The sequence below is a fragment of the Podarcis melisellensis genome, assembly GCF_964234715.1.
Source record: "Podarcis melisellensis genome assembly, chromosome: 8".
Taxonomy (NCBI): domain Eukaryota; kingdom Metazoa; phylum Chordata; class Lepidosauria; order Squamata; family Lacertidae; genus Podarcis; species Podarcis melisellensis.
In genome coordinates this window covers 9,930,267-10,000,597 of record NC_138540.1, presented here as the reverse complement: position 1 = coordinate 10,000,597, position 70,331 = coordinate 9,930,267, and the positions used below count along the sequence as shown (strand labels likewise).

At 47.5% G+C, this 70,331-nt stretch overlaps 1 protein-coding gene across 2 annotated transcripts; it reads left to right on the top strand.

The window, feature by feature from the left end:
• The first annotated feature begins 20,246 nt into the window (after nucleotides 1-20,246).
• ATP13A2 (ATPase cation transporting 13A2) lies at nucleotides 20,247-67,677 on the top strand. Of its 2 annotated transcripts, none has more exons than XM_081923236.1 (29): nucleotides 20,247-20,383; nucleotides 30,578-30,651; nucleotides 32,062-32,229; nucleotides 33,591-33,649; nucleotides 35,325-35,427; nucleotides 37,696-37,772; nucleotides 38,891-38,968; nucleotides 40,224-40,293; nucleotides 41,409-41,543; nucleotides 42,914-42,980; nucleotides 44,231-44,362; nucleotides 44,470-44,637; nucleotides 46,392-46,502; nucleotides 48,757-48,803; nucleotides 50,313-50,501; nucleotides 50,594-50,800; nucleotides 51,741-51,854; nucleotides 52,416-52,572; nucleotides 54,032-54,152; nucleotides 54,250-54,374; nucleotides 54,851-55,008; nucleotides 55,462-55,575; nucleotides 58,040-58,119; nucleotides 58,505-58,657; nucleotides 60,023-60,119; nucleotides 61,110-61,333; nucleotides 62,000-62,151; nucleotides 64,190-64,362; nucleotides 66,222-67,677. In XM_081923236.1, exons 1-29 carry the CDS (start codon nucleotides 20,374-20,376, stop codon nucleotides 66,393-66,395), a joined length of 3,537 nt encoding a protein of 1,178 aa, XP_081779362.1. In that variant the 5' UTR covers nucleotides 20,247-20,373; the 3' UTR covers nucleotides 66,396-67,677. The 2 variants fall into 2 exon arrangements, with proteins under 2 accessions (XP_081779362.1, XP_081779361.1); XM_081923235.1 differs by having other exon boundaries at nucleotides 37,693-37,772.
• Nucleotides 67,678-70,331: the final 2,654 nt, after the last annotated feature.

Genomic DNA, 70,331 nt, shown 5'->3' with positions numbered 1-70,331 from the left:
TGTTTCGACCGCCAAAAATCTCAGAGGAGCATTTGCAACCGTTTGGCAGCATTTTTGAGTCATTTGCCGAAAGTCAGATTTTTGATGAAATTGTGACCCCGGGGCTTTGGGGTTTTTTCAAAAAAATGTTTTTCTGCCGGTTAAGTTGTCGAGGGCTGATATCCTTTCCTGTGATAAAAAGCCTTCTGTTTCGACCGACAAACATCTCAGGGGAGCGTTTGCAACCGTTTGGCACCATTTTTGAGTCATTTGCCGAAAGTCAGATTTTTGATGAAATTGTGACCCTGGGGCTTAGGGATTTTTTCAAAAAAATATTTTTCTGCCGGTTAAGTTGACAAGGGCTTATTTCTTTTCCTGTGATAAAAAGCCTTCTGTTTCGACCGCCAAACATCTCAGAGGAGCATTTGCAACCGTTTGGAACCATTTTTGAGTCATTTGCAGAAAGTCAGATTTTTGCTGAAATTGTGACCCCGGGGCTTAGGGATTTTTTCAAAAAAATGTTTTTCTGCCGGTTAAGTTGTCGAGGGCTGATTTCTTTTCCTGTGATAAAAAGCCTTCTGTTTCGACTGACAAACATCTCAGGGGAGCGTTTGCAACTGTTTGACACCATTTTTGAGTCATTTGCCGAAAGTCAGATTTTTGATGAAATTGTGACCCCGGGGCTTAGGGATTTTTTCAAAAAAATGTTTTTCTGCCGGTTAAGTTGCCGAGGGCTGATTTCTTTTCCTGTGATAAAAAGCCTTCTGTTTCGACCGACAAACATCTCAGGGGAGCGTTTGCAACCGTTTGGCACCATTTTTGAGTCTATTGCAGAAAGTCAGATTTTTGCTGAAATTGTGACCCCGGGGCTTAGGGATTTTTTCAAAAAAATATTTTTCTGCCGGTTAAGTTGTCAAGGGCAGATTTCTTTTCCTGTGATAAAAAGCCTTCTGTTTCGACCGCCAAACATCTCAGAGGAGCATTTGCAACCGTTTGGCACCATTTTTGAGTCAATTGACGAAAGTCAGATTTTTGATGAAATTGTGACCCCGGGGCTTAGGGATTTTTTCAAAAAAATGTTTTTCTGCCGGTTAAGTTGCCGAGGGCTGATTTCTTTTCCTGTGATAAAAAGCCTTCTGTTTCGACTGACAAACATCTCAGGGGAGCGTTTGCAACTGTTTGACACCATTTTTGAGTCATTTGCCGAAAGTCAGATTTTTGATGAAATTGTGACCCCGGGGCTTAGGGATTTTTTCAACAAAATGTTTTTCTGCCGGTTAAGTTGCCGAGGGCTGATTTCTTTTCCTGTGATAAAAAGCCTTCTGTTTCGACCGAGAAACATCTCAGGGGAGCGTTTGCAACCGTTTGGCACCATTTTTGAGTCAATTGACGAAAGTCAGATTTTTGATGAAATTGTGACCCCGGGGCTTAGGGATTTTTTCAAAAAAATATTTTTCTGCCGGTTAAGTTGTCAAGGGATGGTTTCCTTTCCTGTGAAAAAAAGCCTTCTGTTTCGACTGCCAAACATCTCAGAGGAGCATTTAAAACCGTTTGGCAGCATTTTTGAGTCATTTGCCGAAAGTCAGATTTTTGATGAAATTGTGACCCCGGGGCTTAGGGATTTGTTCAAAAAAATGTTTTTCTGCCGGTTAAGTTGTCGAGGGCTGATATCCTTTCCTGTGATAAAAAGCCTTCTGTTTCGACCGACAAACATCTCAGGGGAGCGTTTGCAACCGTTTGGCACCATTTTTGAGTCTATTGCAGAAAGTCAGATTTTTGCTGAAATTGTGACCCCGGGGCTTAGGGATTTTTTCAAAAAAATATTTTTCTGCCGGTTAAGTTGCCGAGGGCTGATTTCTTTTCCTGTGATAAAAAGCCTTCTGTTTCGACCGACAAACATCTCAGGGGAGTGTTTGCAACCGTTTGGCACCATTTTTGAGTCAATTAACGAAAGTCAGATTTTTGCTGAAATTGTGACCCCGGGGCATACGGATTTTTTCAAAAAAATATTTTTCTGCCGGTTAAGTTGTCAAGGGCTGATTTCTTTTCCTGTGATAAAAAGCCTTCTGTTTCGACCGTCAAAAATCTCAGAGGAGCATTTGCAACCGTTTGGCAGCATTTTTGAGTCATTTGCCGAAAGATAGATTTTTGATGAAATTGTGACCCCGGGGCTTAGGGATTTTTTCAAAAAAATGTTTTTCTGCCAGTTAAGTTGTCGAGGGCTGATTTCTTTTCCTGTGATAAAAAGCCTTCTGTTTCGACCGAGAAACATCTCAGGGGAGCGTTTGCAACCGTTTGGCACCATTTTTGAGTCAATTGACGAAAGTCAGATTTTTGATGAAATTGTGACCCCGGGGCTTAGGGATTTTTTCAAAAAAATGTTTTTCTGCCGGTTAAGTTGTCGAGGGCTGATATCCTTTCCTGTGATAAAAAGCCTTCTGTTTCGACCGACAAACATCTCAGGGGAGCATTTGCAACCGTTTGGCACCATTTTTGAGTCTATTGCAGAAAGTCAGATTTTTGCTGAAATTGTGACCCCGGGGCTTAGGGATTTTTTTCAAAAAAATGTTTTTCTGCCGGTTAAGTTGTCAAGGGCTGATTTCTTTTCCTGTGATAAAAAGCCTTCTGTTTCGACCGCCAAAAATCTCAGAGGAGCATTTGCAACCGTTTGGCAGCATTTTTGAGTCATTTGCCGAAAGTCAGATTTTTGATGAAATTGTGACCCCGGGGCTTTGGGGTTTTTTCAAAAAAATGTTTTTCTGCCGGTTAAGTTGTCGAGGGCTGATATCCTTTCCTGTGATAAAAAGCCTTCTGTTTCGACCGCCAAACATCTCAGAGGAGCATTTGCAACCGTTTGGAACCATTTTTGAGTCATTTGCCGAAAGTCAGATTTTTGATGAAATTGTGACCCCGGGGCTTAGGGATTTTTTCAAAAAAATGTTTTTCTGCCGGTTAAGTTGTCGAGGGCTGATTTCTTTTCCTGTGATTAAAAGCCTTCTGTTTCGACCGACAAACATCTCAGGGGAGCGTTTGCAACCGTTTGGCACCATTTTTGAGTCTATTGCAGAAAGTCAGATTTTTGCTGAAATTGTGACCCCGGGTTAGGGATTTTTTCAAAAAAATGTTTTTCTGCCGGTTAAGTTGTCGAGGGCTGATATCCTTTCCTGTGATAAAAAGCCTTCTGTTTCGACCAACAAACATCTCAGGCAGCGTTTGCAACCGTTTGGCACCATTTTTTAGTCAATTGACGAAAGTCAGATTTTTGATGAAATTGTGACCCCGGGGCTTAGGGATTTTTTCAAAAAAATGTTTTTCTGCCGGTTAAGTTGTCGAGGGATGGTTTCCTTTCCTGTGAAAAAAAGCCTTCTGTTTCGACTGCCAAACATCTCAGAGGAGCATTTGCAACCGTTTGGAGCCATTTTTGAGTCATTTGCCGAAAATCAGATTTTTGATGAAATTGTGACCCCGGGGCTTAGGGATTTTTTCAAAAAAATGTTTTTCTGCCGGTTAAGTTGTCGAGGGCTGATTTCTTTTCCTGTGATAAAAAGCCTTCTCTTTCGACCGACAAACATCTCAGGGGAGCGTTTGCAACCGTTTGGCACCATTTTTTAGTCAATTGACGAAAGTCAGATTTTTGCTGAAATTGTGACCCCGGGGCTTAGGGATTTTTTCAAAAAAATATTTTTCTGCCGGTTAAGTTGTCAAGGGATGGTTTCCTTTCCCGTGATAAAAAGCCTTCTGTTTCGACTGCCAAACATCTCAGAGGAGCATTTGCAACCGTTTGGAACCATTTTTGAGTCATTTGCCGAAAGTCAGATTTTTGATGAAATTGTGACCCCGGGGCTTAGGGATTTTTTCAAAAAAATGTTTTTCTGCCGGTTAAGTTGTCGAGGGCTGATTTCTTTTCCTGTGATAAAAAGCCTTCTGTTTCGACCGCCAAACATCTCAGAGGAGCATTTGCAACCGTTTGGCAGCATTTTTGAGTCATTTGCCGAAAGTCAGATTTTTGATGAAATTGTGACCCCGGGGCTTTGGGATTTTTTCAAAAAAATGTTTTTCTGCCGGTTAAGTTGTCGAGGGCTGATATCCTTTCCTGTGATAAAAAGCCTTCTGTTTCGACCAACAAACATCTCAGGGCAGCGTTTGCAACCGTTTGGCACCATTTTTGAGTCAATTGACGAAAGTCAGATTTTTGATGAAATTGTGACCCCGGGGCTTAGGGATTTTTTCAAAAAAATATTTTTCTGCCAGTTAAGTTGTCAAGGGATGGTTTCCTTTCCTGTGATAAAAAGCCTTCTGTTTCGACCAACAAACATCTCAGGGCAGCGTTTGCAACCGTTTGGCACCATTTTTGAGTCAATTGACGAAAGTCAGATTTTTGATGAAATAGTGACCCCGGGGCTTAGAGATTTTTTCAAAAAAATGTTTTTCTGCCGGTTAAGTTGTCAAGGGCTGATTTCTTTTCCTGTGATAAAAAGCCTTCTGTTTCGACCGCCAAAAATCTCAGAGGAGCATTTACAACCGTTTGGAGCCATTTTTGAGTCATTTGCCGAAAGTCAGATTTTTGATGAAATTGTGACCCCGGGGCTTTGGGGTTTTTTCAAAAAAATGTTTTTCTGCCGGTTAAGTTGTCGAGGGCTGATATCCTTTCCTATGATAAAAAGCCTTCTGTTTCGACCGACAAACATCTCAGGGGAGCGTTTGCAACCGTTTGGCACCATTTTTGAGTCATTTGCCGAAAGTCAGATTTTTGATGAAATTGTGACCCTGGGGCTTAGGGATTTTTTCAAAAAAATATTTTTCTGCCGGTTAAATTGTCGAGGGCTGATTTCTTTTCCTGTGATAAAAAGCCTTCTGTTTCGACCGCCAAACATCTCAGAGGAGCATTTGCAACCGTTTGGAACCATTTTTGAGTCATTTGCCGAAAGTCAGAATTTTGATGAAATTGTGACCCCGGGACTTAGGGATTTTTTCAAAAAAATGTTTTTCTGCCGGTTAAGTTGTCGAGGGCTGATTTCTTTTCCTGTGATAAAAAGCCTTCTGTTTCGACCGACAAACATCTCAGGGGAGCGTTTGCAACCGTTTGGCAGCATTTTTGAGTCATTTGCCGAAAGTCAGATTTTTGATGAAATTGTGACCCCGGGGCTTTGGGATTTTTTCAAAAAAATGTTTTTCTGCCGGTTAAGTTGTCGAGGGCTGATATCCTTTCCTGTGATAAAAAGCCTTCTGTTTCGACCAACAAACATCTCAGGGCAGCGTTTGCAACCGTTTGGCACCATTTTTGAGTCAATTGACGAAAGTCAGATTTTTGATGAAATTGTGACCCCGGGGCTTAGGGATTTTTTCAAAAAAATGTTTTTCTGCCGGTTAAGTTGTCAAGGGCTGATTTCTTTTCCTGTGATAAAACGCCTTCTGTTTCGACCGCCAAACATCTCAGAGGAGCATTTGCAACCGTTTGGCAGCATTTTTGAGTCATTTGCCGAAAGTCAGATTTTTGATGAAATTGTGACCCCGGGTTAGGGATTTTTTCAAAAAAATGTTTTTCTGCCGGTTAAGTTGTCGAGGGCTGATATCCTTTCCTGTGATAAAAAGCCTTCTGTTTCGACCAACAAACATCTCAGGGCAGCGTTTGCAACCGTTTGGCACCATTTTTGAGTCAATTGACGAAAGTCAGATTTTTGATGAAATTGTGACCCCGGGGCTTAGGGATTTTTTCAAAAAAATGTTTTTCTGCCGGTTAAGTTGTCGAGGGCTGATTTCTTTTCCTGTGATAAAAAGTCTTCTGTTTCGACCGCCAAAAATCTCAGAGGAGCATTTGCAACCGTTTGGAACCATTTTTGAGTCATTTGCCGAAAGTCAGATTTTTGATGAAATTGTGACCCCGGGGCTTAGGGATTTTTTCAAAAAAATGTTTTTCTGCCGGTTAAGTTGTCGAGGGCTGATTTCTTTTCCTGTGATAAAAAGCCTTCTGTTTCGACCGCCAAACATCTCAGAGGAGCGTTTGCAACCGTTTGGCACCATTTTTGAGTCTATTGCAGAAAGTCAGATTTTTGATGAAATTGTGACCCCGGGGCTTAGGGATTTTTTCAAAAAAATGTTTTTCTGCCGGTTAAGTTGCCGAGGGCTGATTTCTTTTCCTGTGATAAAAAGCCTTCTGTTTCGACCGACAAACATCTCAGGGGAGCGTTTGCAACCGTTTGGCACCATTTTTGAGTCAATTGACGAAAGTCAGATTTTTGCTGAAATTGTGACCCCGGGGCATACGGATTTTTTCAAAAAAATATTTTTCTGCCGGTTAAGTTGTCAAGGGCTGATTTCTTTTCCTGTGATAAAAAGCCTTATTTTTCGACCGCCAAAAATCTCAGAGGAGCATTTGCAACCATTTGGCGCCATTTTTGAGTCATTTGCCGAAAGTCAGATTTTTGATGAAATTGTGACCCCGGGGCTTTGGGATTTTTTCAAAAAAATGTTTTTCTGCCGGTTAAGTTGTCGAGGGCTGATATCCTTTCCTGTGATAAAAAGCCTTCTGTTTCGACCGACAAACATCTCAGGGGAGCGTTTGCAACCGTTTGGCACCATTTTTGAGTCTATTGCAGAAAGTCAGATTTTTGCTGAAATTGTGACCCCAGGGTTTAGGGATTTTTTCAAAAAAATATTTTTCTGCCGGTTAAGTTGTCGAGGGCTGATTTCTTTTCCTGTGATAAAAAGCCTTCTGTTTCGACCGCCAAACATCTCAGAGGAGCGTTTGTAACCGATTGGAACCATTTTTGAGTCAATTGTCGAAAGTCAGATTTTTGCTGAAATTGTGACCCCGGGGATTAGGGATTTTTTCAAAAAAATGTTTTTCTGCCGGTTAGGTTGTCGAGGGATGGTTTCCTTTCCTGTGAAAAAAAGCCTTCTGTTTCGACTGCCAAACATCTCAGAGGAGCATTTGCAACCGTTTGGAACCATTTTTGAGTCATTTGCCGAAAATCAGATTTTTGATGAAATTGTGACCCCGGGGCTTAGGGATTTTTTCAAAAAAATGTTTTTCTGCCGGTTAAGTTGTCGAGGGCTGATTTCTTTTCCTGTGATAAAAAGCCTTCTGTTTCGACCGCCAAACATCTCAGACGAGCGTTTGCAACCGTTTGGAACCATTTTTGAGTCATTTGCAGAAAGTCAGATTTTTGCTGAAATTGTGACCCCGGGGCTTAGGGATTTTTTCAAAAAAATGTTTTTCTTCCGGTTAAGTTGTCGAGGGCTGATTTCTTTTCCTGTGATAAAAAGCCTTCTGTTTCGACCGACAAACACCTCAGGGGAGCGTTTGCAACCGTTTGGCACCATTTTTGAGTCTATTGCAGAAAATCAGATTTTTGATGAAATTGTGACCCCCCCGGGGCCTAGGGATTTTTTCAAAAAAATGTTTTTCTTCCGGTTAAGTTGTCGACGGCTGATTTCTTTTCCTGTGATAAAAAGCCTTCTGTTTCGACCGCCAAACATCTCAGAGGAGCGTTTGTAACCGATTGGAACCATTTTTGAGTCAATTGACGAAAGTCAGATTTTTGCTGAAATTGTGACCCCGGGGATTAGGGATTTTTTCAAAAAAATGTTTTTCTGCCGGTTAGGTTGTCGAGGGATGGTTTCCTTTCCTGTGAAAAAAAGCCTTCTGTTTCGACTGCCAAACATCTCAGAGGAGCATTTGCAACCGTTTGGAACCATTTTTGAGTCATTTGCCGAAAGTCAGATTTTTGATGAAATTGTGACCCCGGGGCTTAGGGATTTTTTCAAAAAAATGTTTTTCTGCCGGTTAAGTTGTCGAGGGCTGATTTCTTTTCCTGTGATAAAAAGCCTTCTGTTTCGACCGACAAACACCTCAGGGGAGCGTTTGCAACCGTTTGGCACCATTTTTGAGTCTATTGCAGAAAATCAGATTTTTGATGAAATTGTGACCCCGGGGCCTAGGGATTTTTTCAAAAAAATGTTTTTCTTCCGGTTAAGTTGTCGAGGGCTGATTTCTTTTCCTGTGATAAAAAGCCTTCTGTTTCGACCGCCAAACATCTCAGAGGAGCGTTTGTAACCGATTGGAACCATTTTTGAGTCAATTGACGAAAGTCAGATTTTTGCTGAAATTGTGACCCCGGGGATTAGGGATTTTTTCAAAAAAATGTTTTTCTGCCGGTTAGGTTGTCGAGGGATGGTTTCCTTTCCTGTGAAAAAAAGCCTTCTGTTTCGACTGCCAAACATCTCAGAGGAGCATTTGCAACCGTTTGGAACCATTTTTGAGTCATTTGCCGAAAATCAGATTTTTGATGAAATTGTGACCCCGGGGCTTAGGGATTTTTTCAAAAAAATGTTTTTCTGCCGGTTAAGTTGTCAAGGGCTGATTTCTTTTCCTGTGATAAAAAGCCTTCTGTTTCGACCGCCAAACATCTCAGACGAGCGTTTGCAACCGTTTGGAACCATTTTTGAGTCATTTGCAGAAAGTCAGATTTTTGCTGAAATTGTGACCCCGGGGCTTAGGGATTTTTTCAAAAAAATATTTTTCTGCCGGTTAAGTTGTCGAGGGCTGATTTCTTTTCCTGTGATAAAAAGCCTTCTGTTTCGACCGCCAAACATCTCAGAGGAGCATTTGCAACCGTTTGGAACCATTTTTGAGTCATTTGCCGAAAGTCAGATTTTTGATGAAATTGTGACCCCGGGGCTTAGGGATTTTTTCAAAAAAATGTTTTTCTGCCGGTTAAGTTGTCGAGGGCTGATTTCTTTTCCTGTGATAAAAAGCCTTCTGTTTCGACCGACAAACACCTCAGGGGAGCGTTTGCAACCGTTTGGCACCATTTTTGAGTCATTTGCCGAAAGTCAGATTTTTGATGAAATTGTGACCCCGGGGCTTTGGGATTTTTTCAAAAAAATGTTTTTCTGCCTGTTAAGTTGTCGAGGGCTGATATCCTTTCCTGTGATAAAAAGCCTTCTGTTTCGACCGACAAACATCTCAGGGGAGCGTTTGCAACCGTTTGGCACCATTTTTGAGTCTATTGCAGAAAGTCAGATTTTTGCTGAAATTGTGACCCCAGGGTTTAGGGATTTTTTCAAAAAAATATTTTTCTGCCGGTTAAGTTGTCAAGGGCTGATTTCTTTTCCTGTGATAAAAAGCCTTCTGTTTCGACCGCCAAACATCTCAGAGGAGCATTTGCAACCGTTTGGCACCATTTTTGAGTCATTTGCCGAAAGTCAGATTTTTGATGAAATTGTGACCCCGGGGCTTAGGGATTTTTTCAAAAAAATGTTTTTCTGCCGGTTAAGTTGTCGAGGGCTGATTTCTTTTCCTGTGATAAAAAGCCTTCTGTTTCGACCGACAAACATCTCAGGGGAGCGTTTGCAACCGTTTGGCACCATTTTTGAGTCTATTGCAGAAAGTCAGATTTTTGCTGAAATTGTGACCCCGGGTTAGGGATTTTTTCAAAAAAATGTTTTTCTGCCGGTTAAGTTGTCGAGGGCTGATATCCTTTCCTGTGATAAAAAGCCTTCTGTTTCGACCAACAAACATCTCAGGCAGCGTTTGCAACCGTTTGGCACCATTTTTGAGTCAATTGACGAAAGTCAGATTTTTGATGAAATTGTGATCCCGGGGCTTAGGGATTTTTTCAAAAAAATGTTTTTCTGCCGGTTAGGTTGTCGAGGGATGGTTTATTTTCCTGTGAAAAAAAGCCTTCTGTTTCGACTGCCAAACATCTCAGAGGAGCATTTGCAACCGTTTGGAGCCATTTTTGAGTCATTTGCCGAAAATCAGATTTTTGATGAAATTGTGACCCCGGGGCTTAGGGATTTTTACAAAAAAATGTTTTTCTGCCGGTTAAGTTGTCGAGGGCTGATTTCTTTTCCTGTGATAAAAAGCCTTCTGTTTCGACCGACAAACACCTCAGGGGAGCGTTTGCAACCGTTTGGCACCATTTTTGAGTCTATTGCAGAAAGTCAGATTTTTGCTGAAATTGTGACCCCGGGGCTTAGGGATTTTTTCAAAAAAATATTTTTCTGCCGGTTAAGTTGTCAAGGGCTGATTTCTTTTCCTGTGATAAAAAGCCTTCTGTTTCGACCGCCAAACATCTCAGAGGAGCATTTGCAACCGTTTGGCACCATTTTTTAGTCAATTGACGAAAGTCAGATTTTTGATGAAATTGTGACCCCGGGGCTTTGGGATTTTTTCAAAAAAATGTTTTTCTGCCGGTTAAGTTGTCGAGGGCTGATATCCTTTCCTGTGATAAAAAGCCTTCTGTTTCGACCGACAAACATCTCAGGGGAGCGTTTGCAACCGTTTGGCACCATTTTTGAGTCTATTGCAGAAAGTCAGATTTTTGCTGAAATTGTGACCCCGGGGCTTAGGGATTTTTTCAAAAAAATATTTTTCTGCCGGTTAAGTTGTCAAGGGCTGATTTCTTTTCCTGTGATAAAAAGCCTTCTGTTTCGACCGCCAAACATCTCAGAGGAGCATTTGCAACCGTTTGGCAGCATTTTTGAGTCATTTGCCGAAAGTCAGATTTTTGATGAAATTGTGACCCCGGGGCTTTGGGATTTTTTCAAAAAAATGTTTTTCTGCCGGTTAAGTTGTCGAGGGCTGATATCCTTTCCTGTGATAAAAAGCCTTCTGTTTCGACCGACAAACATCTCAGGGGAGCGTTTGCAACCGTTTGGCACCATTTTTGAGTCAATTGACGAAAGTCAGATTTTTGCTGAAATAGTGACCCCGGGGCTTAGGGATTTTTTCAAAAAAATGTTTTTCTGCCGGTTAAGTTGTCGAGGGATGGTTTACTTTGCTGTGAAAAAAAGCCTTCTGTTTCGACTGCCAAACATCTCAGAGGAGCATTTGCAACCGTTTGGAACCATTTTTGAGTCATTTGCCGAAAGTCAGATTTTTGATGAAATTGTGACCCCGGGGCTTAGGGATTTTTTCAAAAAAATGTTTTTCTGCCGGTTAAGTTGCCAAGGGCTGATTTCTTTTCCTGTGATAAAAAGCCTTCTGTTTCGACCGACAAACATCTCAGGGGAGCGTTTGCAACCGTTTGGCACCATTTTTGAGTCAATTGACGAAAGTCAGATTTTTGCTGAAATTGTGACCCCGGGACTAAGGCATTTTTTCAAAAAAATATTTTTCTGCCAGTTAAGTTGTCAAGGGCTGATTTCTTTTCCTGTGATAAAAAGCCTTCTTTTTCGACCGCCAAAAATCTCAGAGGATCATTTGCAACCATTTGGCACCATTTTTGAGTCATTTGCCGAAAGTCAGATTTTTGATGAAATTGTGACCCCGGGGCTTAGGGATTTTTTCAAAAAAATGTTTTTCTGCCGGTTAAGTTGTCGAGGGCTGATATCCTTTCCTGTGATAAAAAGCCTTCTGTTTCGACCGACAAACATCTCAGGGGAGCGTTTGCAACCGTTTGGCACCATTTTTGAGTCTATTGCAGAAAGTCAGATTTTTGCTGAAATTGTGACCCCAGGGTTTAGGGATTTTTTCAAAAAAATATTTTTCTGCCGGTTAAGTTGTCAAGGGCTGATTTCTTTTCCTGTGATAAAAAGCCTTCTGTTTCGACCGCCAAACATCTCAGAGGAGCATTTGCAACCGTTTGGCACCATTTTTGAGTCAATTGACGAAAGTCAGATTTTTGATGAAATTGTGACCCCGGGGCTTAGGGATTTTTTCAAAAAAATGTTTTTCTGCCGGTTAAGTTGTCGAGGGCTGATTTCTTTTCCTGTGATAAAAAGCCTTCTGTTTCGACCGACAAACATCTCAGGGGAGCGTTTGCAACCGTTTGGCACCATTTTTGAGTCTATTGCAGAAAGTCAGATTTTTGCTGAAATTGTGACCCCGGGTTAGGGATTTTTTCAAAAAAATGTTTTTCTGCCGGTTAAGTTGTCGAGGGCTGATATCCTTTCCTGTGATAAAAAGCCTTCTGTTTCGACCAACAAACATCTCAGGCAGCGTTTGCAACCGTTTGGCACCATTTTTGAGTCAATTGACGAAAGTCAGATTTTTGATGAAATTGTGATCCCGGGGCTTAGGGATTTTTTCAAAAAAATGTTTTTCTGCCGGTTAAGTTGTCGAGGGATGGTTTACTTTCCTGTGAAAAAAAGCCTTCTGTTTCGACTGCCAAACATCTCAGAGGAGCATTTGCAACCGTTTGGAGCCATTTTTGAGTCATTTGCCGAAAATCAGATTTTTGATGAAATTGTGACCCCGGGGCTTAGGGATTTTTTCAAAAAAATGTTTTTCTGCCGGTTAAGTTGTCGAGGGCTGATATCCTTTCCTGTGATAAAAAGCCTTCTGTTTCGACCGACAAACATCTCAGGGGAGCGTTTGCAACCGTTTGGCACCATTTTTGAGTCTATTGCAGAAAGTCAGATTTTTGCTGAAGTTGTGACCCCGGGGCTTAGGGATTTTTTCAAAAAAATATTTTTCTGCCGGTTAAGTTGTCAAGGGCTGATTTCCTTTCCTGTGATAAAAAGCCTTCTGTTTCGACCGCTAAACTTTGTAGGGGTGCTGTCAGGAAATTGCCATCGGAAGAACAGGTGGCGGAAGGGCTCCAGGAGAATAGGAGAGACTCTGCAGCAGAAGAGGGAACCAGTAGGGGGGGAGCAGGAGCTCCAAGAGGAAGGGAATCGGAGGAGAGGCTCTGGGACACTTCCAGTGGGAACAGCGAAGAGGTATCAAGGCCCCCTTTAGGAACCCCCACCCCTCGCCGGAAACTGTCACGCAGGGAATCCAGGAGACCTATTTCCGTTAAGCAGCTTTTATGCTGGAAACGTTTCCGCAGGCGCCCACTGTCGGATTCTACCAGCGACTGACGGAGCCATGTCAAAGGGCTCCGCTCAAGGCAGAGCTTTGCTACGCTGAGCAAACTCTGAGGGACCAACCCTTTTACGCACAAGTAGCTCATTGTCCCATCACAGGTACCCCCAACAAAACTTAAAATTTGGCTGTATAATTTGGAACTAATGTGATTTGGATAATGTGATGTGATTGGCCTGTTAATAAAAATTATTATTAAAAAAACTAAAAAAAAAACTTGGGGGACCCAGAATCCCTTAAAATAGGAGTTAGGCCATTAAAGACACACATCCCCTAAATTCTGTAACATGGGGACAGTCTTAGATTTACAGAAGATGCCCAGGTTTCTGATTTGATCCTGGAATGTCCTGCTTTTCCTTAGGATATGGGTAGGCAAACTAAGGCCCAGGGGCCAGATCCGGCCCAATCACCTTCTAAATCCGGCCCACAGATGGTCCAGGAATCAGCGTGTTTTTACATGAGTAGAATGTGCCCTTTTATTTAAAATGCATCTCTGGGTTATTTGTGGAGCCTGCCTGGTGTTTTTACTTGAGTAGAATGTGTGCTTTTATTTAAAATGCATCTCTGGGTTATTTGTGGGTCATAGGAATTTGTTCATTCCCCCCCCAAAAATATAGTCTGGCCCCCCACAAGGTCTGAGGGACAATGGACTGCCCCCCTGGTGAAAAAGTTTGCTGACCCCTGCCTTAGGACGTCTCTATTTCCATTGGAGAAATATTGAGGGGTATGGTAGGACATCCCTATTTTCATCAGAGACATGTTGGAGGGTACTGAGTTTTCCAACCAGTGGCGTAGCGTGGGTTGTCAGCACCCGGGGCAAGGCAAGTAATTTGCGGCCCCTAACCCGTAGATTTGTGCCCCCTAACCCTAACCCCCAGATGTTGTGCCCGGTGCGGCCGGGCCCCCCTGCACCCCCCACGCTACGCCACTGTTTCCAATCCCCAAAGCATCTGTATATGGAAGCTTTTAAAATATATGATGTTTTATTATGTTTTTATATACGTTGGAAGCCACCAAGAGTGGCTGGGGCAACCCAGTCAATTGGGTGGGGTATGTTGGGGGGTATGCTATTGTTTCTCAATGGGGCAGCACCTAGCTAACCTGGCCAGACTGAGCTAAACCAGGAATTTCTTGTCTGACAATTCTGAAGCTCGTATTTTCCCTTCAGATCCCGAATATCATATAAAGCCTACTGTTATTCATGTCTACCATTCACTAACAGACTCAGATACCCGAGATCTATGACATTATGTTGAAACTATGTGGACAGAAAGCTTTTCCAGAAAGGGAAATTCTTAGGTGGAAGTAAAAAAGAAAAGGGGGGGGAGTGTGTTTTCCTTCATTAAAATATTTATCTCCCACCTTCCAGCCCCGTGAGCTGAAGCAAAATCAACTGAAGGAAAGAGGAATGCTGACAAAAATGCACTGTGACTGTGGTAAGGAGAAAATGCCTGAGGAGAATAAGGGAGAAAGGAGAAAGGGAGAAGTTTTTCTGAAGTAAAAATGAGAGAAATCAAAAGCTTGAGGGAAGGAGAGGGAGCCATAAGTTGTATCTGACTGAAGGGAAAATCTAAAGAAAGAAAAGGTTGAGGATATGGAACTGAGGGGAAGAATTGGAAAAGGTAATTTTTGTGTGTGTGGACAGTGCCAGATTAACGTATAAGCTAAACAAACTATATCTTAGGCCTCCCAAAATTTCACTATTAATATACTTCTTTTTAATTGTTTTTCAGCTCAACAATTGCTTTTGTTATAAGAAGAAAGCCAGCTCCTTTTCCCTTATGGGTTATCCAAGAGCCCGTATAGAGTCCTTAAGTGGGTTCCCTATTGATAGGAGAAAATAACACAGGCCAACCAGAGAATATCGAAAAGCGAAGCAGATAGTAAGCTTGATCTTTATTCAACTGTTGCAACAGGGTCCTCACTCACCACATGCAGGAGGGAGGAGGAACCCAGAACAATGGTGTGCAAGCCCTTATGCAGACTTTTGAAATTGCCCACCCTGTAGCTCAAGATCACCGCCCAAAAACATCATACATACATCACAGAAGGAGGCGGGCAACAGCAGAAATACATCACAAGAGGCGGTCTACAGCAGAAATCCTGTTGGCCAGGATATCTGTTAATGGTCACTGATTGCTTTACCTGGACAGCCTGGCCATTCTTTTGTGATATGTTATACTTTGCTCCCCTGTACTTATGTATGTGTTTGGCTTGAACGTTTATTATATATTTGGCACCTTAGAATTCTTATATCACCTAGATCTCTATTTTTGGAGAGAGGGTGTTATGGGGTTGGGGGCAGATGAGATGGAGCAGCTTGGCAGTGGGTGTGTCGTATGCAGAAAGCCTCCCCTTAAATACCCATGACCCACCTTCTTCAGTTACTAGTTACTTGGGTTTGGGGCTAAGTCCATTATGAGTCAGAGTGTAGCACCCTGCTTGTGGTTAACGCTTAGCTGGAATGAAATATTCAACGCAGCACTAGAGAAATTAAAATAATAATTTATTTGTCAGACAAATAAATGAAAGGCACAGTGGTATATGGTTACCAAAGCTCTGCCCATGCTCCAGCCCTGATGGCCAGCACTTATATTTCCTCAGCCCAGCCCCCTTGCTCCTCCTTTGGCTGCCTCTGTCCAATCAGCCTGGTTGAAATTCGTATTGGCTGTTTGCTAGAACCAATCATAAAAGATACACCCATTTCCTATTACCTTTTATGGGAGACAAAGAGCTATATTACCTTCTATCCATAAATGGCAGACAAGTAGCCATATATCTTACATTTGCCTCGACAAGGCACCTTAATTACCAGATCACCTTTTGCCCCTGTTGCCCCTGCATTCCAAAACAAATGGCTAAAACAAATGGCTTGTGGTATTAAATTCTATCTAAACAGAGATCTTACTATTTACCAACTCTTAATTAGTGTTTTTGCAGCTTGATTGTATTCTGTAATATGTAGGGTCAGTGTAACCTTTGCTCCCAGCCTGTATTTCCCTTTTTACAACTTTGATAAACTTGTCTCCTGCTTCTGCTATAAATCAGGGGGCCCCTTGTCCAGGAGGATAAACAACTGCCAAAGTACTTAGCCAGCTGCTTTTCTGCCTGGCATGAAACATTTGCAAATCTTGATCAGATGCCTCAAGAGAAAAATGTGTGTAGGCAGGAACCAGTCAAAGCAAGATAGATCTTAATTTTCCTGTTGCGACGGAGTTTCTCATCTTATGTGTTACATGGAGGTGAGGAACCAAGACAAGTGTGTGTAACAACTTTTAAAGACTTGAGAAATTGCTAATAATAATAATGATAATAATAATAATAAATATATTTTTATACCCCACCCATCTGGCTGGGTTTCCCTTAGCCCAGAGATTTTTGACTTTTTTGAGTCCACGGCTCCCTTGACCAACTCCATTCTTTCTGTGGCAGCCCTGTGAGGCTCCGGAGCCCAGCTATGTCACCCCTTGCCAGCAGAGATGGCAGCCTCTCGTCCTTTTTCTGACTCCTTCCATTGTGGAGTGTTCCTTCTTCCTCTCTCCCCTCTCCTTAGGAGTCCTCTGGACAGCCGCAGCTGCCTCCCCTTCCCCAAAGAGAGGTGCCTCCTCATGCTGCCCCACAGGGGCCTGGAAAGTACCCCCTGGCCAGCTCCAGAGGCACCGTTCGCCTGGGGAGCTTGTAGCCCGGGGTGCTGCAACAAACAGCTGTGCAAACCTTTGGGAGGCAGAGATGCAAGAAGGCATGGGGGGGGAAGAAAGAGGGACAGAGGCCAGTGTTGCTCCCAGCACCCTTGACCATCATTCTGTAGCAGGAAAACCCCCCCCCCCCATCATTCAGTTTGTTCAAACTTCACACACACTCACACTACACACGCTACACTTCTGTTATAAATTCATAGATAAATTCATAGAAAATCAACCATACATCGGATTTGCACTATTCCACTTTTATTTTACTGCATGAAGGAAGGACTACAAAATGGGAAAGGTTTGATACAGCCCAACTATAAACGAGTGGCAATCTAAACTATTTGATTATTTAGAATTGGCAAAAATGACACAGAAAATAAGAAATCAAAAAGATATAAAGTTTAACAAAGAATGGAATAAATTTATGACATACATGGAAACAGAGGTAAAAAATCTAAAAATCACAGTAGGTGTGACGTAACACTTGTGATGTAAAGAGTTTTTTGAGGAAAAGAAACTGCAGATAAAAAAATCATATAATATATTCTGAAACCGAGATGAAGGGAAGTCAATCAGTGTTGCGTGTTATTTAGTAAATGTAAGTTAATTTGTTGGTATCTTATGTTAGGAGATGTTTTTTCTTTTGTTTTTGTTATTATTATTTCTCTTTTTTATGTATTTCTTTTTTGTGTGTATGTGTTATGTATGTTACTTTTGTTTGTTTTAATGTTTGATGTAGCAAAACGAATTAAAATCAATAATAATAATAAAAAGATACAGGCCAGCCATAATCCCTTGAGCATGCCAGCACATCCACAGGAGCCCTGCCCAGTTGCTATGCCAACCCTGATTGTCCTAGACAGAAGACAATCCACAAAGAACTTCCATATGGGAGTGGATTCAGCATGGACTGGAACAAAGGACAATGATCAGATCTTCCCTCAGGGGGCAGGAAACTGCGACTACCTTTTGTCTTCTGAAAATGACTCATGGGGAGGGGGAGAAGGGAATCAGGCAGGTGACAGGACACTCAGGTTACCACCACAACTCCTCCCTCAACCCCTCCTTTCTGTAATGTATGCATGATGTTTCTGGGGGTGGGCTTGACCTACAGGATGGGAATTTCAAAAGTTTTTATAAGGTCTGGCACACCATTTTTCTGTGTCTTGCCTCTCTCCTGCAAGCGAGGGGAACACCCTGTTGCAACAGTTCAATAAAGGCCAAGCCTACAGGCTGCTGTTTTGGTCCAAGTTATCCTGGTTGGTGTCTTTGTTTTTGTCCAAGGGAGCCCTCGGATTTTTCCGGTAACAATTCAAGGCACCAAAGGGTGCCACAGCACCCTGGTTGAAAACCACTGCCCGCCCAACAAGCATCAGACATACGGTACATCACAGAAAGAGGCAGTCTTCTCTCCTGGCTTGTCTCTTGTCATGATACCTGACAATGTTTGCTGGTTGCCCTTTCCTGACCAGTCTGAACCTTTCCCTTGAAATGGTAAAGATTCAACAGTTCTTGAATCTATTGTCACAGATCTACCCCTATTTATGTGAGATGTTTATAGCATTTGAAGGATTTGTAAGTGAAAAGAACTATTGGGAAAGGTTTTTCCTTCAACTGCAGAGTAAATGTCTGGGGTCATTAAGAGGGTCAAGATGGCTTCAGGATTGCTCTGTGAACTCAAAGAAAGTGTCTTTTTTTCAGGGAATATTTTATAATTTTTGAAATATACTCAGAGTCGCAAAGTGATTTCATGCTCTTTATTCAGCTCATAGTGGTGAGGAGGAATGAATGAAAGTCCCCTCAAAGTATCTGCTTTATATACCTTATTTACACAATGGGCTGCACATGATTGGCTAATTCCGGAATTCTACTGTAAGCCAATCAGGTTGTGGATTCACTTCTATCTGGAGCATGATTGGGTGGTTCCTGCCAACCAATCATACTGCTGCATTGTTCTAGGACCAATCAGACTGCTGCATTCTGAATCCTATTGTTCTAGGACCAATCAGACTGCTGCAGTCTGATCCTATTCAATGCAATCCTATTCAACTCAGTACATAACAATTTTTGAATGGTGAAGGATTGTTTTTTCTCTAGGAATTAGTTTTTATCCAAGATTTTTTGTGATACAAAAAATAAAATAAAATAAATGAGCAAGGAAAGGTACATAGAGTATCCACTTTCAATTCATAGTCTTTTTCACAGTCCGTTTTTCACAGACGCTATTGTCCTAGACATTGAAGGAAGGTGGGGGGGGGAGAGGTTGTTCAGGGAGGATTATTGATCCTTTCATTCTGTTGCATAGTGTCTTTGCATCAGCGTCCTCTGGGTCAGTCCTTTATTTATAATTTGTTTGTATTGGCCCTGTGAGAGATGGGAAGGTTCGTTGGGTTCAGTTGCGAATCAAGATGGGTTACCCTGACCCAAGAACCTGCCCCTCTACAAACAAGCCGCGCTGCCCTTTTGATTTATAGCACTTTTTTACTCTGTTCCTTGGCTTGGCGCCTCTGGAGCTGGAAAAAACTGCAACTTAAATTACCCTTGTGATAGGAATTTTATGGTTTTAGATATATGGCAACGTTCATAACCACACGTACATAGATCAGCACAGGAAAGCCAACCTGGAACCATTTTGATTCCTAAACTGAGCAAATGTTTCTCCTCATGGTCAAAATGGGAAAGCCTCCCCATTGTCTCTTCCTTCACAAATCCTGTCTTAATCTGTGTTTGAATAAGGGTGTGAGCCTTATCATTACAAGACTGCCCAGGCTCCCCAAGAAATCCAATCAAGTAACCTGCCAGACAGGGACGCAGGTGGCGCTGTGGGTTAAAGCCTCAGCGCCTAGGACTTGCCGATCAAAAGGTCGGCAGTTCGAATCCCTGCAGCGGGGTGCGCTCCCGCTGCTCGGTCCCAGCGCCTGCCAACCTAGCAGTTCGAAAGCACCTCCGGGTGCAAGTAGATAAATAGGGACCGCTTACCAGCGGGAAGGTAAACGGCGTTTCCGTGTGTGGCTCTGGCTCGCCAGATGCAGCTTTGTCACACTGGCCACGTGACCCGGAAGTGTCTCCGGACAGCGCTGGCCCCTGGCCTCTTAAGTGAGATGGGCGCACAACCCCAGAGTCTGTCAAGACTGGCCCGTACAGGCAGGGGTACCTTTACCTTTACCTTTAACCTGCCAGACAGGAAATAAACAAAGCGACAGGAGAAAACAACATGCAAATGTTCTGTTTTAGACCTGCTTATCTGAGGGGTGGTCTTAGGTTACACCCCTTCTGTGATGTACGCATAATGTTTCTGGGGGTGGTCTTGATCAGAGGATGGGAATTTCAAAAGTCTTTATAAGCCCTTGCACAGCAATTTTGGGGGTCCTCTTCCTCTCCTGCGTGTGAGGGGAGCACCCTCTTGCAACAGATCAATAAAGATCAGGCTTACTAGCTGCTTTGCTTCTCAATATTCTCTGGTTGGCCTCTGTTATTTTCTCCTACCAATAGGGAACCTATGTGAGGACTCTATATGGGCTCTTGGATACCCCATAAGGGAAAAGGGCAGATTTTTATTTACAACACCCTCTCTTTTAATAAATATGTGTGTGTTGGGGTGGTGGTGGAATTTATTTAAAAACGATGCAAGGAATGTGGAATACGCGACTGGTGTTCTTGGGCCCTCCTGGTCCCCATACCAGGGGGAAACCTGGGGAAGAACCGCCACTTGAGCCCCTGAGGGGAAGAACTACGACTCCCGGCAGCCTTTGCGCTAGGCCCCGCCCCTCCAGCTGGCCGGCCCCGGACCGTCAGCTGCAGCTGCTTCGCGCTGGCGGGCAGCGCGCGGGAAGGAGGCGGCTGCCGCTGCGGCGCTGCTCCACTTCCACTTCCTCCTCGTGGAGGGGGGCCATGAGCTCAGGTGAGCCTCCCGGCGAGGCAGGGAAGAGGGGGGGAAGGGAGGGAGGGGTCTCGCCCTTTCCCTGGGATTCAGGGGGGGCTCCCGGAGGGGGGTCACGGAAGGGAGCAGGTGCGGGGCGCTCCTTGCAAGGTCGGCCCAGGAAGGGACAGCTGCTGCTGCTGCTGCTGCTGTTGACGGGGTCGGGGGGCTCAACGGAGAGGGCCGTCCGAGCCAAGAAGGGGGGCACATGGTGAGGCAGAGACAGACGTGCCCCCTACCCCCGGACCAGCCTGGGCTGCCCCACGTCCTCCCACGTTCCCCGAAACTGCTGACTTTCCTCTTTCATTTTCTTTCGCCTCAGTGAGCGATTTTATTTTTTTGAGGGGGGGAGGGGGAGAAAGGGAAAGTTTCTGAAGTTACGCAAAGTGGGGCTTCCAGGGAGCCAAGGACTGAACCGGGGGTAGGGGTGGGGGGCCGAGTTTATAAAGGATGAAGGTTTAAAAAAATAATTATAGTTTTTTCTATTGGGAGGAGGAGGTTTACAGTTGGGAGCACAGAGAGCTGCTGGATCAGGCCCAAGGGCCCCCCTCTAGTCTGGTGGTGGTGGTGGTGGTTATATGCATTTTGCGTTTTATGCCCCGCGTTGGGTAAAAGATTCCTGCATTGCAGGGGATTGGATTAGATGACGCCTGTGATCTTTGGACCAACGGTGGTATATAAATTTAATAAATAAGAATTCAGTAATTGTGTTCCCGCTGTGGCCATTCGGATGCCCCAGTGGCGAGTGGCAGGGCCTGAGCATCATCTCCCCACCACCACACACACAGGCTCCCAATTCAGTCTTCTTTAATGGGGAGGCCACAGTTGCCATTCTGAAGGTAGAAGTGGACACCACAGAGAGTCTCGCTGAGGCAATGGCAAGCTGGAGTTTGGGGCTTTGGCCCCTCCAATTCCCACCCAGAAGGGCCTCTGGGACAGTCCCTGCAGGATAGACATGAGAGAGACTGATTTGTGGAAGGTTCTGGGCCATCTTATGCCTTGAGCAGGGTGGAAAGTGGGTCTTGTGACTGGGATTGTATAAGGCTGCATAGCAGAGAATGTCACGGACCATCTTGGCTTGAGGGAGAAAGGGGGAAAGAAAGTTGTTTGTGTTGGGCCCAGCTGTGTGTTACAAACTCTGTCCTGGAAAAGAAAATGTGTTGAGCAAATTCCGTTGCCAAAACTGGATGTCTAGTTGCCATTTTTGACCAAGACGGCTCTAAAGTCTTGTTTTTCAAATGATGGGCTGACTGCGAATCATTCTCAGTTAAATGTCTGGCTAGTTCAGATGAGATCCTTAAGCTAGGTTAAGAGCTTTGAAGTTTGAAAGAAGAAAAGTCACTTGATCCAGGGACAGCCCACATATCTATTGGCCTGTTCTGACCTCTTTTTCTTAATGGTGACTGCTCCTGCTCAGGCGGCACAGAAAAAGCACTTTGGTTCCAGAAATTCATTCCAATCGTGCAAATAAAATATAGAATTCTACAGGATGGGGTATTAGTGTGTGAAAACAGTCCAGGTCCAATGATCCTCAGATAGTGGAGATATCTGGTGCCATCCTGGCTCCCTGGCATCTTCACTTGGCTGCAAGTGGTCAAGAGCCAGGTGCGAAATGCGCCTGGCTAATTTCAAACACTGCTCCTCACTAAGAACTTTCTGTCGCCTCTAAAACTGCTGGAGACCCCGTAAAGGCACTTTGCACCAGCTCCTGAGATTCCAGCAAGGATTGATGCTGCCCTTTCAAGCAAATCATGAGGGCTAGAAACACGCTCTTTCAAAAGGGGCAGCTGCTTTTTGCAGGAAGCCACATTCAGTGGGCTGTCAGTGCTTCCCTGTCCTCCTCCTACCTAACAGGCATGGTGACAGTAATGAAAGAAGGAGCTAACTTCATTCAGCCCACCGTCCAGGGTCTCAGGAATCTGCCACCAGCAATGCAGAAGTAAAATCTCTGTCTCAGTGAGCAAACCGGTTTCTCTTTCAGCTGTGGTTTTCCCCATCAATAATATTCATAGCTATTAAAGCAGCACGTGGTCCTCACTGAACAACATGCAGAACACCCAGATTTCCAATGGGAAATTCAAATTTTGATGTGGCACTTCAAAACTAAGAACCTCACATTCTCAGTGTTTTAGACTCTGTGCCTCTGAAACAGTTTGATTGGCATCAAATGTGGGAACTCAGTTTTGAATGAATGCCTAAATATCCAAGACAGAGATACCTTCAGGTATCCAAAGTACTGTAGTTTGAGATAGGTCTGAATAAAGGCAGTCTACTAGCAAAAGGGTACAGCTTCCTGGCAAAGCATCTTCAGCAAACAAGTCCCCAGCCCCAGTGTGTTGGTGGAATCCTGCAGGGGGCTTCCAGACCCGTTTTCTGCACCCTGTCACAGCTTTTGTAGGAGGGGGGAGAGGGGCTGGGGACCTAGCAGGCAGACAACACCATGGTGGCTCTCCAGCTCACCTCCCTTTTGAAGCTGAGCCATGCATTTCCTGGTCTGATTCAACCCTGTTGTCCTCCATCAAGGCTTGGAGGTGCCTGCCTAAAAGTGCTTGTTTCGTCCCTGGCAGCCACACCTGCTGCTTGTTCACAGGTGTGGCATCATTTGGAGCTGCTTGCCTGGGCTAAGCAGGCCACCCTCCTTTCATGCAGCAATTGTGGGTGCAAGGACTCTTGATAAGTTTAGAAAGCCAGATCTGCTTAATGGAGGCTGCAGAATGTGGCCAAGGTTTTGTCAGGTAGTTTTAGAACATCATTTGGGATGGGGGATAGGGAGGTTTCTTTAAATATATATATATAAATTGGCCTCTATGTTCTAGGAACACGGGTGGTGCTGTGGGTTAAACCACAGAGCCTAGGACCTGCCGATCAGAAGGTCGGCGGTTTGAATCCCTGCAACGGGGTGAGCTCCCGTTACTCGGTCCCTGCTCCTGGCAACCTAGCAGTTCGAAAGCATGTCAAAGTGCAAGTAGATCAATAGGTACCACTCTGGCGGGAAGATAAACAGTGTTTCTGTGCGCTGCTCTGGTTCACCAGAAGCAGCTTAGTCATGCTGGCCACGTGACCCGGAAGCTGTACACCGGCTCCCTTGGCCAATAAAGCGAGATGAGCACCGCAACCCCAGAGTCGGTCACAACTGGACCTAATGGTCAGGGGTCCCTTTACCTTTACCTATGTTCTAGAAAGCTGACGGAGAATTATTTTTCCACTGAGCTGTAGTGCCAGATGAGGAGGAGCCTGGTGGTGGTTATCCTTTTTCAAGTCTGATCTAGCAGTCGAACTGAGTCCATTTCTGTGTTGTGTCAGATGCGGTGCCCTGTTAGGCATCTCAGAGCTTGCCTGAAGGTGGGGATGAGCCACGTAGAAAAAAAAGGGATTTAGAAGAAGAGGTGTGGCAGTTGTGTATTCTGGGGCTGCAAGCAGGCAAGGGGCATTTTGAGGATGGGACAGATCTTTGGGTGGTTGGTGTGCGGGACCACAGCACACACAGTCACAGAAAATCTGCTTTAATGGTTTATGAGCCTCTTGTGAAACGGATACCTGTCTCCCCATCTGTTGGAATACTTGCTTACCTTGTGAAGAGTAGTTGGGAGAAGGGAAGACTTATAAGCCTTTTTATCTGCTTATGCTGATTCCTACCAATGACCAATTTGCCAGCAAAAAAAAAAAAACTTGACATGTTCATGGTTCTTTGGCAAGAAATCATGGGGAAACTGAAAAACCGGGTAATCTATTTATTGCTCAGCAGACTTTCCTCCAGCTTCATCGTCATCTTTTTTTGGGGGGGGGGATGCTATGCTGAAGGTGGCTTATAACATAAAAAGATTTACATAATCACAAACATAAAAGAAGTAGTCATAAACAACAAATAAAACAGACCAAAAGGTACACAACCAAACTGAACAGTTTCTACATTAACTCGTAAGAACTAAAAACTAATATCAACAACAGCAACAAAACCCCCCTGAATAATAGTTTAAAGGATTCAGGAGAGGGGAGGAATTGGAGGGAGAGATGTCCTCTGACCATGTTTCAGGGGAGAATGTTGCTTTTAAAAAATCCACCCAAATCTATATTGTGGATATCCTTGTGAATGTGAATCTGCAGCGAGACTTTGCTTCCACCTAAAAGATAACAAATGTTTTGTTTTTAAAAAAATAATATTTATTAAAGTTTCAAAAAAGTTACAAAAATGAAAAGAAAAGAAAAAAGAAAAAGAAACAAAAAATACAAAATACAGAAAAATAAAAACAATTAAAAACAAGTCAGTCTTTCCATGTTTTGTCTGTCATTTGCTTGTTTCCCTGACCACCTCACACCTCCCTTTTTTGTATTCTAGTTCAATAGTTGTTTCAGCAAATCCTTACCATTTTTGCTTTTATCTTGATATTTTATCTTAATATATTGTAACTTTACATATTCACCTGTTAACAATCCATTTTTACATACCCCTTTGTAACATTACTGCTAAAACCACGTAAATTCATTCCAGCAACCTTCTAACATTCCTTAATTTTACAGTGTTTCTGTAGATAGTCTTTAAATTTCTTCCAATCTTCTACCGACTCTTCTCCCTGGTCTCGGATTCTGCCAGTCATTTCCGCCAGTTCCATGTAGTCCAAAAGATAACAAATGTTAATAAAGTATAAAGACTGTTATGCACAAGCCAAGCTAGCTTACAAACGCACGCAGAAAATTGCCAAACGTGAGTGGCAACACAATCGCTGGCAGGCTTTGATTACTGCTTCAAAATCACACAGATCCAGGGAATTCTGGTCTTTGATCAACAGAAGGGTGAGGAAATACCCAAGGGCAGTCATCCCTGCACCGACATGGGAATTGTTCCTGAAGAAATGCTTCTCACAGGCAGATGCTCCCTCCGACCACCTGACGCACCTGTTTACCCACCTACCTATTTGGCCTCCCACCGATCCGGACGAAATAGCCAAGCTAATAGCGCAGCTGAAACCGGGTAAAGCCCCAGGGCCCGATCTGATCCCTGCTGAAGCCATTAAACTACACCCAAAATGGTGGGCTGGCATCTTGGCCAAAACCTTTGATGCAATCAACGCTTCTGGCCTCATCCCCAAAATATGGAAGGAGGCCATTATAGTACCAATTCATAAAAAAGGTTCTCCAATGGAGCCGGAAAACTACCGTAACATCAGCCTCCTTTCAATCATAGGGAAAATTTATGCCAGCTTCTTGCTGACTAAACTATTGCGATGGGTAGATGAGACTAATCAGATTGGCCACGAACAAGCAGGGTTCAGAATTAAACGCTCTACAACCGATCATGCGATAGTTCTTTACCATCTGGCACGAAAGTACTCCTCTCCCCCCCGGGGCTACCTCTGTGCTGCCTTCTTAGACCTAAAGGCAGCCTTTGACAGCGTTCCTAGAAATATTCTATGGGAGAAACTTGCGAAACAGGGCATTGATAGAAGACTCCTATGGCTTATAAGTCAGCTCCATGAAGGCACCCTTGCTAGAGTGAGACTTACCCCTGCGGGCGATCTCACAAATTCGATACCAATAAACAAGGGAGTGCGCCAAGGATGCATATTGGCTCCCTGTCTATTCAACCTATTCATCAGCGACATGCGAGCACCCCTAGTTAACTCATCTCCAAGTACACACGCGCCTAGACTTGCGGACTATCGCTGCCCACTCCTTTTATATGCGGACGACGCGGTAATTCTATCCTATACACGTGTTGGACTAACCAGAGCTTTGAAGATCTTTGCCACGTATTGTCAACTCAACCAATTAACCATCAACCATGCTAAATCCAAGATTCTGATTTTCTCCAGAAGCCGGAGATTATACGAATGGAAGCTTGGTGGAGCAAAAATAGAGCAAGTCCTAAAATTTCAATACCTAGGAGTTATTTTTCAACACAACTTGGGGTGGAAAGCTCAAATTCAACACCTACTTAACAAGGCCAAAACTTTGTCATATGCGCTCCTCCGATTCTTTTTTTCGGATGGAGCTTTGCATGTTCCCTCGGCCCTAAAGGTGTTCAAGGCAAAAGTGGTCGCCGTGCTAGCTTATGCTGCCCCGCTTTGGGCCGTGATGACAGATCTTGCTCCTCTCGAGACACTGCAAAATCAATTCCTGCGGCGGCTCCTAATGCTCCCCCTGTGCGTAAGCAACGCAGCCATGCGACTAGAACTGAAGATCGCATCCTTAGAAACTTGCCTGTGGAAGCAAGTCTTCAATTATTGGTTATCATTGTGGCATAGATTACCAAACCACTACCTTGTCCAGTGCTTATGGCGAGATGAATTCGCTAGCCTTTGGACTAGTAGAATTCATGCCAAACTCCTGAGCTATGGAATCTCTCCTTCAGATTCCCTAAAACTAGACCAAATTACTGCTCAAAGACTGATCCGCCAAAGACTGGATGACATCGATCTACAGCGAAATTATATGCTGGGGGGAGGTGTTTGTTCGCCCCAGAACATTGGTATCACTTTAACTTACTGCGTTCCATCATACCTCTCCTCCCTCTCGACTGTTGCCCATAGACTGGCCTTCACCAAAGCGAGGTTCAACGTTTTTCCCTCCAACGTCCTGAGACATAGATTCTCAAAGGGCCAAGCCCCCGCCACGTGTGAATGTGATAAGGAGACGCCGGAGTCGCTCCAGCACATCATGTTCACTTGCCCCCTGTTCAATGTGCCACGGGCAAATCTGTTGGGATCAATCATACAGAAACTAGAGGGTACCCCACCAAAATTCCACCTTGCTCAAATTTTGCAGGATAAGGATACCCATACGACCCTGAATGTGGCTAGGTTCCTGGTCGCTGTCCTTACCCAAAAGCGACGCCAAGGAGCACTACAAACTAACTAAGGCGTCATATGCCATTCCATTTTATAGTATTTTATTGTTACTGTGGTGTTTTAGCGACTGTTTTTTTTTTACCCATGTGCACAAGCTGTTATTTATGTGTTGTTTTTACCTGTATGGGCCTATGGCCGTAATAAATATTGTTGTTGTTGTTATAAAGACTGGAGCAAAGCTTCCGGATGATAATAAGAATAATAAGAAATTTCTATTTATACCCCACCCTCCCCAGCCAAGACCGGGCTCAGGGCGGCTAACAACCAATAATAAAAACAAGTTGATTAAAATACAATTTAAAAGATAATGATTAATAATAATTTATTAATAAATTAATGATTTATTTATTTAGGAATCTCCTAAAACAGCAACCCAAAGTAATTTAAAACCCAGTACAAAAGACAACCAAATGTAGGTTTTAAAACAATAGCAAAAAAAATAAGAGCACCTACACCAGAGATCTTTTTACTTAGCTGGAAAAGCTTGTTGAACGAACAATGTCTTCAATTGTTTCCTGAAAGTACAAATAGTGGACGCCTGTTGCAGCTCAGCAGGGATTCATAATGTTTTAATAAGATTAATTGGCTGGTAAACAGGCACGTGTGTGCGGAGAATCTTCCTGGCTCCGCTTGCCTTTGCAGTTCTGCCCCCTGCCCTTACGGCTGGTTGCCTCCTTTTGCCCCAGAGCAGTGTTTCCCAAACTTTGGGTCGTCAGCTGTTTTGGGGCTACAGTTCCCATAATCCCAGACTGCTGGTCCTGTTAGCTAGGGGATGATGGGAGTTGTAGTCCCGAAACAGCTGGAGACCCACGTTTGGAGAAACACGGCAATGGAGGGTTTTTTAGTGCTGAGGAAGAAAAAGACTGTGACAAGCATGGGGCCACTTCAGTCCCCTGTTGTGTTCCCACACACCACCAAACTCTGGAGGTGCACCTGCTTGCCTTCATCAGAAGAGGGCATTTCTGAGAGGGCCAACTGCCCCTGCCAAAGACTCTCCTCCAAACCCCTCCTACCTGCTCTTTCCACTCTCTCCCCGGGTACACATCACTGCTTTGCACATAACACTTTCTGCCCATTTTGCTCATTTGGAAAATTCCACCTGATGAAACCGGTTTGGTCACTGGTAGCATTTATGGGGCTGGCTGGAGGCATCGTGCCCAGTCAACCGTGTGGCTTTTGACCTGAGCTTCCTGCTCTGTGGGTGCGTCATGTGTGCAAACTCCTAGTGGCGTAGCGTGGGTTGTCAGCACCCGGGGCAAGGCAAGTAATTTGCGCCCTCTAACCCATGGATTTGCGCCCCCTAACCCTAACCCCCAGATGTTGCGGCCGGTGCAGCCGGCCCCCCCTGCACTCCCCACGCTACGCCACTGCAAGCTCCCTTAGCAAGGCAAGCCAGCCAGCCGGCTGTCGACAGCAAATGGCACAGATAATCTGCGGAGCAACTTGGAGCTCCCCTGGCCTGGTGCCAGCCTGCTGCTTCCTGCAGTCGTGTTTGGGAAAGGGGTGGGGCTGGTGGCGGATAGGTAGCACAGCCTCAGGTGCAGTTTGGCCACGTCTTCCCTTGGAATAATAGGACAGAACCCCAGGAGAAACAAGTAAGCAGGGATTTGGGGTGGGAGCAGGTCAGCCCCCAAGGAAGGTAAGAGCATCCCTGTATCCCAACAGCCTTTTTGTGAGAGGATAAGAGCTGGTGAAAGGCGGAGGTCTGCTGGGTCAAGACTGGCTGGAAGGCCAGGCAGCTTCGCTCAAGTTCTTCCGCCTCTGTCCCAAGACCCCACCTTCTTAAATAAGGAGTAATAGACAATGAAGGAATTAGAGAAAATGTGGACTATGGCAGATGAAGATGATGGACTTTTCGGAGCTAGCCGACCTGACCGGAAGAGTCTGCGACCAGAAGGAGGAGGAGTACCAGGAGGAATGGAGGAAATTTAAAGAATATTTAGTTAAATATGTTAAGATAATTTAAATAGAAATACTTGCAAATACCAGATTGGCTTAGGATTTAAATATGTGATGTTATAGAATAATATGTTTAAAGTTAATATGAAAAGTAAGAAAGATGTTAATTGATTAAGTAAATTTTATGAGGAATTAGTTTTGGAAAACTGTTACAATGATATACTGTATTTTTCGCTCTATAAGATGCACCAGACCATAAGACGCACCTAGTTTTTGGAGGAGGAAAACAAGAAAAAAAAGATTCTGAATCTCAGAAGCCAGAACAACAAGAGGGATCGCTGCACAGCGATCCCTCTTGCTGTTCTGGCTTCTGGGATAGCTGTGCAGCCTGCATTCGCTCCATAAGATGCACACACATTTCCCCTTACTTCTTAGGAGGGGAAAAGTGAGTATTACAGAGTAAAAAATTCGGTACATTGAAATTCAGCCAGGGGGATTCAAGGAAGTCACTTAGCAATGTTAATAATAGCGGAATAATTATAGTTAGGATTTATGTTTGTTTGTTTGTTTATAAATTTGGAAAATCAATACAAAAATTTGAAAAAAAGAAAAGAAAATGTGGACTAGCATTGGCTTTACTGCAAGTTCTCTGAGTAACAGAGTGTCTTTGCAAGAGCAGAGTGTGTGTGATTGGCTGCAAGGGCTTTGCAAGACCTCGGCTGCTCTCCAAGCTAATTGAAACGGGGCTTTCAAGATCTTTGCTCTTCTCCCTGTTCAATCAGACCCACTCATTCTCCTTCATAACTCAATTATTTTACAGCTCTCCCGAGACCTTGGTTCCTTTACCAGGGAGAGGGAGCAGGGGCAGCTTTCAATAAACAAGCAAGCAAGCAAGCAAAAATTACCGTACATACCACTTACCAGAATGAGAAGGACACGGGTGGCACTGTGGGCCAAACCACAGAGCCTAGGACTTGCCGATCAGAAGGTTGGTGGTTCAAATCCCCGTGACAGGGTGAGCTCCTGTTGCTCGGTCCCTGCTCCTGCCAACCTAGCAGTTCGAAAGCACCTCAAAGTGCAAGTAGATAAATAGGTACCACTCCGGCGGGAAGGTAAATGGTGTTTCCATGTGCTGCTCTGGTTCGCCAGAAGCGGCTTAGACATGCTGGCCACATGACCCGAAAGCTGTACGCTGGCTCCCTCGGCCAATAAAGCGAGACGAGCGCTGCAACCTCAGAGTCGGTCACGACTGGACCTAGTGATCAGGGGTCCCTTTACCCTTTACCTTTACCTTTACCAGAATGAAAGACCCCAGAGCAGTCCTGGCTGGGATTTCAACCTACTCTTTGGTCTGTAGCCACAGCAGGATGAAGCACCTTTATGCCTCTGTCCCGCGTTTAGGAACATGATCTCATTCTCTTTCTGATTGCAGACACCAAGAGGCTGCTGGGAGGCCGGCGACTCGGCTACCGTACCCTCAACCAGAGCCCCCCTAATGCCTGCATGGTAGGTACAGGGTGTGTGTGTGGGGGGGTGAGGCCTGTCGGTTATGGGAGAGAGAATCAAGGGCAGAGCTCATTTGCCCCTGCTGCGTCATTCTTAAAGGTCCTTAAATCCTGTCTGGAGGCGGTTGGAGGATGGATGCTGGCTAACAGATTGAAGTTGAATCCTGACAAGACAGAAGTACTGTTTTGGGGGGACAGGAGGCGGGCGGGTGTGGAGGACTCCCTGGTCCTGAATGGAGTAACTGTGCCCCTGAAGGACCAGCTGCGCAGCCTGGGAGTCATTTTGGACTCACAGCTGTCCATGGAGGCGCAGGTCAATTCTGTGTCCAAGGGCAGCTGTTTATCAGCTCTATCTGGTACGCAGGCTGAGACCCTACCTCCCCGCAGACTGTCTTGCAGGGTGGTGCATGCTCTAGTTATCTCTCGCTTGGACTACTGCAATGCACTCTACGTGGGGCTACCTTTGAAGGTGACCCGGAAACTACAACTAATCCAGAATGCGGCAGCTAGACTGGTGACTAGGAGCAACCGCCAAGACCACATAACACCAGTCTTGAAAGACCTACACTGGCTCCCAGTACGTTTCTGAGCACAATTCAAAGTGTTGGTGCTGACCTTTAAAGCCCTAAATGGCCTCGGTCCAGTATACCTGAAGGAGCATCTCCACCTCCATCGTTCTGCCCGGACACTGAGCTCCAGCGCCAAGGGCCTTTTGGCGGTTCCCTCGCTGCAAGAAGCCACGTTACAGGGAACCAGGCAGAGGGCCTTCTCGGTAGTGGCACCCGCCCTGTGGAACGCCCTCTCACCGGATGTCAAAGAGAAAAACAACTGCCAAAACTGAAGGCAGCCCTGTTTAGGGAAGCTTTTAATGTAGGTTATTGTATTTTAGTGTTTTGTTGGAAGCCGCCCAGAGTGGCTAGGGAAACCCAGCCAGATGGGCGGGGTATAAATAATAAATTATTATTATTATTATTATTATGATCAACAACAAAGTTTCCTGGAAAGCCACGTGGATAAGTGAGGGAAGGAGATGGGGCTGGAACGACTGCAGTACACCTAGTCCTTCCCCAAAGGAGGTCTTGTTGCCATGGGTACCGCTTTGCTCTTTTGCCATCAGGCTAGCAACCTGGACAGTCAATTCACATCCCTTCAGCTGGCCAGATTTGGCCTGAGGGCCTCCAGCTGCCAACCCTTGTGCTAGGTTGCAATAGAATTCTTTGTGAGCTGCAATTTAACCAAGATACCATTTAATTGGGCGAGAGATGTCATTCCCCATCTCAGGAGGAGGATGCCGGGGTCTCTCTCAAATGCACCTTTCTAAATTGCAAGGGTTCCCCCCTCCTGTGTGTGTGTTTGTGGAGGTCATATAATTGGCATGGGCCTAAAACGTCTGTTTTTGTTCCACCCCCAGGAAGTCACAGGCTACCAAAGCAAAACATGGAAGATCATCCTCTGCCACTTTTTCTCTCTGCTGATGGTGGGAATCCCACTGATAGTTTTCCACTGGAAACCACACTTCAAAGTCCGGGCCAAATGCAGCCGCTGCCCTCTCCACCAAGCTGACTGGGTGGTCATCCGTGTGAGTGGAATTGGCGGGTGGCGAGGGGAGAAGGCTTGGGAGAGAAGGGGCGGTGCAATGGAGCAGGTGTGCAGGCACACTTTTGTCATTTGTACCCCAAATGTCACATTTTCAGAAATGACCAAGGGTCCTGGTTATCGGGGAATTAAATATATGAATCGCTGTGGACTCAAGTGTGGGGATAAATAACAAAATAATTGGCTGGGTGCCTAGATTCAAAACATGGGGCTAGCACACAGAAAGCCCCAGCAGAGTTTAAAATCAAGTCACAACTTGTGCAGCAGTACCATGTCAGGAATATAGGTCGTTGGACCCTTTTATCCCGTTCATGATGCTCCCCTCTTTCTACCCCCCTTTCAAGGAACAGACCACACACTAAGTAAGTTTAAAATGTCTTACTTACAGATTCAAAGGTCTGATACATGTGTTGTTCCATGCAGCTTCAAGGAGAACACCAGCAAAATACTCCTGAGTAGAAAATACAGAATATGGCTCCAAACATGTGCTCTAAGCTTGGGAGCATACTAACACATGTTCTCCTTCATTGGTTACATGGTGCAGAAAGAGAGAGAAAGGAAGTAGAAAGCTTCATTTCTGAGGGCGCGTGACCTAGTTGAGTCTAGGAACGCAGCTCTATTATCTTAACCCCTTCATATACTAACTAGCCCTATACTTGCTAGTTATGCTTGACTGCAGTTTCCCACACTGGTGGCATGCTGCAGATTGAGCCTTTTGTTCCATGGTGAGACGGTAACCTCCTTTTTGAGGGCCACATTTGAAAACAAACCCTGAAGCCTCAAGGCAGGCTTGTCCAAGTCTTGACCCCTCTCCTTGCGGAATGTAGCCCTTGAGGGGCTCAGCAATTCTGAGCTTCCTTTGAGGGAGTTGTATCCTGCCTTTCAATAAAAAAACCCAAATTTTAAAAGCACAATGAAGCAGATTTAATCCATGCAATTCAAAAATATTCAAAAAGGTACTAAAACCTGTAAAAAAAAACCCACATATTACAAGCAATTCTTTGCTGCCTGTCTGGAAACTGAAGAATTTTTTTGTGGGGAGGGGGTATCAACACTCTGTACATGTCCTGTGAGCTGTGTTTGGTTTGGTGAGTTGCAGATTGATGCCCTCCAACGTGGGGTTGGACTAAATGACCTTTGAGGTCCCTTCCAACTCTGCCATTCTATGATTTCAGGTGTCTGGGAGGTTTAAAGTTGCAGGTGTCAAGCCCCCCAGGAAAGAACTGGCTAGCTGTTTGATCAGGATTAGGGCCAGCACCTCAATCCTGTTCTCCTTTCTTTGATTCTGTGAGCCAAACTCTTTCCCCACAGCTGAGCCAAGTGCCCTCTGTGCTTCTCTTCCAGGACCAATTTGGCCAGTATTTCACAGCCTGTGTCCGAACAGAACAGATGGTAGAAGGCAGGTGAGTGGAGGCGTTGGGGGCCACTCTCTCTTGGTCTTGAATTTGCAGAAGATATGAATGAATCAGAAAAGGGCTGGGGGACATGCAAACTGTTTGTGGGTCAGAGGTGTGCCCCACAATAAGTGTCCAAACTCTGGGCCTTTGGCCTTGCAAATGAGGACCTGAAACGTATAAATGGCATTGCAGCAGTTCCAACTTTCAGTGGGTTCACCCCACCCTGTAAAAGACCCTCTCCATAGTGTTAGAAACTCACATATATAGTCTAATCGCCAAATGGCACCTTTAACCTAGGTTATGGTTGCCACAATGGAATGTCTAGTTCAGGCGTCAGCAAACTTTTTCAGCAGGGGGCCGGTCCACTGTCCCTCAGACCTTGTGGGGGGCTGGACTATATGGGGGGGGATGAATGAATTCCTATGCCCCATAAATAACCCAGAGATGCATTTTTTAAAAAAGGACACATTCTACTCATGTAAAAACACGCTGATTCCTGGACCATCCGCGGGCTGGATTTAGAAGGCAATTGGGCCTTAGTTTGCCTAGTTCTCCCCCCCACCCCTGGGATATCATCATCATCATCATCATTTCTATACCACTTTCTATTTTAAAGAACTAATCTCAAAGTGGTTTAAAACAAGGAAGGATAAAACAAATTCACGCGTCAAGGAAAATATTTCAGATCCTTGATTAAGTGACGTTTTGCTTTCCCCAGTTGGCAACCTGGCATCTGTAGGATGTGAAACACAAGAGCAGTCAAGTACAACATTCCTAGAGTGAACATGTTTACACATGGGGAGGGATGTTTGTCCAGCCAGCAGGTAAACTTCCTGTTTCCTTCTGGGCTGGGACAGACTTCCTCTGCCTGTGACTAGAGGTGGGTGTGGCCTCACCTGTGCAGGTAATGACAAAAGCACAGGGCAGGGCAGCCATCTCTCACTCTTTCACCACATGCATCGAAGAAACAACATCTACTGAGCCAAAGATGCCCTGTGGACAAAGGGACTGTCTTCTTAAGAGATAGATTCCAAGTGTATGCTACTTCATTAAGCTAAGTCTGCCTTCTGGGATCTGATTGTGAACAGAATGTCAGTAAACTCTTTTTATACTTTTGTAGAAGACTGTGTCGTCTCTTTTATTTTATGAGGGAATAAGGGGAAAATACCAGAACAGTTATTACAGAGGCTTTACCGAGCCTGAGGAAAACGCATCCGTTGCAAACTTAAAATTAAGGGGAATGTTACTCTGCTGAAATTGTGGAACTTGTTAACACAAGTTGGATAAGGATATAATCAGACAATATATCCTCTCCTGCATCCCTGAAAATTCCCACAGCATCCAGAGATCTCCATGTGGTTGCAGTTGGACCCGTGCCAGTTGCAAAACATGCCTGGAGCCTGGCTAATTTCTAACACTGCCTCTCCATTGAAACCCACCCCCAATGCCTTGTTTACATTGATAACAGGGAGTCCAGATCCAGGTTGAAGTCATTCAGCCCATACTGAGAGAGGCCCACTCTCTTTTGTTACGACTTCGCATGCTTCAGCATGACTGGGACTTACTTAGGAGAAAATGCATTTGGAGGCTAAAGCCTCCTCTTCGAAGAGGATGAGATTCAAATTGAGGTCTAAGCTCTGTGCTGTCTCCTTTGCCTCTTTCCCTCCCTCTTCCTCCAAAGCCTTGAGTATGGAAGAGACGGTGGAGGAGACAGCATCGCTGTGGGTGTGTTTGAGGATGAAGATGAAAGTCGAGACACGATTGGGCTCCATCGGAAGGAGGAGGTCAGTTCAGCCCCTTGCACCCCACAAACCCAGGACCTCTCGGTTTGCCTGACCCAGCTGCATTGGTCCTTGGAAAACCTCCAAGTATCCTCCCATGTTTTCCTGGAACCCCAACCTGCGCCGCCTCACAGGCATGCTGTGAGCCAAAAAACTCAGATGGGCTTCCAAGTGCCTCTAGGTTTTATATTTAAATATGCCCTTATCTCAGCTTGAACCCTGCAAGGTAGTCTGAGAGCAGCAGTGGGGAACGAGAGAGACTTGCCCAAGGCTGCCCCCTGAGATGCCAAAGCTCTCTCAAGACAACCCCAGTGTTAGAAACTGGGATAGAAAAGCTAGGAGCCAAATGGCTCCTGGGACCTGGGTTGTGGGTGCCAAATCTGAACGTCTAGTCGCCTTCTAAAAACATATATACCATATTTTTCGCTCTATAGGACGCACCAGACGATAAGACGCACCTAGTTTGGGGGGAGGAAACAAGAAAAAAAAATTCTGAATCCCAGAAGCCAGAACAGCAAGAGGGATCTGGCTTCTGGGATAGCCTCTTGCTGTTCTGGCTTCTGGGATAGCCGCTGAAGCCTCTCCCGGGCAGCGGGATGAAGGCTCCTCCTGCCCGGAAGAGGCTGCGCGCGGCTAAGCTGTCCTCTGTACCTTCCCCCATCTCCCACAAGAACCGTGTGCTCTTTAAAGGGAGCGTGGTTCTTGGGGGCTTTTCTGGGAGGTGGGGGGGAAGGGACAGAGTCACACACTCTGTCCCTTCCCCCCACTTCCTGCAAAAGCCGTGCGAAGCCTCCGCAGGACAGCTGGGAGCCTTTGTCCCGCTGCCCTACGGAGGATTCGCGGGGGCTATCCAAAAGCCAGAACAGCGAGATGGAGCACTGCGCAGTGCTCCAGCTCACTGTTCTAGCTTTGGGCTCAGCTGCGCAAAGCCTCCACAGGGCAGTGGGGTGCCTTTATCCTGCTGCTCTGCAGAGGCTTTGTGCAGCTAAGCCAGAAGCCAGAACAGGGAGAGGGAGCGCTGTGCCCCGCAGCCTGCATTTGCTCCATAAGATGCACACACATTTCCCCTTACTTTTTAGGAGGGAAAAAGTGCGTCTAATAGAGCGAAAAATACAGTATTTTTTATTTTTTTTTTGCTGCCAGGTGAATCAGGGAGTCTCAACAGCTGATTCATACGTCAGCATGGCAGCAAAAAAGACATGTCAGATCAGCCGACTGCAGCCAGGCAGGTGGAGATGCTTTGCACCAAGGGTCATGCCTGGACATCTTCATCCAATCGCAAAAGGCTGGTTGCCAGTTGCTCCCTGCAGCTGGCAGCCCCTGACTCTTGACCTGCTTTCTCCTCTGTGCCAGTGTATGTGCCCCCTTTGCCCAATGCACCCCCTTTGCATCCATCTCTCTCTTCCGGGTTCCATTCAGAAAAAGGGGAACAATGACATCCCACTCGTACATTGCTAAGGAGACCAGAAGAGCATAAAACGAAGTGTTTTTAAATTTTTTTTTATTTTATTCACATAATATACATTCTTTACAACAAACAACTCCAAAATAAGCAGACAATTCCAAAATAAAATCATGAAGGGGATAGGTTCATTGGTCTCTGTAGTCACCCCGCCCACCACAAGGCCTCAAGACTTTTCAAATTACTTTCTCATTTAGCTTTTCTCACAGATGTTGCTGCATAAGCAAAGCGTTCTTTTTATCAGTGCAAGAAAACTTCAAAAGCTAATGAATGGCTCTGTCAATGCCAATCAGAAGCAGGCCTGAGAACTGAGTTTTATCTTACCCAGTTGCAACAAATCTTGGACACGCTGGCACGCAGGCTTCTCAACCCCCTTTCTTCCTGGGAAGGGCGCCAGGAGTCCCAAGACAGGAGTTTCTGTTCATGCTCAGGAAAACTCATGAGGCAGGGCTCCTGAGGAGGGGGAGAAAGGGGGGGGGAACTGGAGGGAATATATGCTGCATGCCATGCTGTAAAAGTTGTGCTTGCTTGTGAATTATCACGCTAGCTCCTTCTGCTACCCGGAAGGCAGAATAAATAGCTCTTTCTCTGGATTAACCCTTCTGTGTCTGTTTGACTCCTTCTTCCCTCCCCGGGCGCAATGCTCTTTCCATCCATGAGAAAGGCCTGAAAAGGCTACAATCATATGTAACAAAACCATAAGTCTCATGTTTTCATTTCCACGGATCTCCTCTCCGATACCTTTACTTGATATTTCTTGAAGGTTTTAACGGTAGTAGTAAAACATTAAAAAAAAATCTTTTCAGAAGAACGTCCTTCGCTACTACCAGTTTGAAGGTTTGCGGTATATCTGGATTGAGAAGTGGGGTGCCTTCTGCAAGGCCAGGTAAGCCTCTGCCTTCGGGGTGCACTAGGCTGGGATTTTGCACCCCCCCCTTCTGCTGCCAGCAGCCGAAATTGTATAGTTTGCATGGGTCTGTGCAAATTTTCCTCGCCCCAAATTTGATTCTTGCAGTTTGTATGTGGGACGCGGGTGGCGCTGTGAGTAAAACCTCAGCGCCTAGGACTTGCCGATCGCATGGTCGGCAGTTCGAATCCCCGCGGCGGGGTGCGCTCCCGGCGTTCGGTCCCAGCGCCTGCCAACCTAGCAGTTCGAAAGCACCCCTGGGTGCAAGTAGATAAATAGGGACCGCTTACCAGCGGGAAGGTAAACGGTGTTTCCGTGTGCTGCGCTGGCTAGCCAGATGCAGCTTGTCACGCTGGCCACGTGACCCGGAAGTGTCTGCGGACAGCGCTGGTTCCCGGCCTATAGAGTGAGATGAGCGCACAACCCTAGAGTCCCAGGCAAGACTGGCCCGTACGGGCAGGGGTACCTTTACCTTTACCTTTAGTTTGTTCTAGTTTTTCATTTTGCTTCTAGCATGTTCTGTCCCATGACTGGTTGTTTGCCGTTGGTTGCCAGAAAGCTCTGGAATGTATCCAGCTAAGCAGTACAGTGGTACCTCGGGTTACAGACGCTTCAGGTTACAGACTCCGCTAACCCAGAAATAGTACCTCTGGTTAAGAACTTTGCTTCAGAATGAGAACAGATATCATGCTCCGGCGCCACCACGGCTCCGTGTGCTGCTCTGGTTCGCCAGAAGCGGCTTAGTCATGCTGGCCACATGACCCGGAAGCTGTACGCTGGCTCCCTCGGCCAATAAAGCGAGATGAACGCCACAACTCCAGAGTCGGTCACGCCTGGACTTAATGGTCAGGGGTCCCTTTACCTTTACCTTTACCACTATACTTTGATTAGACCCATTGGAATTATAGAACCTAAATTAGTTGTGTCTTCAGCGAGTCTGATCTGAGAGAGCCAAGCATTGAATGCAACCCTCTGTGACATCACAGCAACTTAGCCAATGGAAGCTCAGGGCTCCGAAATAAGGAAATGCCTGTTTTTAACCTGTTGCTGGCAGATACAGGCTGTCTCTTTGTCTCTCTCTTCTGTGTATTTTGCAGTGTGTTGGATGAAAGCTGGACTTTCTCTGATATCCACCTCTCCCTCTGTGGACTAAGCGCTGAAGAACAAGCTGTCAGGTGAGCATGAATAGCATTGATGCCTATCAAAGGGTCATAAAGCTGCCCCTAGGCTGCCACCTGTCTTTCGTTTGCCAAGCTTCTCTGATTTTTGCACCACAGAAATCTGGATTTTACTCTTAATTTTGCACAACTGAGGATCCTGTGAAAACAGCAGATTCTGCCAAAAGGTTCAGAGGCTGTTGGTTCAAATGCCCGCATTCTCTTTTTGCTCCCCCACCAGCAATGAAATGAAAGGGATGGTTAGAGGGATCAATTAATAAAGGCTGATTTATCTTGGCTTGAGTAACACTAATTATTTCTTTGAAATCCCTCCTTAAATCTATGAAATAAGCAATTCACACTTAATGCTCTACAGTGGTACCTCGGGTTATATACGCTTCGGGTTACAGACTCCGCTAACCCAGAAATAGTACCTCGGGTTAAGAACTTTGCTTCAGGATAAGAACAGAAATCATGTCTTTTGGCGCGGCGGCAGCAGGAGGCCCCATTAGCTAAAGTGGTGCTTCAGGTTAAGAACAGTTTCAGGTTAAGAACGGACCTCCGGAACGAATTAAGTACTTAACTCGAGGTACCACAGTAATTTAAACACAGGGGCTTTATTTTGCTTTATACATGTATATTCCACCATGGGATGGGCGGGGTGTGTGTGTTGTTGACTCTTATAAAAATGGCTTACAAAATGTCTAAAACTGACACAAGCTGTAGTCACAATAAAACAACAACTAACTGAACATTTGTTGGCACACGCAATAAAACTCAGCAGAAAAAAGGGTTTTTTAAATTCAGCTGTTTTCAGAGTGTTCAGAATGGGTGCTTTGGTGGATTTCTGCATTTGGAGGGGCTGTTGCACAAAACTGTTGGATTAAATCTCGCTTTGGGTTTTCCAGCCTTCATAAGATGCAATGCAATGTGTGTGTGTTCTCCGTGAGCGCCAACCCCAGCTGCTACCTCCATCAGAAGGGCTGCAAAATCTATTTGATCTGGTTCTCTGTGGCAAGGCCTCAGCTAGGAAGGGGTGCAGATTTGTTTCTTTTGTTTTGCTCTTCCATGTTTTTTTTTAAGCAGTGCTTTATATCTCTTTGATGTTGATGTTTTCCTGGGGCCTCTCAGCTCCCCCAGCCAGGTTGGGTAGGCTAGAAATGCACACAGATGCAACCCTCAGCCCCTGTCACAGAACATCTGGTGATATTATGGATCCTGTGCCAAAACTGACCTGTGCATTCTTTTCTCTCCTCACTCTCTGCTTGGACAGGAGAAAGATTTACGGGCGGAACCTGATCGATGTACCTGTAAATTCTTACTTCAGGCTGCTGAGAGATGAGGTTTGCCTTTATGGAAATAATAATAATAATAATAATAATAATAATAATAATAATAATAATAATTCCCTGCCACTCTGGGTGGCTTCCAACAAAACACTAAAATACAATAGCCTATTAAAGATTAAGGGACGCGGGTGGCGCTGTGGGTAAAAGCCTCAGTGCCTAGGACTTGCCGATCGAAAGGTCGGCGGTTCAGATCCCCGTGGCGGGGTGCACTCCCATTGCTCGGTCCCAGCTCCTGCCAACCTAGCAGTTCGAAAGCACCCCCGGGTGCAAATAGCTAAATAGGGACCGCTTACTGGCGGGAAGGTAAACGGCGTTTCCGTGTGCTGCGCTGGCTCGCCAGATGCAGCTTTGTCACGCTGGCCACGTGACCCGGAAGTGTCTCCGGACAACGCTGGCCCCCAGCCTCTTAAGCGAGATGGGCGCACAACCCTAGAGTCGGACACAACTGGCCCGTACGGGCAGGGGTACCTTTACCTTTACCTTTATTAAACATTAAAAGCTTCCCTAAACAAGGCTGCCTTCAGATGTCTTCTAAAAGTTTGGTAGTTGTTCTTCTCTTTGACATCTGGTGGGAGGGCGTTCCACAGGGCGGGCGCCACTACCGAGCAGGCCCTCTGCCTGGTTCCTTGTAACTTGGCTTCTCGCAGTGAGGGAACTGCCAGAAGGCCCTCAGCACTGGACCTCAGTGTCCGGGCAGAACAGTGGAGGTGGAGACTCTCCTTCAGGTATACTGGACCGAGGCCATTTCACCCTGGTTTGCTGGGCATGGGAAGGGGAAGACCTTTTCCTTCCCTGGGAAAATGGTTCCCTAGACGAGACAAGCTGGCAGTGCCCATTCGGATGTACTTTTCTGGTTTGGGGGGTCATTTGATAGAGAACGGCCTCCCCTGCCCTCACAGGACAGACTTCAGTGGGGCAGAAGCTTAGGTTTTGAGGAAGCTGAGCTCCAGTGTGGTCCACAAAATGGTTTTAGCTGGGAACCATCTGGGGAGGGTTTCCCCCCTGTTCTGAGAGCCACCAACTCACAGTCTTCCTGCGAGTGGCCCTGCATCTTCTGATAAAGGTTTTATTAACTCTGCCCTCCCCTTCTGCTGTCCTCCCCACTCCAGGTCTTGAACCCGTTTTACATCTTCCAGATTTTCAGCATCGTCTTGTGGAGCTTTGACGAGTACTATTATTACGCTGCCTGCATCTTCCTCATTTCTGCGGTCTCCATCGGGATCTCTCTCTATGAGACGAGGAAGGTGGGCTCAGCCTCGGTTGCACAAGGGTGGGGTGTGTGTGTGCCCTTGAGTAGGGTTGCCATATTTCAAATCCGGACACAAAGTGTTGTTGAGCTTCTTTCTGGACAAAGTTTAACTGTAAAGGAGATGAATTTATTTGATCCTGTTTATCTACCTCAGGCTATGCTCTAGAGTGATGCCCCGCAAGACGAATGCCTCGCAAGACGGAAAACCCGTTAGACGAAAGGGTTTTCCGTTTTGGAGGTGCTTCGCAAAACGAATTTCCTATGGGCTTGTTTCGCAAGACGAAAATGTCTTGCGAGTTCCTGTGGGGTTTTTTTCCTCCCCCCCCCTTTTTCCCAAGCCGCTAAGCCGCTTATCAGCTGATCCGCTAAGCGCTAAGCCGCTTAACAGATGATCCGCTAAGCCGCTTAACAGATGATCCGCTAAGCCGCTTAACAGATGATCCGCTAAGCCGCTTAACAGATGATCCGCTAAGCCGCTTAACAGATGATCCGCTAAGCCGCTTATCAGCTGATCCACTAAGCCGCTTAACAGATGATCTGCTAAGTCGCTTATCAGATGATCCGCTAAGCCCGCTAAACCGCTAATAGCGCTAATCCGCTAAGCCGCTAATGGGCTTGCTTCGCAAGACGAAAAAACCGCAAGACGAAGAGACTCGCGGAGCGGATTCTTTTCGTCTTGCAAGGCACCACTGCATCTTTGTCACCAAACTCTGAGTATAAATTCCACACTGTATTAATTGATATTGTTTTTAACATTAGTGACCATGTGACGATTTTAGCTTATGAATTTTATTGTTTAATGTTTTTCTTTGTAAACTGGGGTACTTTTATAGCTCTGTTTAGAGTACGTAATGTTTTAATAATATAAATGTTTTAAGTCTTTTTTATCAATTCAGTATATTTTCTTTTGATTGTCAAATAATTCTGTGTACATTGCGGCAGCCTTTGCCTATGTGCAATAAAACTGACTGAGATGTTTTTCAGCTGTTTTTAAGGAAAACCGTTCCCGTACGTCCAGATTTTCCCAGACGTCTTGCGGTTTTCTGCCCAGACACTGTCTGGGAAATTCTGGTTGTATGGCAACCCTACAGGCAGCCTCAACCCTCAAGCATAGCCCCCTGCAGTGTGGGGGCTGCCAGGCACCTTTGAATGCAGCCTCACCCACCAGTGCCTCTCAGGTGTGCTGTTCCAGTGCTGTAGCTTCCTTGGCTACAAATTCCCTTGGCATTCAAATTGGCCGGGCACTTCTTGGGCATGTGGGCAGGGCAGGGGAGGGGACTCCCGTTGAGCTCCAGAGTGAGGTCTGGCGGCTGGTACTAGTTCTGCCCCTCCTGACACTTTTACCGTCACGCTTGGCCCCTGCAGCAAAGCATCACCTTGCAGAAGATGGTGAAGATGGCAGTCAACCTGCAAATCCGCAGAGCCTCCGGAGGTAAGCGAGCAGCCGCCGACAGCTTCCCCCGTCCTTGAGGCTGTTTCCCTCTTGGGAAGGGAATTCTCCCATGTTTCGCTCTCTCTCCTTAGCCTTGACCACCCACTTCCTTTGCTCATCTCGCCCTGTAACGAGTTTTGCCGTTCGTTCGGCTTTGCCTCTGTTGTATATTTGGTTGAGTTCCTCTGTGTCTCATCGCAGAATCGTTTCATTCCTCAGCAACCTTTTAATCTGATGTTTGCTCTTGGGTTTTTCCATCTCTTGGGATGACTTCTGGCGGTTCCCTCCCTGCAAGAAGTGAGGTTACAGGGAACCAGGCAGAGGGCCTTCTCGGTGGTGGCGCCCGCCCTGTGGAACGCCCTCCCCTCAGATGTCAAGGAAATAAACAACTATCTGACTTTTAGAAAACATCTGATGTCAGCCCTGTTTAAGGAAGTTTTAAATGTTTGGTGCTTTATCACTTCATTATTATTATTATTATTATTATTATTATTATTATTATTATTATTTCTGTTGGGAGCCGCCCAGAGTGGCAGAGGAAACCCAGCCAGATGGGTGGGGTATCAATAATAATAATAATAATAATAATAATAATAATAATAATAATAATAATGCCAGTGGTGAAAAAACAGGAGAGCACCTGACCTTTCTAGAAATTACCGTATTTTTCGCTCTATAGGATGCACCTGACCATAAGACGCACTCAGTTTTAGAGGAGGAGAACAAGAATAAAAATTCTCTCCCTCTCTGCACAGCGCCCTTCAGCGAAGCAGCAGGACAAACGGAGCCCCTTCCATTTCTCCTCCTGCTTCGCTGAAGGGGCGCTGCGCAGAGAGGGAAAGCTGTGCAGCGCTTCTCCAGCGAAGCAAAGCCTGGAGAGCAAGAGGGATCAGTGTGCACCAACCCCTCTTGCTCTCCAGGCTTCAGCAAAAGCAACGCGAAGCCTCCGGAGGCTTCGGGTGGCTATCCCTGAAGCCAGGAGGTCCTACTGCGCTCCGGAGGCTTTGCGTTGCTTTTGCTGAAGCCATGGAGCCTGTATTCACTCCATAAGATGCACACACATTTCCCCTTAATTTTTGGAGGGGAAAAGTGCGTCTTATAGAGCGAAAAATACGGTATCCCTTTAGCTCTAGTTGCAGCCTCCACGCCTGCTTTTTTTCCCTTTTTAAAACTTCTGAGAACTCTTGCCTTATTCCTTTCTGGAGAGGTGTGACCCGTTTTCTCTTTTGGTGGCTGGTGGTGTTGAACAGAGATAGTGACAGTGAGCTCCATGGACCTGGTGCCAGGTGACTGCATTGTCGTGCCTATGGATGGACTTCAGGTCCCCTGCGATGCCGCCTTGCTGACGGGCGAGTGCCTGGTGAACGAGAGCATGTTGACCGGTGAGGACAGAGCAGGGTGCTGGCTGGGGGGTGAGCTGCTTTAGGGCCTGCCACTAGGCTTGGCTGGGTGTTGGCCATTCATCCTCAGTGGGCCTCTTTCCCTCCAGGCGAGAGCATCCCAGTGATGAAGACCTCTTTGCCCGAAGGCCCCCAAGCGACCAGCACCATCTATTCCCCTGAGGAACACAAGCGCCACACGCTGTTCTGCGGAACGCAGGTCATCCAGGCAAGACCCTACGTGGGCCCTGAGGTTCTGGCAGTGGTCACTCGCACAGGTCAGCTGAATGAAGCGCAGAGCGGATTTGATTTAAATCAAACTGAATTAAATCAAATTGATTTAAAACACTGTTAGGTTGTGGGTGAACATATCAGACGACACAGCGATTCTTCAAACAGCTCTTGTTTATTCACAGGCCAGAACAGAACTGAACTGAAGGGTTCAGTCAGCCTGCTTATATAGAGCTCCAGTACAACGTAACTGTAACAATTTTCTAAAACTATCCAATCACTGAACGTCACTTTCGATCCCTTATTTGCATAACTATCTACAGTATCCCCCTGCTGGCCCAGGGTGAGAACTTCAGTACATAACAAACACGATTCAAATCACTAGTCAGTAAGACTTGATTTAATTTTTATTTTTTTTACAGGAAGACTCATTTTTGCTGGTATAATCTTAATACAGTCATACCTTGTGTTGCGTTAGGTTCATATTGCGTCTTTTCAGCTTGCGAACGCGGCAAACCCGGAAGTGTATACTTCTGGGTTTCGGTGCACGCGCAGAAGTGTTCTGTGCGCTTTGCACATGCACAGATGCACTCTATCATTCTCCACGCTTGCGCAGAAGCGCCACTCTAGTTGCAGATTTTTCGGAGTGCGAACGGCACCTCGGAACGGATCATGTCCGCAACTAGAGGTACCACTGTATTTACAACCAGATGAAGGTTTCATTTTTGGAATAATAAACAATTTTCAGAGTAGTTTTTACAGTTCTATCAAAAATTACTGATTTGGGTATACTATTAGAAGTACATAGACAGATAATTATGAAATTATTGTGAGGTTTAATAAGTTAACATTTGGACAACTTTTCTGCTGTACTTTATTGGAAGGAGAAAAACAATCATTTCCTTAATAACAATTTAAACTATTTATTTAACTAAAACAATAACATTATAGCATACGTATCCATGTTTGTTAACTGATGTGGTTAAACAATTTTTTTTAAAAAACACACCGTTAGACTTACATTTAAAACTTAAAACAAATGCTTATTTCCTGATGAATAGCCTTTGGACTGTACTGTAACTTAAATAGAAAACTATATTTAGAAAGATTTTTCCTCCAAAAGCATTTTATATTCATTTATTTATTTAAAGATAGAATATTTATTGATTTAAAACATCATCTTACAAATACATTACAAATGGTTACAGCAAAGAATGAATAAAATAAAAAGACCAAAAAAGAGTTAATAATAAGAATATCAGTTATAGCGTCATCATAAAAATAAAGCATTTTATTTTTAAAATCCGATCTAAATTTTAAAGAAATCTGATTTAAATTTTTAAAATCGATTTTTAAAAAACCTGTTTTTTTTTTTAAAAAAAACACATTGATTTTTATCCACCCTCGTGAAGCGGGATGTGCGTCCCATCCCACCCCCAGTTTTAGTCCCTTGGCTGAAGGTGCTGAGTGTCTTCTGGAGAGCAATCTGCTCAGTGTTCCTGGAGTGCCCTTACTCTCCTGTGTCTGAGATGGCATTTTCCGAAACTGCAGCCTCATGGTCTCTGCCCCCTGCACACTCACAAGGGGGGAAGGCCCCCAGGGCAAAGCGATTCTGAGCCTGCAATGAGGGCCTCCTCCCTATGGGTTGGCTCCGCTGCCTGCCAGAGACCTGGAGCCATGGCTGCTGCATTGATCCCTCGAAGTTTGCTGCTGCTTGCTGCTGCTGCTGCACTATGAACATTTCCCTCGGCACATTTTGGGGTTCTGCCCGCCTCACCCCCTTCCCCTCCTCTCTCGCCAGGCTTCTACACAGCCAAAGGAGACCTCATCAGCTACATTCTTCACCCCAAGCCACTCAGCTTTCGGTTTTATAAAGACGCATGGAAGTTTGTTGGTTTTCTCACAGTCCTGGGTAAGTTTGTGAAGATGTCAGCCCGCTGTTCGGCAGCCATGGAAAAGGAAAACTTCATAGCCTCAGGGTTCGTGGGGGGGGGGGGGGATTGAAAACAAAACTGCTAGTGTCATAATGCCACAAATCTATGGTGTGGTCGCCTTAGGAGTCCTGTCTGCAGTTATGGTCACCACACCTCCCAAAGGATGTAATAATAATAATAATAATAATAATACAGTGGTGCCTCGCAAGACGAAATTAATTCGTTCCGCAAGTCTTTTCGTCTTGCGAGTTTTTCGTCTTGCGAAGCACGGTTTCCCCTAGGAATGCATTAAAAATCAATTAATGCGTTCCTATGGAAACCGCCTTCAGACCGGGTCCAGGGACAGTCTGTCCCCCGACCTCTTCTGAAGGCCGGCGGGGGGCCGAAAGTCTTTGTCCCCCCTGCCTGCCTTCCCGGGAAAGCGGAGAAACACTGCGTTTCTCCGCTCTCCCGGGAAGGCAGGCAGGGGGGAGCAAAGACTTTTGCCCCCCGCCGGCCTTCAGAAGAGGTCCTGGACCTCTTCTGAAGGCGGGCGGGGGGCAAAAGTCTTTGCTCCCCCCTGCCTGCCTTCAAAAGCCATCCGGGATAGCGGAAAGCGCTTCCCTGCTATCCCAGACCGCTTTTAAAATGCTGGCGGTGGGGAGCAAAGCCTTTCGGCCCCCGCCGGCCTTCCTGGACCTCTTCTGAAGGCCGGGGGGGGGGAAGGCTTTGCTCCCCACCGCCAGCATTTAAAAGAGGTCCCCGGAGATTTCCCTATGGGCTTTCTTCTTGCGAAGCAAGCCCATAGGGAAATTCGTTTTGCGAAGCGCCTCCAAAACGGAAAACCCTTTCGTCTAGCGGGTTTTTCGTCTTGCGAGGCGTTCGTCTTGCGGGGCACCACTGTAATAACTGCTAGTGTCATAATGCCACAAATCTATGGTGTGGTCGCCTTAGGAGTCCTGTGTGTAGTTATGGTCACTGCACCTCACAAAGAAAATAATAATAATAATAATAATAATAATAATAATAATAATAATAATAATAATTTATATCTTGACCAGAGAAGGGCTCAGGGCGGCTAACACCAGTAAAATTACAATAAAAACATAAAGGGGGGGGACCAATTCAAAATACAGGTTAAAAACACAATTTAAAATGCAGCCTCATTTTAATAGTAGCCCATAGAGCAAAACCATAAGGGGAGGGAAACATAAGGGTCAGACTGAGTCGAAAGCAAAGGCCAGGCAGAACAGCTCCGTCTTGCAGGCCCTGCGGAAAGATGTCAAGTCCCGCAGGGCCCTAGTCTCTTGTGACAGAGCGTTCCACCAAGTCGGGGCCAGTACTGAAAAGGCCCTGGCACTAGTTGATACTGTACTGTTGGGAAAGGTTCCGCGAAAGGACAAATAAAGCAATCAAGGGGGTGAAGTGGCTCCCCTATGAGGAATGTTGCGATGTTTGGGGACTTTGTCGTTTAGGGGAAAGGTGAGTAAGAGGTGTTGTGATAGAAATTTATAAAATTATGCACAGCATAGTATTGGGAAATGATACATAATGAATTGAAAAAAATGTTCAAAAGTACTTTATCAAAAAAAAAAAAAAACACAACCCAGAGTCCTTTCTGTTGGGGATAATCCAGACTGAAATTCCCAGGTGTCAGAAAAGGTTATTTATGTATGCCACTACTGCGGCCTGTGTTTCGTTAGCCCCAAAATGGAAAACGAGCGAGGTCTGAACCTAAGAAGAATGGCAACTGGAGTTGACGGAATATGTGCAGCTTTCAGACTTAACATATAGAATAAGAGAACAAGAAGAACATATGTATAGAGAAGACTAGAAAACGTTTATTGAATATATGGGAAATAGCTGAAAACGCTGGCAGCATTAAGATAAATTCAACAGTGCAAATCAGTTTTGGTGGATGCAATAATGGAATACTGAATGGTATGGTTTTTGTAAAATATGCAGGGATTTATGATATGCAAAATGAACCATGGAAAGAGAAGAAGGGAGGTCATTGATATCTTAATGATGTAAAAATGAGTACTTTAAACTGTATAACAGAAAATCTAATAAGAATTATATAAACAAACAAACACATAAATAAATGATAAAATTATGCACAGCATGCAGAAATGTGAATAGGAAAAAGTTTCCCTCCCTCCCATAAAGCTAGAATTCAGGGTTACTGTGAGATTATTCCCCATTGTGGGATTGTGACAGTCAAATCTCCTTTCTCTCTCCTTTGTCCTCCAGCGGCTATTGGTACTGGCTACAGCATCTACATCTTGTATCGAAACAAGGTCAGTGAAGTTCCACGGGGGGCGGTGAGGGTTCTTCTGAGCCCCCCGTCCTGCACCCCCATCTCCCAAATTGAGAGGTGCTTCTCACAACTTAAGAGAGGTGCGCCTGACGGTTGCGCCAGAGCAAGCCACCGCCCATGGAGGCCTACTGGACCCCACACCCCCTTGCACTTTGTACCCAGCTTTTCCGGCTGGCCTGCCAGGAAAGGAACCCTTTGGGTGTTTTTGCTTTGCTTGTTTTAGCTGCACTTTTGCTGTGGACCTTAGCCCAGCGAGGAGTTTAAGGCAGCTCCCAGGAACTCAGGAAAACCTCCCCAAACATGGGGAGGAGGAGCCACGGGGAATACCAGCAGAACACAAACAAGCAAGTCGTTGACTCATTTTGACTCAAAATAAAAATAATAATAATAATAATAATAATAATAATAATAATAATAATAATAATTTATACCCCGCCCATCTGGCTGGGCCTCCCCAGCCACTCTAGGCGGCTTCCAACAAAATATTAAAATACCGTAATACATCAGACATTAAAAGCTTCCCTAAACAGGGCTGCCTTCAGATGTCTTCTAAAAGTCTGGTAGTTGTTCTTTTTGACATATGGTGGGAGGGCATTCCACAGGGTGGGTGCCACTACCGAGAAGGCCCTCTGCCTGGTTCCCTGTAACTTGGCTTCTCGCAGAAGGCCCTTGACGCTGGTCCTCAGTGTCCGGGTAGAACGATGGGGGTGGAGACGCTCCTTCAGATATACTGGACCGAGGCCAGCAGCAAGGCAGTGAAATTTAAAAATTCCAGGGCACCAGGTGAAGGAGCCTGGCATAATGAAACTCTGCAAACCTGGGGAGAGAACCAGGAAGGAAATGAAGAAATGGTACACCAGGGAGAGCTCTCCAAGCAAGAGGAAGTGACCTCACGGGGGGGGGGGGTCACAAAGGCTCTCCAATGACAAGGGGAGACCCTGGGAGGGCTCCAATGGGAAGAATCCCATTCATAGAGTGTTAATAGGGCTGCCAGTATCGCGCCCAACACTCTGAATTGTTGGTGGTTGAGAATGAGACTCCCCATGGGAAGAATGCTTGGGCATGGGATGGTTCCTGCGAAGGTGTTCCCAGGAGTCCTTCCATCTTGTCTGGCCAATAACACACACACACACTTCAGGAAGAGGAGAATAGTCTCCTTGGATGTCTCAGAACCTAGGCAGCACCCTTTTGTGGAGCAGGGTCAGGCCTCGTCCGTGCAGCTGATGTAGCATTTCAGATATCGCAGGGAACCCTTCAGGTGTGGAGAACCTGGCTGCTGGTGAACCATGGGGGCTTCTTGATGATAGGCTGCAGCTGCAGAAGGCGTTGCCTGCAGAAGGTCGCTGGTTCAATTCCCAGCAGCGTCTCCAAGTAGGGCTTCCTCTGCCTGGAGGGCCGCTGCTGCCAGCCAGTGTAGGAAGTACTGAGCTAGGTGGCCAAGGGGCTGACCCAGCTCCCCCGTGACTCCCTGCATCCTTCGCCCCAACAGGAAACACTCCGGCAGATCATTCTGCGTGCCCTGGATGTCGTGACGGTGATTGTGCCCCCGGCCTTGCCGGCTGCCATGACGGTGGGCACCATTTATGCCCAGAACAGGCTGAAGCAGCAAGGGATCTTCTGCATCAGTCCCCCACGGATCAACCTCTGTGGGAAGGTGCGCCTGGTCTGCTTTGATAAGGTGAGGGTCCTAGGGCAGCGTGCGAGTGGGCTGCTAAGCTCACCTGCCTTGTTGCCTTGCCCATGCTCTGACGTAGCCTGTGTCTCCCCTAGACAGGGACCCTCACGGAGGACGGCCTGGACATTTGGGGCGTGGTTCCCCTGGAGAACGGTTCTTTCTTGCCCCTCGTCCATGAGCTGCGCTGCTTGGACAGCGGCCCGCTGCTCTGCTGCTTGGCCACTTGCCACACCCTCTCTTGGCTTGGGGAGCAGCTGATTGGAGACCCTGTGGACCTCAAGTTGCTGGAATCCACTGGATGGGTGAGAGAGAGGCAGAGGCAGGGAGGGGAACCGATCCGAGCTCTGCTCTGCTGAGGAAACGGCACTGAGTTTCTGACTACACCGAGCCATGTTTGCAAGAGCAAAAGGAGGGGCTGGATCTTGTCACCCCGGCTGAGGAATGTGAGGCCGCAGCTCAGCTGGAGGAGACAGAAGGGAGGCCAGCCCCAACGCTGGGATACGCACGCAGCCATTGTGGCAAATGATGATAATTCTAGGCCCGTTTCCAGTCTGGTGTCTTTCATGGTTGCTGTTTTAAAGGAAACTTGGATTGGGACATGGGTGGTGCTGTGGGTTAAACCACAGAGCCTAGGACTTGCTGATCAGAAGGTTGGCGGTTTGAATCCCCGTGACAGGGTGAGCTCCTGTTGCTCGGTCCCTGCTCCTGCCAACCTAGCATTTCGAAAGCACGTCAAAGTGCAAGTAGATAAATAGGTACTGCTCCGGCAGGAAGATAAACGGTGTTTCTGTGCGCTGCTCTGGTTCGCCAGAAGCGGCTTAGTCATGCTGGCTACTTGACTCAGAAGCTGTATGCCGGCTCCCTTGGCCAATAAAGCGAGATGAGCACCGCAACCCCAGAGTCGGTCACGACTGGACCTAATGGTTTACCTTTACCTGGATTGTAGAGGTGGAGGAAGACCTCTCTGTCCATTCAGACCTTGGGGAACCAGAGCTGATGTCAGGAGTTGGGACCTTCTTAGTCTCCTCCTGCCTCCTGTTAGGCCGCTTTCCTTTGTGGTTGCCTCCCTTGGTTGAAATTTAGAGGGACATCTCCCTGGGGGGCAGCGGCCCTGTTATAATGGCGGTGGTGATAACAAAGGTCTAGATGGGCCCAGTGGTCTGACAATGCAAGGTGGGCACCCCAGGCTGGGGGCAATGGAGGGGGAGCCTCTGCTTCCTCTAATGCCTGCCTTCCTTCCAGAGCCAGGAGGAAACTGAAGGGGACGCAGCAGAGGCACAAGCGACCCAGCTTTTTGGTACCAGAGCCCTGGCGGTGATGAGGCCTCCACCAGTGGGAGAGCAGCTTCATGGCAAGGTGAGGCTGTGGGGCATTTGCCTGCAAGTAGTTGTAGGTTAAACCACAGAGCCTAGGACTTGCCGATCAGAAGTTGGCGGTTCGAATCCCCGCAACGGGGTGAGCTCCTGTTGCTCGGTCCCTGCTCCTGCCAACCTAGCAGTTCGAAAGCACGTCAAAGTGCAAGTAGATAAATAGGTACCGCTCCGGCGGGAAGGTAAACGGCATTTCTGTGCACTGCTCTAGTTCGCCAGAAGCGGCTTAGTCATGCTGGCCACATGACCTGGAAGCTCCCTCAGCCAGTAAAGCGAGATGAGCGCCGCAACCCCAGAGTCGGCCACGACTGGACCTAATGGTCAGGGGTCCCTTTACCTTTTAGTTGTAGAGTGTTGTGGAATAGTGCTTGAGGGTGTTTGGTCCCATGGGAGAACAGGACCTGGGCCCCTTTCCCTCATCAGCCCTCCCTTCCCAATGCAAGCTGGGATGGCAACGCTAAAAAGTGAGCTTGCAGGGTGGAAGACTCTGGCTTCTCTACCCTCCCTCTTGCCAAGAGGCCATTCTGCCATTCTGTGTCCAACTCAGGAGCACCCGGCGCCCGTGGCTATTCTCCGCCGTTTCCCGTTTTCCTCAGCCCTGCAGCGAATGAGTGTTCTGGTGAAGCCCACCGACGGGGGACCTTCGCAGGCATACATGAAGGGGTCTCCAGAGATGGTGGCCAGCCTCTGCGATAAGGAATCGGGTCAGTCTACATGTCCTTTCTGGAAGGCTACACCTTCTTCCCACCAGGTGTAACTACTGTATTTTTCGTACCAGACCACAAGACGCACCTAGTTTTTGGAGGAGGAAAACAAGAAAAAAAAAATTCTGAATCCCAGAAGCCAGAACAGCCAGTGGGATCACTGCGCAGTGAAAGCAGCAATCCCTCTTGCTGTTCAGTCTTCTGGAATAGCTGGGCAGCCTGCATTCGCTCCATAAGATGCACACACATTTCCCCTTACTTTTTAGGAGGGAAAAAGTGAGCCTTATAGAGCAAAAAATACGGTACCTACCTGCTCTCTACTAACCTGCATACAGTACTTGGTTTCTCTTCTTCCTGGGTGTTGTGCCACTTCTGTTTTTGCTGGAGCCATTGGGGGTCCAGGGAGGGGCGTGTTGGGCCCAGGAACACCCAGGAACATCTCCTGAGTAGCTGAGCAGTGATGGGGTGCTTAGCATCACTTTGATGATGGAAGGTGTAGGGAGGTTGAAAAAATGAGGAAACACATTGTAGTTTGCAGTAAGCTGGGCAAAGATATGGCAGCAAATAATGAGTCTAATGTCCCTGGTTGTTCAGACTCGAGAGGGCTGATGTTGTCTGGCGGCAACAAGGGCTTTGGTGTCACCCCAAGTGACTAGATATGGTTCTTTCCTGGTCTGCACTTGGCGGCACTATGTCTCCCTCGGATGGTGCTTTACTGGCATCTCCTGCAGGGTTAGTTGGAAGTTTGGAGTTGGATTGCTCAGATCCTGATGCCAGGCCATGCTGGACAGCGGATTGGACTGCTGACCGCACACACGGAACTGGAACTCACAACGGACCTGTAGGGGTAAAAAATAATAGCCTAGCCCTGCTCCCAGGCGATCAGGGCCACGCCACTCCAGATCCGGTAGCTGTTGACAAAATAGGTTGTTAAGGTCAAAGTCCTTAGATTGGCAGATGTGCCTGTCTGCTGCTGCAAGTTGATCTGAATTAGAAGCAAGATGGTTAATTGAAAACAACAAAGTGTTTAATTTACACTGAAATTGCCTAGGGTCCTGCAGAAGGAGGAGGGGGATCCTCCAAGGGGTGGGTAAAGCACCTCAGCAGCCATCTTTGGCATGTGGGGCTGTTGGGAGAGGTCTTTTGTAGCAATGTATTTCCTCTGTATTCTTTCATGAGAGCCAGTGTGGTGTAATGGTTAAGAGCGGTGGACTCATAATCTGGGGAACTGGGTTCGCGTTTCCGCTCCTCCACATGCAGCTGCTGGGTGACCTTGGGCCAGTCACACTTCTCTGAAGTCTCTCAGCCTCACTCACCTCACAGAGTGTTTGTTGTGGGGGAGGAAGGGAAAGGAGAATGTTAGCCACTTTGAGACTCCTGAAGGGGAGTGATAAAGTGGGATATCAAATCCAAACTCTTCTCTTCCTAAACCAACCAACCCCCTCTCTTGGCATTGCAGTCCCTGCGGATTTCACCCAGACTTTGCGCCATTTCACCAGCGACGGGTTCCGGGTCCTTGGGCTGGCTTTCAAGCCCCTCGCTGCCATTGGGACATTCGAAGAGGCCCAGGACATGACAAGGTGCCTGGGAACCTGGCAGCGGCTTCCTCTCCGGCCTGGGCTCCCCTGCTCTGCCCAGAGGCCCACTGATAACGGGGGTTTCTCCTTGGGCCGGCAGGGACGATGTGGAGAGCGGGATGGTCTTCCTGGGGTTCCTGGTGATGAAGAACGTTCTTAAGCCCGAGACTGCTCCAGTGATCCACTTACTGCACAATGCAGACATCCGAACCGTGATGGTCACAGGTATCAGACGGGGAGGAGGGCAGGGGATGCCCGTTTCTTTCTGTGTTTCGCGTTTGTTGCCATCTAGGTGTGGTGACGCGGGAGGCACTGTGGGTTAAACCACAGAGCCTAGGACTTGCCAATCAGCAGGTCGGCGGTTCGAATCCCCGCGATGGGGTGAGCTCCCGTTGCTCGGTCCCTGCTCCTGCCAACCTAACAGTTTGACAGTATGTCAAAGTGCAAGTAGATAAATAGGTACCACTCTGGCGGGAAGGTAAACGGCATTTCCGTGCACTGCTCTGGTTCGCCAGAAGCAGCTTAGTCATGCTGGCCACATGACCCGGAAGCTGTATGCCGGCTCCCTTGGCCAATAAAGCGAGATGAGCGCCACAACCCCAGAGTTGGTCATGACTGGACCTAAGGGTCAGGGGTCCCTTTACCTTAGGTGTGGTGAAGTCCAGCACCTCTGTTCCTCTCCCTCTTCTTCTCCCCACCAGGAGACAACATGCTGACTGCTGTGAATGTGGCCAGGAGCTGCCGGATGGTGAATGCCAAGGAGCGGGTTCTCTTCGTCCACGCTGCCCCTCCTCGCGGCCGGGATGAGCCGGCTGCGCTCAGATTCGTCCCTTCCGAGCATCACCTGGAGCAGCCCGATGCAAGTCCTTCCCTACCCAAACTTCCTCTGTGGGCAGCCTGGCAAATCAAGTGCCTTCATGGCTCCCAGGGAGGTGGCACGCCAGGCCGCGTCTAGGATTTGGGAGGAGGAGAGGCGGGGAATGCCACCTTAAAAGCTCCTGGGGCATCTTGCCCAATGTGGTCACCCTGGCCCTGTCCATGAAAAGAGCTGAGCTTGACCAGTTATGGGGCACCTGATGCCAGTTTTCCTTAGAGAGACCTCGCTCCACTTTGCTCCCTTCCTGGTTTCCGGCCTGCTGTGCATCTTGCAGTCAGTGGGGTTGCAGTGCCCACCTCCTCCCTCTCTGTGCCAGCTGCAACCTTTCCGTCACATTCCTGCCTGGCCTTGAGACTGGCCCAGGCACTGGGGCAAGGCTTGGGAAGGTAGGGGCATTGGGAAGAGGCCTGAATATCAACTGCTGGGCTTTTGCAGGGTTCGTACCAACGGGAGAGCTACTTCCTGGAGCAGCAGCACCCGTACCACTTGGCCGTCAACGGGCAATCCTTCGCGGTGCTTTGCGATCACTTTCCGGACCTCCTGCCAAAGGTAATGCTGGATGCAGGAGCTCAGCAGGATGAGAGGCAGAGATGCCTGCTGCTGCTGTCCAGCTGTCCATCCCCCCAGACCTCACCCCATCCTCTGGCCAAGGGCTTTCTCTGCTCACAGACCCCAGATGCGCTGAACAGATGCAAGTCTGTAGGGGAAAGACTGCATAGCTCAGTGGTTAGAGCACCTGCTCAGGTCTCAGATTCAATCTCCAACTAGCATGTAGGGCTGGGAGCAGTGGGGTGCAGTGAAATTTTTGTAGGGGAACAGCTTGCGAGGGCAACTGGGGTGTGTTTGTGTGTGTGTGATATCCTGCATGCTAGCATCATGCCTCCCTCACTAAGCCAGGCAGAAGTTTCCCAGGGTTTTGGAAGGAGTTGCCAGGCCTCTGACAGAATGCTGGACCCCTGCTGCCTCCTTCCCAAGGTTGGGCAGGCTTTGGGGAGGTGGAAGGAGGGCTCTTGGACCCTGTCAAAGCCTTGCTGCTCCCTCCCTTTGCTGGGCAGAAGTTTCCCAGGCTAAGGGAAGGAGGCACCAGGCTTTAATACTTCAATACAGTGGTGCCCCGCAAGACGAATGCCTCGCAAAACGAAAAACGCGCAAGACGAAAGGGTTTTTTGGTTTTTGCATCGCTTCGCAAGACGAAAACATCTTGCGAGTTTGTTCGCTTTTTCCCTAAAGCCGCTTGAAGAGGCGCAGTTGCGACGGACCGTGCTTCGCAAGACGAAAAGCATCGCAAGACGAAAAGACTCGCGGAACGAATTAATTTCGTCTTGCGAGGCACCACTGTACTCTAATTTACTGGGAACATTAAGGGGGCTAGCTTACTCCCCCTAGTCCAATGACTTGCTGGGAGGTACCCCTGCCTAAAACCCTGGAGGGAGCCACTACCAGTCAGTGTAGACAGTATTGAGCCAGATGGACCCAGTGGTCTGATGTGGTATCAGGCAGCTTTCTTTGTTCCTGTGCAAGTCCTCAAAGATCTGACTGACGGCATCAGAATGGAAGCTGCTGGCTTGCTATTTTCTAGAGCCTGATGCTGTCTTTTGAGGGAGGGAGAAAGGGGTTGCCCTGCAGAAGCCCCCAGGGACAATCTCCAGTGGAAAAGGGTCCGGTAGCAGGAGGAGGCAAAGACCCCTCCTCTGCCCCAGTGCACCTACCAAGAGCCACGACCGCCGGAGCCGGTTCAAAAGTCCTGTCCCTGCTCTGCACCTCATGGGGGCGTCTCTTCAAAGCTGGCACGATTGCTTGCTATTATTGATGATTACTCGTCAGTAAGGTGATTGATTGGCTTCTTGTTCCACCTCTTAGAGCTGATGAATGTTCGCAGGGACGTTAAAGGGTGCTACATTCACCAGACTCTTACGTGGCATCACGTGCAATGCTGCTGCAAGGAGTAACATTGCTCCCCAAAGTCAGATGCCCCAGAACTTTCTCTTGGCTGGGGAGGAGGAGAGGGGCGTTAAACAAAATTGGCCAGAAATCCACTCTTGTCAATTAAAGATGGCCTATGCTTTGCGCCAAAAGCGCCCCCTAGCCCAGGAAACAAGGAAAGTGCCTTATTCCAAGTCTATCCAGCCTCCAGCTCCCATCAGCCTCTGGCAGCCCATCCAGGGGCCAAGAATGATGGAAACTGTAGTCAGCATCTTGTGGAAGGTCTCCGGTTCCCCAACCCTGGTTCAGCATCTCCTCAGTAGGGAGGGGAATTTCCCAGCCTCACCTGCAAGTGTTGCCAAGGAATTTTTGCACACAAAGCCCAAGAGCCGCAGGCCTCGGCTGTGGCTGCCGTTCCTTGGAGGAGGCCCTGCCATCCCGCTAAGTGATCCCCCCTCCTTGTGTGAGCTGCCTTGGACATATTGTGATTCTCGAGGCAGTGGCAGCTCTGAAACGGATTCTAGAGAGCCAGTGTGGTGTAGTGGTTAAGAGAAATGGACTCATAATCTGGTGAACCAGGTTTGTGTCTCCGCTCCTCCACATGCAGCTGCTGGGTGATGTTGGACTAGTCACACCTCCCTGAAGTCTCTCAGCCCCACTCACCTCACAGAGTGTTTGTTGTGGGGGAGGAAGGGAAAGGAGAATGTTAGCCGCTTTGAGACTCCTTCGGGTTGTGATAAAGCGGGATGTTGTTTAGTCATTTAGTTGTGTCCGACTCTACGTGACCCCATGGCCCAGAGCACACCAGGCCCTCCTGCCTTCCCCTGCCTCCCGCAGTTTGGTCAAACTCATGCTGGTAGCTTCGAGAACACTGTCCCACCATCTCATCCTCTGTCATCCCCTTCTCCTTGTTCCCTCCATCGTTCCCAACATCAGGTTCTTTTCCAGGGAGTCGTCTCTTCTCATGAGGTGGCCACAGTATTGGAGCCTCAGCTTCAGGATCTGTTTTTCCAGTGAGCCCTCAGGGCTGATTTCCTTCAAGCGGGATACCAATTCCAAACTCTTCTTCTTCTCTCTCTGCCTTCTGCAGATACTGGTCCGGGCCACCATTTTTGCCCGGATGTCGCCCGACCAGAAAACTCTCCTGGTCCAGAACTTGCGAGACCTGAAGTAAGTCTGTGGTATTTTTAGGGGGACGCTCCACCGCCCACCCCCACCCCACTGTCGGGATATTGTGGGGGGAGTTGCAAAGGTGTGTGATGGGTGAGGGATTTGTTCCAGAACCGCAGGAAGAGATGGCTTTCTCACTTCTGTGGGCGAGAGCAATGGAAATCCTTACGGACAGGGGAAAGAACCTTGAATTGTGGCTGTGGGGCTGCCATTGCTCCAGACACTTTGGCATTCCTCTTTGATAAAGTTGGAGAGAAGGGGGTGAGTTTGGTGGGGGGTAGGGGGTGTTGGGCAGAATTGACACCGGGGCCTTCCAGCGTGTTGGCCCCTGGTGGAAGCAGGGAAATGAGGCTCCAACTCTCCTCTCCCATGTGTCGGTTCACAGCTACTGCGTGGGGATGTGTGGGGATGGTGCCAACGACTGTGGAGCTCTGAAGGCGGCCGATGTGGGCATCTCGCTCTCCGAAGCGGAAGCCTCCGTGGCATCGCCTTTCACTTCCAAGATAGCCAACATCGAGTGTGTCCCCATCGCCATCCGGTAGGTCTGGGGAGAATCAACCTTTCTGGGAGGCTGAGCTTGCAGTAGATGATCCCCTTTCCCACCATCATCTCAAAAAATGTAGCTCCAACTCTTTAACTGGACCTAGAAATATTTTGGGGGGTTCCTCTAAAAGAGCAGGGAACACGGGTGGAACTGTGGTCTAAACCACTGAGCCTAGAGCTTGCAGATCGGAAGGTCAGCAGTTTGAATCCCTGCGACGGGATGAGCTCCCGCTGCTCGGTCCCTGCTCCTGCCAACCTAGCAGTTCGAAAGCATGTGCAAGTAGATAAATAGGTACCGCTCTGGCGGGAAGGTAAACGGCGTTTCCGTGCGCTGCTCTGGTTTTGCGAGAAGCTGCTTAGTCATCTTGGCCACATGACCCGGAAGCTGTACGCCGGCTCCCTTGGCCAATAAAGCGAGATGAGCGCCGAAACCCCAGAGTCATCCACGACTGGACTTAACTGTCAGGGGTCCTTTACCTTTACCTTTTACCTAAAAGAGCAAGAGAGGTGCTTTTGGATAATCATTTATTTCCCTTTTAAAAAAAAGTTGTGAACTTAGTGGCATGGACTTCACACATGCTAGCCACTACGGTAAATTTTGATGAAAATACCTTGGAAGAACAGCAGCTGGCAGAAAGGGAAATGTTTTTCCCTTACAGAAGCAAACCCTTCCGAGTCTTCCTGCCTACATGCATCACTACCTCCTTAAAACACAAAAGGAAACCTCAGGGTGGGTGTCCCAGGTTTTGGGCCCCTGGTTTGTGTGGGATCTCATTAGAATTGATGTGCATGCAGTATTGGGGGGCACCCTTTATATCTAAGTAAGGTGGTGCTGTGGGTTAAACCACAGAGCCTAGGGCTTGCCGATCAGAAGGTTGGCGGTTCGAATCCCCGCAACGGGGTGAGCTCCCGTTGCTCGGTCCCTGCTCCTGCCAACCTAGCAGTTCAAAAGCACATCAAGTACAAGTAGATAAATAGGTACCACTCCAGCGGGAAGGTAAATGGTGTTTCCGTGCGCTACTTTGCTGGCCACATAACCCGGAAGCTGTACGCCGGCTCCCTCAGCCAATAAAGCGAGATGAGCGCCGCAACCCCAGAGTTGGCCATGACTGGACCTAATGGTCAGGGGTCCCTCTACCTTTAAGGAAATGCAGGCAGGGGAAGAAGCTGAAAGCCACAACAGGGCGTGTTAAAATGCTCTTTTCTTTAGGCAAAAAAACCCACCAAACTGTTTACGATGCCTAGTTGTGCTTACTTTGGAATGATTGTGGATGAGCAAAGTTTCTTAAGTTTCACTGGGTCTTCCCCACCCTGATACATTCTCTGGTGTTAATTTTTCCTGGCAATCTTGGCCCTTTAGGGAAGGAAGATGTTCTCTGGTCACCTCCTTTGCGGTCTTCAAATACATGGCACTCTACAGCCTCGTGCAGTTTGTCTCTGTGCTCCTGCTCTACACGGTAAGGATTGTGTGAAAAAGAAAAGCTTCCTTCCTGCTCTCGTGTTTCCATGCTTGCTGCAGGATGCTGGTGATTCTATTGAAGTTCCACTATTGTACATTTGCAAGTTTGAGGGGGCTCCAGAGCACTTTCTGGCTGTATTTTGAAGCCACAAATGAGACATGTTTGCACACTTATAGGCCCATATGCCAAAGACAGCACAGTGGACTTCAAGACAGATGGGATCCTGTACTTAACCTTGGGTTAAGTACTTAATTCGTTCTGGAGGTATGTTCTTAATCTGAAACTGTTATTAACCTGAAGCACCACTTTAGCTAATGGGGCCTCCTGCTGTGCCGCCGGAGCCCGATTTCTGTTCTCATCCAGAAGCAAAGTTCTTAACCCGAGGTACTATTTCTGGGTTAATGGAGTCTGTAACCTGAAGTGTATGTAACCCGAGGTACCACTGTATTTATATATAGTTATCCTTTATTAGGCATAGCAAACCACACATTGTCAAACAGACACCGTATACAAATTGTGCAAAATACGAGCTCAACATAATAAGGTTTCTCCCCGTCAGATCTTTAACTCCAGAGAAAATCAATGGATCCTGTATTTGATAGGTCCCTCTGGATTCGGAATACTAAATACTGCTCATATGATCACAGTTGATTATTTCTTCAAGCTCTTCTCCCTTTTTTGTAGGGGAGGCCCGTCCTCCTCTCCAACTGCTTCTAATCTTTTGCATAAACCTGTGCATGCTGTTAGGCCACTACAGCATCCCGTGGCAATGAGTCCCACAGGTTAGGATGTACATAGCAATTGCAACGCAAACGCTCTGACCCATCCAGCCCATTTTCCTGTCCCAGGAGAGGCTCATGCTGTGCCGCTGTAATCTCAAATGGGAGGGGGGTGTAGGTGGCAGAATTAAAGGTACACTGCTCCTGAACCGTGGAGGCTCTGTTTCTTGAAAGTGGGCACATGGATCGTCTTTCCACCCCAACCCAGATCAACACCAACCTGAGCGATCTGCAGTTTTTGTTCTTTGACCTGATCATCACCACCACGGTGGCTGCTCTGATGGGCAGGACGGCGCCGGCGAAGGATCTGGGCCCCAAGCGCCCGCAAGGAGCCCTCATCAACATCATCGTCCTGAGTAGCCTCGCTCTCCAGACCAGCCTCTTCATCGCCATCCAGGTCACCAGCTACTACATCACTGTCTCTCAGCTGTGGTGAGCAATGGGCGCAGGGGGCGAAACCAGCATGATGAGAAGTTGAGGAGGAGGAGGAGGTGTCGGCCGTGGCAAGCTCTCAGGCTGGCATTTTCCAGTTTGATTTGGCTGCCCTGCCAGTTCCAACCTCCTGGACTAAGATGTAATGGTTATATAGGGTTGTTTGTGCGTACGTTGCCGCCACTCCTGGCTAGGTTGCCTGGCTAAACCTTTCCTGGCTGGGCAGCCCTTCACTTCGTGGCTGTTCAGTCGCTAGCAGAATCCCTCAGTGGGCGTTTCTTGAACTTCTTCCAGCAAAGAAGTTCTTTGACGCCAAGTCTCCGCCTACTTTCCCGGCGCGGAAGTCTTCTGCGCAGGGTGGGTGTGGGTAGCGGAGGACCTGTGCTCTCCCCGCTGGTCTCCAGCGAAGAGTCCTGGAGCCCTCTCTCCGATTCCCCCATCCGCCCCCCTTTATCCCTGGTGTTACGCTGATTTCCTTCCCCAGCTGCTGAGACCCCTCTCTCCCTGCTTGGCCCTTCTCCGGCATCGCTTGGGAGCCCTGCCTCCACTTCTGGCTCCGGTGTCAGTTCCCTGACAGAAGAGGACCCCTTTTCTCTGGCCATCAGGGCCTAGAGAAACACAGTCTTGGTGTGTCACCAACCTCTGTCTCTCCTACCTCTGCCCCAGGTACGTCCCCTTGAACAGTACGGTGGCAGCCCCTCAGAACCTCCCGAATTACGAAAACACCGTCGTCTTCTGTATTTCCGGGTTCCAGTACCTCATCCTGGCAGTAGCCATGTCCAAAGGGCAGCCTTTCCGCAAGCCCCTCTACACAAACGGTGAGTCTCCCCCCTCCGCAAGAGATTCCTTGACACTGTCCTCCATCGTCACTGCCAAACCTTAGGGAGAAGTGAATCTCAGTCCGTCCCCCACTCTCTTTCTCTTCATGTTTGGGCTTCTCTTCCCCAAGCAGCCATTGACTCTTGTGAGCTTCCCACTGATCTTCGCTTCCATTTGCAGAAGCTGCCCAGCTCGTGCCCATTCTCATGCTGGTACTTTTATTTATTTTTATTATTTGTGAGTCGGGGACCCGCCACCAGCATAGGAGTATAAGAAGACACAAAGACACATTATTTTAGGTTAATGGGCAAAATTCGGCCACAACTTTTATTGGTTACAGCATGTGAGTAGTATTGGCTTGGGCATTGGATGAAACAGCAATACCAGACTCCACCCCACACAGCCAGGAGTCATATTAGGGTTAACAATGAATGGGAGGAGCTTGTTGATGCAAATACAACTGGAAGCTCCCCCATGACGTCACCGGGGGTCATGCCATGGCCCTAGCCACCAGCAGGGCATCGGACAGGATCCACGACCGCCGGATTCCTTTAACGGAATACCCAAAAGAGGAGGGGTAGATGATGGCGCATACCCAATCCTCCAAAACAGCACACATATTCCAATGCCTAAATGCCAATATCTGAAAGTTGGGACGAATTGCTACGAGGTAGGCGAAGAAACCAAGAGGCTGGTGCCAGTTTGCCAAATGGATAAAAAAGTCCTAGCAGGCCCTTGGGCAACTAAGGCAACCAACCGAAGTCCATAGCAAGGTCAATATGCAAAAGAAGCTGACCTAAGAGGGAGGGAGGGAGATCCGAAGAAAACAGGAACAGACTGGGAGCAGAGCGCTGCCACGGTCATTTAAATGCAGCTAGCCCCGCCCACCAGCTGGCCCTATTGGTCGGCTGGGAGGCTTGGCCGCAGCGGCAGAAGCAATCAAGAGCAAGGAGCTGAAAACGCCTCCCTGCCCCAGCGCTCACAACCCCTCCCCTCTGGGAGGAGGAGAGGCCTTCCTTCACAAAATCTGTTACCTAGCCTTCACTCTAAGGTCGCAGTTAGAACAAGGTAATATGCACAGTGATCAGAAGGTTGGTGGTTTGAATCCCCGCCACGGGGTGAGCTCCTGTTGCTCAGTCCCAGCACGTCAAAGTGTAAATAGATAAATAGGTACCGCTCCAGAGGGAAGGTAAACGGTGTTTCCGTGCGCTGCTCTGGTTCGCCAGAAGCGGCTTAGTCCTGCTGGCCACATGACCTGGAAGCTGTACGCCAGCTCCCTCGGCCAATAAAGCGAGATGAGCACCGCAAGCCGAGAGTCGGCCACGACTGGACCTAATGGTCAGGGGTTCCTTTACCCTTTATAAAACCAGAGTAAGCAGTTTTTTAAAAACCACACAGAGGTAAAAACCATTCCAAGCAGAAGAGAGCACCAAACACGAGCCCCTTCCCTGCCAGAGGCCGTGGGTGAAGCGGGGCGTCTTCTTGGTCCTGATAGTCTGAGCTGGAGGGGTTGGAATACGCCTATGGGGCTGTCTGTGGCTTGTGGATGGGCGAGACCCACAAGGGCCCGTGCTCTTGAAAGTGCCCCTTTTTACGTCGTAAGCCTTAGAACAAAGCTTTCCAAACTGTGCGTCGTGACACATTAGTGTGTAGGTGTGTCACACGAACACTCCCCAGGGTTGGGAAGGCGGTAGCTTAACCTCCAGTTGGCTAGCAAAAGGGAATTACTGTCTTGCAAAATGTCTGAAAAGCAGGTCAGTCTGGAAAGCTCTGCCTCAAGAATCATAGAATTGTAGAGTCGGGAGGGACCACGAGAGACATCTAGTCCAACCCTCTGCAATGCGGGAATCTTTTGCCCAACATGGGACTCGAACCCTGAGCCTGAGACGTAAGAGTCTCGCGCTCTTACCAACTGAGCCGTCCAGTTAGACTTGCGGCGTATGTGTCTGCCTGCCTGCCTGCCTCCCAGCATATTGTAAGTGTTCATCCTTTTCCTTGCTTCTCAATACTTTCTCCCTGTTCCCTTCCGCCCCGCAGTGGTGTTCTTGATAGCCTTAATCATCCTTTTCGGCCTCATGATCTGGCTAACCCTTTACCCGCTGGGCTTCATGAGATACCTCTTGAAACTGAAGGCCATCGACGACCTGAACTTCAAGCTGGCCCTGCTGGGGATGGCTGCTCTCCACTTCTTCACAGCCTTCATGCTGGAGGTATTGGGTGGGCAGGGGGAGAGAGTTACAAGTCATGGCCAAGAGGGAGGCCGGGGACATGGTGTCTGAGAAAAGGATGGGGGGGGGGGAAGGAACAGGGAGAAGAGAGCTTGCTCCTCTTCCTTTTCCTCCTCCTGCTCCCCTTCCCTAAATACTTGAGTAACAACAACAGCAACGACAACAATTTATTATTTATACACAGCCCATCTGGCTGCGTTTCCCCAGCCACTCTGAGTGGCTTCCAACAAACATTAAAAATACATTAAAACATCAGTCATTAAAAGCTTCCCTAAACAGGGCTGCCTTCAGATGTCTTCTAAACGTCAGATAGTTATTTATTTCCTTGACATCTGGTGGGAGGGCGTTCCACAGGGTGGGTGCCACTACCGAGAAGGCCCTCTGCCTGGTTCCCTGTAACTTTACTTCTCGCAGTGAGGGAACTGCCAGAGTGAGTTTAACCGCTGGCAGCCAGCGAACAGTAAGTCAGAGGAGCCATGTCTTTCTGTAAGCAATGGCCACAGTATGCTGCTGTTGTTAATTTATTCAATTGATATACCGCCCTTATCAGGGTTAATGTTAAAAAAACACATTACAGAACATCAGTGATAGAAACGTAAAAAAACACACACCATAATGACAGGCAGCCTCATGGTAAAATAATCACCATAATAACTGTCTTCTCCTGCACACTTTCACAGGCCATAGATTATTTAATAGCCATAGGCCTGGGTGAAGAGGAATGTTTTTGCCTGGCACCTGAAGATGTGTAGTGATGGCGCCAGGCGGGCCTCTTTGGGGAGAGAATTCCACAGTCGGAGCCATCACAGAAAAGGCCCGTTCTCTTGTTGCCACCCTCCGAACCTCTCTGGGATGGGAGAGAAGGGCCTCAGATAACAACAACAACAACAATTTATTATTTCTACCCCACCCATCTGGCTGGGTTTCCCCAGCCACTCTGGGCAGCTTCCAACAAAACACTAAGATACAATAACCTATTAAACATTAAAAGCTTCCCTAAACAGGGCTGCCTTCAGATGGCTTCTAAAAGTTTGGTAGTTATTTTTCTCTTTGACATCTGCTGGGAGGGCGTTCCACAGGGTGGGTGCCACTACCGAGAAGGCCCTCTGCCTGGTTCACTTCTCATAGCGAGGGAACTGCCAGAAGGCCCTCAGCACTGGACCAAGGCCGTTTACGGCTTTAAAGGTCAGCACCAACACTTTGAATTGTGCTTGGAAACGTACTGGGTGCCAGTGTAGGTCTTTTATATGGTCTTGGCAGCCGCTCCCAGTCACCCGTCTAGCTGCCGCATTCTGGATTAGTTGTAGTTTCTGGGTCCCCTTCAAAGGTAGCCCCACATAGAGCACATTGCAGTAGTCCAAGCGAGAGATAACTAGAGCATGCACCTCTCTGGCGAGAGTCTGCGGGCAGGTAGGGTCTCAGCCTGCGTACCAGATGGAGCTGGGAGTCAGCTGCCCTGGACACAGAATTGACCTGTGCCTCCATGGACAGCTGTGGGTCCAGAATGACTCCCAGGCTGCGCACCTGGTCCTTCAGATGCCAAGCGACGACTCCTGATGAAAGTTGGCTTTCTAAAAGGGGTTAGGCAAATCTGAGGGTGTGGGTGTGTGAGAAGAAGGGCCCACCTGCAGCTAATAGCCATGGCCCTTGAGTGGAACCTGCATGTTAAGGGGCAGTCTACCCCTGTGTGCCAGGTTGGGAGCAGGCCACAGAGAGGGAGCTGCTGCCTTCCAGCCTTGCCAGAGAAGCCTCTGTCGTGGGAGCTGCTGTTGGGTGCAGTGGGCATGGCAGGGCGGCCCGCCTCTCAGGGTCTCTCTCTCTCTCTCTTCCGCCCTCTCCAGACCTGCCTGGACTACGGGCTTCTCAACGGCCTCCGCAACCTGTGTGGGAAAAAGTCGTCGAAGAAGCTCTTCAAAAGGCTGGAGAAGGAGCTGAGCCAGCAGCAGCACTTGTGGCCTCCGCTCCACGAACCCATCTTTGCCACTTCCACCCAAATCACCCCTGTCATGAGGTGACGCTGGGCGCAGACACACGATGCCTGTGTGGACATGTAAGACGGAGGCACCTCTTCTGCGCCTTCCCTTGGTACGGGACCATTTTATTTATTTCCACTGGTCGCTACACTGGCCTTCATTCCGCTGCTGCCCGCTTGGCAAAAGACCCCGGAAACGACACTCCACACTCCTCCTCCATTTAAAGTCCTTGTGTTACCTGCTGCCCCACTTGCCAAGGTGGTGGTAGGAGGCGGTCAGGCGCCCCTCCATAGCAAGAGAAGCCCCCCCCCATGCCAGCCGTCAGCTCTAAAATCTGAGTCCTGTCTGGGAGTGGGAAGAGTTGTACCTCACCCGAGTTGAAAGCTTGCAGACGGGCTAGATTTGGCTTGGTCCGTCTCCTGGCGCGAGATGGGGGCAGGCTATGCCACATTGCCCTGAGGGGACCGACGTGTTTCCTGCCAGCCATTCCGGGCTTTGTTTTTGAGCCTGGTTGGCAACTGGATTCCAGCTGAGGTTCCTTGCAGCTCTGGAAGAATTCCAAAAAGGAGGCGGCCTTGACTGGTACAATTTTTGTGGGGACGCGAACCAGGTGACCCTAGCCCAGCCCTCCTGCGTCAGCCAGGTGGGCATACAGCTCAGCGTGGCTCTGCTTTGTCCCAGTAGAGGTGGGGTCACTCCAGCGGCGTTGGTGGTGAGGGCTGGGTTGCCCCTTCGCCTGGCACGCATGTGCCCCCCTGCCCATCCGGTGCACAAACACAGACCGTCCCGGGTGCCAGAAACCCAACGCTACACCACTGGTCCCTCTTGAAGCACTGAGACCCCCACTAGTGCCCTAGAGTGTCTTCCTGGGGGGTGGCTGGGGGGTGTTAGGAATCAGGCAACTCTTTCCCTCTTTGATTGGCCCAGATGTGCTGGTCCCATTTCCTCTGTTGAAAAGAGTGCAATGGTACCGCCTGTACTTGCCCAAGTGACCGTATTTCCTGTGGACAGACTTGCAAGGACAATGGAGCCCCCTCTGATTTGGACGCTGTCATGTGTCCCTCCTCCATGCCAGAATTACTGGAAATTGTAGCAATTTGTACCAGCCTCAAAATGAGAAAGCTCATCAAGGCTGTGTGTGTGTATGTGTATGTGTGTGGTTTGCAATAGGGCTATCTTCCCCCATCCTTACCCCAAGATCACCCACTCCGCAAGGAAAATGTAAAAGGTTACGTGAAAGGATGGATGCGCTGAGAGTGAGAGAACCCAGTTCTGTATGGTTATGAACGAGTCTCACAATAAACAGATGATATTTTCTGGGCAATTCTGTTCTTCCTTTTAACAGATACATATCCTGCTTTGTGATTAGTTCACAGACGTTCAGAGGGAAGCTAATAACTTAAAGCCACCCTTGGGGAAAACATGGACGTGCAGCTACACCCACAATGCTTGAAAGCAGCGGCACAGGGGCGAAGAAAGCTAAATTTGGCTATAAAACTGAAAAGAAAACCCAGCTCCAGAGTCAAAGAATTGAGGAAGGAAAGAGTTGCTCTGTTGGGCTCAGCCGGGTCTCTGCTTTCATGGGAATCACGTGGGGTTGGTACAAAGTAAGATGAAACAGTTTGCTTCAGTGAAGCACCTGAGAGGGGCGGCAGCTGGAGGTTGATTAGAAGCTGCCACCGCACCCACCTGCCATTGGGCTCTCATCCTGGCTCCCTTGTGCCTTCCTGGAGGGTCTCCCATTTTGAAAATCAGAGTGTTATGATTTCCGCTCCCTCCAAGGAACAAGAGGATAGGAGGAGGGGGTGATGTCAGGGGAGGGTGAAGTTGTTAACAGGATGGTATTAAAAACGGAGCCCTGGAAAGAAGGGTGCATGGCAGAATTGCTTGCTGTGTGGAAGTGGCCGAGGGACAGGCACTGGGGGGTTTGGGGGTTTGGCTCAGGTTCTGTGGTGGCGTCTCAGGTAGCTGCAAATCAAGGACAGGCATGTACCAGAAAGGGTATAATAATAATAATAATAATAATAATAATAATAATAATAATAATAATAATAATAATTATTATTATTATTATTTATACCCCGCCCATCTGGCTGGGTCTCCCTAGCCACTCTGGGCGGCTTCCAACAGAACACTAAAATCAGAACACTAAAATACAATAACCTATTAAACATTAAAAGCTTCCCTAAACAGGGCTGCCTTCAGATGTCTTTTAAAAGTTTGGTAGTTATTTTTCTCTTTGACATCTGGTGGGAGGGCCTTCCACAGGGCGGGTGCCACTACCGAGAAGGCCCTCTGCCTGGTTCCCTGTAACTTGGCTTCTCGTAGCGAGGGAACCGCCAGAAGGCCCTCGGCACTGGACTTCAGTGTCCGGACAGAACGGTGAGCAGCGGTGAGCTGAGGCAAGGATAGCCCCCCACCCCACCCTGTGCCCCCACAACCAAGAGCGTCCCAAGCTATTTTGCCGCCAGAGGCAAAGGACAAGATGTTGCAGGGGTGGCCAACTCCCAAGAGACTGCGATCTACTTTCAGAATTAAAATCTGGCAGTGATCTACCCCCATTTTTTAGGGGTTCAGCAGCTCAAATTTGTTGAGGTTTTTTGGGAGGATGAAAGCCCTGTTTTGGGGGGGGGTTAAGGGGCAGGGTTTTGGGGGCGGGGAATTCCGTTTTTGAGGGGGAAGGAAGGCAAGGGAAGTTGGGGTTAAGTCATTCACAAAATCATTGCTATGTATGAAAACAGCCACACAGAGGGAGGTCCATCTTCCCTTCTTGAGTTCAAACAATGGAGGGTGGAATTGGGGGGGGGGAGGGACAGGAGTCCGATTTACCAACACACAGGAAAGGGACCCAGAGATCGACCGCGGTCTACCAAAATCACGGGGATCTACCAGTAGATCGCGATCAACCTGTTGGACATCCCTGAGATTTTGCATTCCCCCTTCTGCAGAAAATCGTGACTAAACAGGGTCCTACATCACACCCTGAGGGCAGCAAGGGAGCTTAGGGGCTGCAGGGCAGGGAAGGTGACACACATTTTGAGTCACTTTCCGCCCCTCGGAATTTGCTGCCTCGTGGAAGGGCTGGTCGTGCCCAAAACAAGGATGGGGTAAAAAAAGAAAAATGTGTGTGAATGTAACAGGGACCAGCCTCCTCCATATTTGCCTGGCTTGCCTCATTTAAGTACCAGCCACCCGCTCCTGTCCACTTAAAAAGAATGGGAAGCACCCTAAATGCAACAGACAGAATTGTAAAAGAAAGCCGAGTCCCAGAAAAAAGGTTAAAAACACCCGGAAGTGATTTCACACATTTTTTCCATAATTTCACATTCTCCTAAACCTGTGGGTCACAATTTCACATGTTTGAAGTGTTTTCCAGAATGTTGCTTTCTCCTGACTTGCGGGTCACGATTTCCATGTTATGTATGTCAGCGGCTAACTACCCCTAAATGGAATCTCTTATGGAGGCACAGGAAGGCAACTTGATTCTTAAGTCCAGGATCTCCAGCTCTTGAGCATAAAATCCCTTAAAAGCGGTGGAATTGACTATGAAATATATGTGAGAGAAGGCTGCAAGTCTCTCAAGGCCAGGTTCTGTTCCGACGACCGCAACCTATTAGTATAAAAGAAAAGACAACTTCTGCACCTCAGCCTGGTTTAATCACTGTCAAGAATTATTGAAGTGTATCTCCTTATCGCTCATCTTTTTCTTAACAAGATAGCCAAAGTGTAGAATTTTCATCCATTCAACTGTGTGTGTGTATGCTAGGTCTTTCAAATTCGCCTCTTCTTGTTCTCTGGTAGTACGCATGCCCCCACCATCAACAGAAAACACTGCTCAGGTGTGGTTATAAAAGGCAGGCCCCCTTATAAATGGAACTGCAATTCTTTAACTGCCTTGTTTTTTTGGAGACTACACACAACTGAAGATTCCTCCCTAATTCAGATCTTTGCATGCTTACTGTTGCATAAGCCCACTGA

What these genes read in the sequence shown, in the direction of transcription:
- ATP13A2 (XM_081923235.1), top strand. An exon ending in GCCCCCCTAATGCCTGCATG is followed by an intron (nt 30,652 to 32,061) that starts GTAGGTACAGGG and finishes TTCCACCCCCAG; the next exon opens with GAAGTCACAGGCTACCAAAG. An exon ending in GGTGCCTTCTGCAAGGCCAG is followed by an intron (nt 37,773 to 38,890) that starts GTAAGCCTCTGC and finishes TGTATTTTGCAG; the next exon opens with TGTGTTGGATGAAAGCTGGA.